This window comes from Hakea prostrata, chromosome 10, assembly GCF_041222555.1.
Source record: "Hakea prostrata isolate BN-2017 chromosome 10, UWA_Hpros_2, whole genome shotgun sequence".
In the NCBI taxonomy this organism is placed as follows: domain Eukaryota; kingdom Viridiplantae; phylum Streptophyta; class Magnoliopsida; order Proteales; family Proteaceae; genus Hakea; species Hakea prostrata.
In genome coordinates, this window is record NC_142609.1 from 49,624,653 (window position 1) to 49,690,698 (window position 66,046).

Below are 66,046 nucleotides of genomic sequence, written 5' to 3' on the forward strand. Positions count from 1 at the left end.
ATATAGAGACATGAAATACCAACAAATCCTCCGTGGTATTTACTAATGAAAAATACATCTCGGTTGGGTTTAGATGCTAGGTTGGTTTTGGGTTATAGTCAATTAGGTTTCTTTTATTGGGGTTAATTAATTGACTTATCGTCTTAATATTCTAAACTAAATCAAAATCAAATTGTATTATTTTTCAATCTGGTTCGTTCTGTCCTCTTTTTTAGTTTAGCGATTGGTATAAGTCAATTTCCTATCAAAGTTTGTTAGCGATAGTTTGGATTCAATATAGAATATGTAGAATTTGATTTTCATGTTTTTGGTATTTTGTTCCATAGCTTGGTTTGATATTATGATTTTTTGGTTTTGACGTCCATAATATTAGTTAATGAAACTAGCTAAAAAAAATTATGCTTAATAAATATGGGATAATTTATGCAATTAAGTACCAAGATTGACACCCTAAAATTTAAGTATTAAAGCAATATCAATGACTAGACATTGATATTTGACAAATCGTGTCAATAAAGTGGATGGTGACCTAATATAGGGGTTATAAACAAACACCGACCACGGATGGTACTAAAGTGGGTGATGACCTGATATAGAGATTATAAACAAGCACGGATGGTTAGTATATCAAAATCATACATCATTGCCATTTTTATATGATTATATAAGAAATATTTTAAACTTATAAACCTAAAAAAAAAACATACCCCAAAGCAAAGTCAATAATTTTATTGATAAAAGAATTTCATATAAGAATAGTTCTAGTCCAAAATGGTCATAGTCTTTATAGGCTGCCTTGTATAAAGTGTCAAATTTGATTTTGAATTGGATGCACCAATGAGCTTGTTCCACATGGTAAAGCATTTTTGTTAGAGAAAAATATATTATGCTGATATAGCATCAAAATCAAGTATCTTGGAATAAGGGTGTCAAGTTATTATGAAAATGGTATTTACAATGGTATCATATTTGAGGTTGGTATTTGTAATGGTATCATATTGACATCAAATAAATATACCTTATACTATTATCGAACAAACACCAATACCAAATAGTATAAGTATATTATTAATTAATATATTATATTTATTCCATACAAAAGAGTTTTTTTTATATTCAATAAATGTTGTATGGCTCATTTGCATTATTTTGTCCATATTATTTTCGTAACACTTATCAAATAAAAAAATTATGTCATAGTATAAAATTACTTGTGATAAATTATACATAAATATTTTACACTTACTTTATCTCTTGGGGTAGTCAGGAATTGATTTAGTTAAATGGGTTCACTACTTTTACCAAAAAAAAAAAGAAGGGTTCACTATGTGATAGGAATATGATGACATAAGTGAGCCATTTTCCGTAGCATGTGAACAGAACGAAGGGGTAAAACCGTAAAACAATATTAAATGTTGTTATTATGAATCACGGTGTGGACATTTTCCTAAAACGCTTGATCCTTATACCAGCGAATAATGGATTGACTAAAATATCCTCCCTAAAACCTGTATATAGCAAAACAAACCCCACTTAAACCAAACCAATTATTTGTTACTTAAGACGAGAAGGTATTTTTATGTAATTACCGTCTTGATCCAATTTTAAAAATCTATTCGAATTCAACTGAAGTTAAGGGTGTCAATTGCGTACCGAAACCGTTTAACCGTACTAAACTGTGTCTTCTAAAATCGCACTGTATCGCATCGTTCAAAATTCGATACGGTATGTACTGTACCGAAGCCGTACCAAATTAAGAGATACAAATGTAATTTTATAATTAAAACACTTTAGCTTTATCATATCCCAAATTGCCTATTTCAATTTTTTGTTTCGTCATTCATTCATCTTCTTAGGTTTACTTGCTTTGTCTATATTTATTAAATTTACTTGCTTTGTCTATATTTATTAAATTTACTTGCTTTGTCTTTGCTAGTATCTAATTATCGATTGTTTAATTTCATTAGGATCTTAATAAACTAATAACAAAAGTGGCATGTGTTTGTTTGTACTAAAATTGTACCACACTATATCTCGTGTTTAAACGGTTTTTTTACACTGATTTAATATCGAAATCGTACCGAACCGTTTTTGCAAATACCGAAACCGTACTATACTATGTAAATTTGATACGGTATGATTTTGGTTTTCGGTATTCAAAATTGATATCATACCAATTGACACCCTTAATTGGAGCATTTTGAACCCTTTAGGCCTAGAATCAAACAGACCAAAATACCACACAAACTTATTAACACGTGATAGAAGTGTTGATGAATTGGGTTAGATTAGGTCAAATTAAACTTAACCATATCCTAGAGACCAAAACCTTGCCGATTCTAATATGGAGTTAAGAACTCCATACCTAAATTCTACCTTACAGGCTCTTCTAAACCTGCTTTGTCTTATTTGCAAGGCTAGGTTATTCCTGATTTTAACCTATTGAAAACAAAACAAGCAGCATTAGTTAGTGGGCCAAGGGAAATTTGACTCTGGGCTATTTTATTATTATGAAGTGTTATTTTGGTCAATTAAGCTAATCATGTTATTAATTGGATATTTAGTTTAATTAAAAAAAGTTTTTAAACTCAATTTATATATAATTTTAATTTTATAAAGTCGGATCGGATAGGCTTGGGCTGGTTGGCGGAGGGTTAAAGTCGAGCCTTGCCCCAAACCGCTTTGGGCCCGCTCGGGCCAAACCCGTTAGATATGGGATGGGATGGGAAGAAAAGAAAGATTTTTACCGAAAAAACAAAAAAGAGAAAATGTCAAGTGTTTGTCGAAATTGCATTTACACCCATTTTCTCTGTCCTGCAGCCGCTACTCGCTATTGCTTTCCTTTCCTTTCCTTTCCGATTCATGCAAAAACCCTAGGGGAAGAAAAGCTTTGTTGTAGTCAAAGGCGGTGCTAATTATCTGCTAAAGTTCGATCGCCAAATTATTTTTGATTTTCCATATTTGGGTTTTTTTTCTTCTTCTTTTTCTTTCTTCTGTTAACAACTGGATTGATTTTTTGACGATGAGATTTCTAGGTTTTCGGGGAGAAACTATTCAGATAAAGTCTGGGAGCAGAAGATAATGTTCAGATTTGGAGAAGTAGGGTTTCTGGATTGTATGGGTGAAGAATGCCAGAGCTGCGTAGTGGAGTACGTCGTGCCCGTGCTCCGATCATAGATCAGGAGCGCAAGCCGAGAGGTCGAGTAGCTAAGATTGCCGAACCTGTGGCCGATAATTGTGTAAGAACTAGGGCAGCTGCGGCTAAGGAGGCTGCAAAAGGTAAAGCTGTTCGAATTGGGGTCAAGACTCGGGCTGGGAAGCCCAGAACGAGGTTGACCGCAAAAAATCAAGGCAAAGCTGCGCTGATTGAGATTTCGGAGGAGAAAAGTGATTCTGGTGGCGATCGTGATAAGGGGCTTCGAGAAGAAGGAAAAGGGCGAGGGAAAGATCGAATTGGCAATCTAGGGAACGAAGTTAGGGCCGAGAATAGTAAGAAAAAAGCGATGGCAGATGATAGCGGTGGTTTGAGTGCCAACAAGATTGGTGGGCAGGAAGAAGAAGGGAGCACAACCCCTTTTCCTGAAAGGGTAAGCTGTAACCCTTTCTCTCTCTCTAAATAGAAGATTTGGAGCGTCTTTTTTCATTAAATTTTTTACTCTTCTCATTTTCGTGATTGTTATTTCTCTAGATTGTTAGTTCTAGTTTCCTTTTGGTATTAATAATTGCGTTTCTTTCTGTACAGATTTATTTTAACGTGGACCCGATTATCCTATTGTTAATGGATTTTCATTATTTCAACTTCATCTTGATATATTGTTTGAACTTCGTATACCTCAGGTTCAAGTAGGAGGCTCCCCAGTTTATAAGGTTGAGAGGAAGCTGGGCAAAGGGGGGTTTGGTCAGGTGTTTGTGGGTCGTCGTGTTATGGGAGGGAATGAGCGGTCTGCAGGCTCTGGGCCCATGGAGGTAAATTTAACCTTTGGGAGCTTGGCTGTGTTTTTCGTGGGTGGTTATGTTGCTTGCTTTTAATTTGCTTATTATGTTTCTAACAGGTGGCGCTTAAATTTGAACATAGAAGCAGCAAAGGTTGTAACTATGGACCTCCATATGAGTGGCAAGTTTACAGGTCTGTTATGTTATAATAATTTTTGAGTTGTAATTTCTATTGTAGTCATCAGAATTAGTGTTGTTGATGATGATCTCAGTTTTCTTAGAAATTAGCATGTTCTTTTTGAAATTTGAACAGCTATATTGGCGGTTCTCACGGAGTGCCAAAGGTACACTTCAAAGGGAGGCAAGGGGATTATTATATAATGGTATGACTGATCTTCTCTGTAGAACTTTTGGTTGTTTAGCCAATCTTGTCACTCCCCCAATGACAAATTATTTTCATTTCTTTCTGTCTAATTTGATTATGAATCTTTGTCCTTCATGCTACTAAGGGGTTTGTTTTCTAGTTGTGAAGAAGACTTAATGAGTGGGTGCATTGTGTTATCTGCAGGTCATGGACATGTTAGGGCCAAGCTTATGGGATACATGGAATTCTTCAGGGCAGTCGTGAGTATTCTCCATAATATGATATTCTTCTCATAGCACTGTTGATTGAGTTGTAAAGTGTTCATCTGCGAGTTATCGTTTCCCGGAGCACATGTGTTAACCTAATGTCTGATTTTGCTTTGGTTAATTAATCTAGAAGAAACTTAGAATGGTAATGCAGAATTGATCTCAAGCCAACGAAACTAGCAAGAGGATCATTTGCAGTAAGATCACATGTATGGATGGATTAATATTAAGAACAGATTTCTTTAACACATTCTTTGAGCGCATACAAGAAGAAAAGATGGATATGAATTGGCATTTCACCTAGATTTCGACCAATATCTCACTATCTAAGATAATAATATCCCCTAGCAATGAAGCATCTCATTATGGTCAATTACATCTTGAAGTATTGGCATAAAATCAAAAGCTTCATTCAAATTTTGTTAGGTTTCTTTTAAGTGCTTATAGACAGCTCCTTCTGTAGAGAGGTTGTGCACATTCTGGGCTCCCAGTGGGACTTAGTGCCTTGTACATTTCCAACAGACATTGGGACTCTATTCAAGACAATAATGAATAGTTAAAGGTCTTTCCCAACTAAGTGTGAAACTAATCTATTGGTTGCATATCAGTAGATAATACAAAGGATGGTATTTGATTGCATATCAACTGATAATAAAATGACAGTATTTCTTTATTAGATCATCATGCATAAAACATAATTCCAATCTTGATTCTCCTTGAGGTTGCTTCATCCTGAAAATCTTGATGTTCATAATGTGTATGTTAATGACTACAGGCATGAGAATTTTCAAACATGATTCATGCTATTTTGGTTATTATGCTCCTTATAGATTTATATATATGTGGAGTCGCTGAAGATTTGGTGCATTGTTCTTCTATAGTCCATATTCTCTGTGATATGTTAGGAAATATATATTAATGTACCTGAAATTTGTTCTCTACTTTGCACTGGTCTTTTGACATCCGATACCCGCTATTTGGAAAAAAAATGTGCAGGATGTCATCTGAAATGGTAGCTTGTATTGCAGTTGAGTCTATATCGATCCTAGAAAACATGCATGGGAAGGGGTAAGTATTATTTTTTTTTATTGTTTCATTCATGGTCTTTTCTTAATCCTAGAAAGATGCATGTGAAATCAATATGGATTTTCTGACCAGTGAGCTAAATCCCAATATTGCTGCTGAGTGGTCAGTTCCTCTAGATATGATAGATCAGATTGGTCTTCTCTTTAACAGCATGGATTGGATGATCTGGAGAATTTGATGCCTATCTGCCCTATCTTTCACTTTCTATTGGCAGGACTGTTTATATGGCTTTGCAGAATGTGTTTGACTCTTTCTTTTTGATGTCTTATTTTTCACACGGTTCCTCTGTCTGACATTAGTTATGTCCATGGAGATGTAAAGCCAGAGAACTTTCTACTCGGTCAACCAGCTACTTCACAGGAAAAGAAGTTGTTTCTTGTGGATCTTGGATTAGGTGGGGAAGTTCACTGTTCACAAGCTCACTCACCCAGAATGACATAATGTCTTGTCAATTTTTGTCATTATTACTTTCTCTGTAACACTCGCTTTAATTTATTTTTGTTTAACTTACAGCAACAAGATGGAGAGATAGCACTAGTGGTCAGCATGTAGATTATGATCAACGGCCTGATGTGTTTAGGTTAAGTGTTTATTTTGTTACATCATGAGTTGTTATTATTATTATTGTTGTTGTTGTTGTTGTTGTTGTTCATTGTTATTGTTCATTGTTAATGTGAAGGGGGTTCAGCTTCTAACCCTTATTGTGTTTCCCCATTTAATTGCCACAGAGGAACTGTTCGTTATGCTAGTGCTCATGCCCATCTAGGAAGGACTGCGAGTAGAAGGGATGATCTAGAATCTCTTGCATATACACTGCTCTTTCTTCACCGAGGGAGGTTGCCATGGCAAGGTTATCAGGTACTGTGTCTAGTTCTACTTTGCCTACTATAGACAATTTTGTTTATGAGTTTAGTGTTTGATGTATGGCTGTTATTTTTTCAGGGCGATAATAAATCATTCCTTGTTTGCAAGAAAAAGATGGCCACATCACCTGAAATGTTGTGTTGTTTCTGCCCTCCGCCTTTTAGGCAATTTCTTGAGGTTGTGGTGAACATGAAATTTGATGAAGAGCCAGAGTATTCCAAGTTAATTTCTTTATTTGATGGGTTGATTGGGCCAAATCCTGCAATAAGGCCAATTAATACTGATGGTGCTCAGAAGGTAATAGATGGATGCATCTGAAAATGTCTAAATTTTGGATTAACATTTTTTTTAATCAATATTTTATTTATTTAATACTTGCAAGATTATCTATCAGGTAGGTCTGAAATGGGGTAGGCTAAATAGATGGATGCATCTGAAAATGTCTAAATTGTGGATTAACATTTTTTATCGATATTTTATTTATTTAATACTTGCTAGATTATTTATCAGGTAGGTCAGAAAAGGGGTAGGTTAACCTTCGATGAAGACGATGATGCACTACCAAAGAAAAAGGTCCGTATAGGAGTTCCTGCCACTCAATGGATTTCAGTCTACAATGCCAGGCTGCCAATGAAACAGAGGTATGCTTAATTTGTGTAATTTTCAGGGATGTATTGTGTTGTATTTTTTTTGGGGTAATTTTTGTTGTTATTATTTTAGTGTATTGTATATATGTTTTTTTGAGACGTCAGTGGATGGTAGGCTTCAGTTGAATGAAATTGGAGAAAACTACCAATGGGGAGATTTTAAATTGTGGCAGGTTTAAGAGCTCGCCAATTTCTGTTAGTTGTCATGATATTGGAAAAACCAGGGATGGAAGTGGAAACTAGTTTCATGTATTAGTATGTTACAGGGGCTGATCTTCTTCTGTGTGTCTACCTGGATATGCTTGTTTGTTTTTATGTTAAATGGTAATTAGTTAAGTATCAAGTGTCGACAACACCTTAGTCCTTTATGATATTATGGTGAGTGACCTCACTATTGTGATTACATTTTAATTGAGTTTTGCTTGTTGACATGATGCTTTATTTATTTAGATACCACTATAATGTGGCCGATGCACGACTGACACAACATGTAGAAAAAGGAAATGAAGATGGTTTGCTTATAAGTTGTGTGGCTTCTTCTTCCAATCTCTGGGCACTCGTCATGGATGCTGGAACTGGTTTCTCATCCCAAGTTTATGAAATGTCGCCATCCTTCTTACACAAGGTATGAATTGTTTTTATGGAAGAGTATATATATCCTTTTTGATGAACTGAAATAATTTTGAAGAGTTGAGTGCTCAACTGTTTATCCCAATATTTCTGAATCAATCACAGGAATGGATTATGGAGCAGTGGGAGAAGAATTACTACATCAGTTCAATTGCTGGTGCCAATAATGGAAGTTCTCTGGTCGTCATGTCCAAAGGTGCCTCCACATTTAGCTTCTTATTTTTCTTTCGCTCCTTAAAAACAAAAAACATAAGTGAAATTTTACTCATGGTTATGTTGATCACCAAAGATACTTTATATTTTTCCTGTCATTACTAAACACGGTCTGGGTGGATTCTATTTGCATGTTCACTGCTAATGTTAGTAGATATGATACTAGGTTAACCAATGATTGCAAGTTGGTTGCTATTCTTTATATGCGGATCCATATAGAAATAAAAAAGCATCAAGTGGCAGTTGTAACTCTTCAAAAATAAGAAGATTCATGACACATGTTATCCTCTTCCAATTCTCAGTAAAGGAGTGAAATGTGCATATTTTTTCAGCTTTCTCCCGTCTCTATTGCTCATCAAAATAAAATCATCAGTAGGATTAATTTGCTCCTGTTCATTTGATGGGATTTGCCTTCATTGGCTGTTACAGTTAGTTGGTCCTTGTGTTTGGCTTCTCTTAAGCTGACTAAACATCAATAGAATTGCTCAAAGTATCATAAGCCTTTTCTGATTATATGATTTTCTCCATTCACCCTCTTTCCCCACTTTTCAGTTGTCCATTTAACGTGCAGCTGTCTCTGGGTACAGGCACGTATCTGTTGTGTGATGGTCCTTTTTCCTAAATTTAATTGTCTTTGGTTTACACATCTTTGGTTTACATACTGCAAGACAATAGACCATGTGCACAAGATATTTCTTTCTATAAAAAAAGGCTACCTTCAGAGCTGCAAGCGGTATACCTGGATTAGCGTGGTTATTTATGCGATCGCTCTGTGCAAAAAAAGGGTGAATGGTCTGCTATTTTTGAACAAGCAAAACCTGAATCTCCACTTCCAGTAATAAAACTGTCAACATTCTGTTCTCCATTCTTATAATAGCAAAAGGCTTTCTTGTGCAAATTGGTTAGAACTGGTGAAAGCCAATCTTCTTGCCTCAAGACATTTGGAAGGTATAAGCAGTGCCACTTACTAGGAACTTAGGGATGAGAAAGAGGGTGACCTTCGCTTTTACTTGCATGAATATCCTGTTGTGTACTTCAATATTTCATTGTCCATCTTCAGTAACAGGTGCCAAAATTTTTGGGATTCAATTTCTGTAGGGACCCAGTACAGTCAGCAGTCCTACAAAGTCAGTGATTCTTTCCCATTCAAATGGATAAACAAGAAGTGGAGAGAAGGGTTCCATGTGACCTCAATGGCAACAGCGGGATGCCGATGGGGTGTTGTTATGTCTCGAAATGCTGGCTTCATTGATCAGGTTGAGTTCAGCTTTTATATGATTGTTGTTGCTCTGTTATATACCTCCCATCCCCTCTTTATCATTTTTTGAGAATAATGTTCTTTGAGTGTCTTGATGGAAATCTCCATTAAATGCCTTCAACTGTTTCTGACATTCTTTCAGTCTATAAATTCTGTAAGTATTTGGAATTATAACTTTTTGTAGCATATAATCTGTCAATATATAGTGCGTATAGAAGTTTTCTGCACAGGCTCAAGACCTTTTTTCCCCAATAGTTGGCATGTTATTGTCAAGATGTCTGACATCAGGTTTTTGTAGGTTGTTGAGCTTGACTTTCTCTACCCAAGTGAAGGTATTCACAGACGTTGGGATGGTGGTTATCGAATAACAGCTACAGCTGCTACTTGGGATCAAGCTGCCCTTATCTTAAGTGTGCCAAAGCGCAAACCTAAACCTGGTGATGAAACTCAGGAGACTTTGCGAACATCTCAGTTTCCAAGTACTCATGTTAAGGTGATGACCTTATTTTATGGTTTAAAAAGTATATAATGAAAACTATCTATTACTCATGAAATTCAATTGTGAACAAAGAAACCAAAAAGAAGAAGGATAAAGCTGGAATTCCCAAATTGAAACAGTATTATAACTACACAATTGCATTATGAACCCTGAAAGACGATGTTCCTTGTTTGTGGAGAAATGTACCCCCGTTCAGCCATGCAGCTTGGCAGGCCTTTGATGGATCATAAACCAGGTTCAGTAAAAGAGGAGGAACTTTGGAGGTTGCCATACACGGGCACACATGCACACACACAAAATATATATGCATATAGGAAGCTGTTACAAAGTAGTGAGCTTATGGTATCTTTAGGTTACATCTCAAATTTGACCTTTGCTTAGTTGGGACGACTTGTATATCTCTTTATGGATATTGCTGTTGGATACTTATATTGTAATATTTTACTGACCTTAAGATTGTTTGGCTATATGTATACAGGACAAATGGGCAAAGAATCTCTATCTGGCTTCTATTTGCTATGGTCGCACGGTATCTTGATTATACGAACTTTTAACAGATTTGGCTATCAATGTTCATCGAGCGTTTGTTGTCATGAAGATTGATAAAATGACAGGGACGTACTTCACACAAGAATGGGTTGTTACAAAGTCACAAGGACCCCAAAATTTGGCTCTCGCTACCAATACTGAATTGTACAGCCGTTGGTTTAAGCTGAAAGTAGTTCCAGGAGTCTTTTTCTGTCGCTCCTCAGTCGACTATGCTCTCCTATATATGGTAATTTTTATGACATCAAATATTTAAATTCTGTTAATAGGACCCAGGAATTTGTAACCAAGAAATCTTGTAAATTTAAGTTTTGAGTTTCCTTCCCCGTAAAGCAAGTAAACGTGGAGATTAACATTCTTTATGATTGCTAGAGTTTTTTTTCGCAGTTTTATCACTGAACATAACAAAGTGGTTCTCTCTTGGACTCTAGGGTTTGTAATTTGCTGCGGGTCAAAAGATATTGTTGGCTTTGATTGTTGGGTTCTGGCTGCCAATGTTGATGTTTCCTACACAATTTTGCTGTACTTGAGCCACAGCTTAGTGGCATAGGAACTAAACTTACTTTTTATAGAGTTTTTCTCGCCCCCACAAATAGATGCCATTCAGAATGTTAGTGGGCTTATATATGCCTTGAGTCACCCTTGAGAGTTCCATAAAAAATGTACTTTTAACCTGGTCACAAGGAGTTATCAGAGTTAGGAAGTAACCTTTACTTTACTTCATTGCAACTAAGTACCAATTCTGATGTGCTATCGAAAGTTACTTCCGTTTTAAGGATTACTGCAAAATTTCATCATATTTAAAATTTAAATGCAAATTAAGGGTATGATAATAAATACATATTATTTTTATGAAAATTTTATTGTTTCTCCTCCTTTTTTCTCACCCCAAAACTAATCATGCGTTTACCAAAAAACAACTAACCATATGTTATCATTTTTTATTTTGATTGATATACTAAACTTATTTTTTACTTTATAATTTATTTGAAAAAAAAAGTTCCCGAACCATTTATTATTTTTTTAAGCAAGAATCTTGTATTCATTTCTTATAAAATAAGGCAAAAGAAAAATGATATGGACGCCAAAAAGGCCCTAAAAAGGACTTGAAATTTATTTATCGACATTATTATACTAACGTTATTAGTTTGCAAATTCAATATACGAGGATTAAAGTTTTCCTAGAGTTTTTCTGCTTGCATATGGTAAACTGGAAATTATTAACTGAAAAATAATTCTCTTTCTAAGTATGTTCTTTCACTATTGGTATGCTAACTATAGTTTAGTTCCTGTTTTAATAAATAGAAACTAATAAGCATATATTTAAAACAAGGTGGCCATGAGAGATAGTAAACTAAGCACAAAGTTGGCTTAACTTAGTTAACTTCATATGTCACACATTGAGGGAATAGTGTCATTTTGTAGAGACATACGAAGGGGCATACATCGGCAACCAAGTGCGTTCCTCCAATATTCCGTCACTGCTTTCTTTTATTCAATTAATCTTGTTCAGGTTTTACAAAAAAATTTATCTTGTTTAGGTACATGTGGTATAGAATCACACCTCCACATAGCAATATATTTTTCAAAGCTAGCTAGAGTGACATGCATAATTTACACTTTTTAAGTATAAAGAGAGAGAAAAAAAACTTACTTGTAAGGATTGAAGACACAAATATGAAAATTATCTAGTTTAATCAAAAGTGTCCATTGACATAAAGCCTACATATGTCATTGTGCATGTCGATAGTATTAACTAAGCACTACTACTACACTCAAATATTCTTAATTTTTCTTAAAAAATATCTTAATTTTCAAAACTGCATCTTGTGCCTTGCTGTGTAAATTTGTGTTTGTATTGACATCCACATACATAATTATGTTTGATTAATTTCATTTAGCTTGTGATCACTTAATTCATCTTTTAATATTTCAGATATTTCTTTTGAGTTACAATGTTTCTTGTTCATTAATTCTCTTTCTAAGTTGTGTAAAGCTGTATGCCATCTATAGCTTATGTGTAATTTACTTTGACCTTAAAAAGGAAGGGACCTTATGTTATCAAAATGGAATTGGAATCGTTGAAAAAATTTGTAAAATAAAATTTCTATAGATATTATCTTTAAAAATGAATTAATTATTTATATTTTATATAAATTTAAAATAAAATAAAATAAAATAAAATAATATAAAATAACGTATGTGGTTCAAAAATAAAATGGGAAAATACATATACGAGAGAAATTGAGAGAAATATCATGGCATACTGCCCTGGTGAGAAATAGATCCGTTGGTGAGAAGTAGCTCTAGTATATGGTTTCTTAATTGGGCATCATTTATATCACATGGAGATAATTAGATCGATTTCTTCGCATTCATTGCTTCTTTGCTGGATTATATATTGGTTTGCACATGATCTGTAGATCGATTTTGAATTTTAAAATAATCGACCGTTGGATTGAATTTATGGACATGTAAGACCATTTGAGTATAAGGAACAGACTACACACAGACCATTTGAATATTTGAGTATGAGGAAAATTGTGAGAGGGCATGTATATATTTGGAAAAGAAGCATCCATATCACACCTTAAATTCAGATATTAAAATATTCTTACCTAGTAAAGCTTTAGGTTCGTAAAATCCACTTATTTTTTTGGTTAAATTTTTTTTTCATGCTATAAAAAGCACTCATTGGTAGTGAAAGTCACCAAACTCCTTGTTCTCTTTCAGCCTTTGATCAGGTTCTGTTGAGTTCTCTCTTCTCAAACTCTTCCGATTTCTTTCATTGATTTTCGTATTTGACCACCATAATGTCTGATCCAATGGCTCCATCAACCAGCAACGAAGCTCAATGTACTGGAAATGTAGAACCATTTCAGACCCGATCAGAAAATTTCATGCAGGAATGTGATGAATTTATAGCTGAAGGTTGCAGTGATTTCGAACGTTATTCTCTGCATTCGTCGGAGGACGAAGCGGATATGGTTCAGATCAGCCCACCAATCCTTTCTCTTGAGGAAAGGAAGGCTTTAGCTCTAGCTACACCTCCAAACTTGGAGGCTTTACGTGTTTATGCAAATGGAAAAGAAGAAGACAACCCAAATGGCTTAGACTTGACTCTGAGGGATTGGGGTTTTACGTGGTGAAGAACATGGAATTGAAGAACATAAACCAGACGGCAAAGACTTTGATCTAATGGTGGAGCCAAACTTGGGAGTTTCCAAGAATGAAGAATATGACAATGAAGATATTCCGGAGGGTATAGACTTGACACTCAAGCTCTAGCAACTTAGGAAAGACTTTCAACTTGATCTATCTTCCTTTCTTTCTCCAACTTGATCTTTCTAGCTTCCTTTCTTTCTCCAAGTTCAATAATTGTACGTGGGTTCATATGTGCTTTCCTGTGATTTCTCATGCAGAATAAAGATTGGCAAGGGAATTCTGTGTTAAGTTTCATATTGATATTTTCTGTAAAGTAGATATAAACCCTTAGGGTTTATAAACTATGATATTTACAATCCCTGCAAATTTTTTCTAGTACAAGCATCTTCCTAAGTATATTTTTAAATCTTTTTATAAGTTAAAAAAAAGTTTGATTTTATTTTTTGTTTTGTTTTGTGAATTTGAGGTTCATTTGGGCAGCTTATAGATGGGATTTTGCCCTTAGTCTCCAGGGGATTCAAAAAATTTTGAAAAATTATCTGAAAAATCAGACATTGTAACCCAATGGAGGACAAAACGGTTTTTCTCTCTTCCATTTTTTTTAAATTAAATTGAAATGGGTTTGAGGTTAAAGGAGGGCATTAATGATATTTAGAAAATATAATAAATGCTGAGTTACCATTTCCCCTCAATAAGGGTAGACTGATATATGATTTGCAATATAAAGGATGTAAATGTTATTGAAAAGTTTTTAGATGCTACCCAAAAATAAAAAGATTTTTTTTAGAGAATAGTCTTTGTGCGTTGAAATTTTATTTATATGTTTTTACCCCTAAACTCCTTGGCAAGATTAGTATTAGTACGTTTGTGTCAAGAGGTAGACACAACTTTCTAATATTTTTTTTTTAAATGATAAATAAAATTTTATTTTTTGCACATATACTTATAGCATTTGGATAATATTATTACACAGTCAATCAATTATAATCAACACTTCATATTGGTATCGTCCATGTCTGCAAGTTAAAACTATAATATTAATTTATAAAACGTTTCTTATTAAGTTGAAAAATATAGGTCAATGCACTAAACTCAACCTCTTATGCGATAAACGCGGTTGTAGATGTTCTTGCAAGGAGGGCCCTGTCGATCCTGTGTACGACGGGTTTGGCCTATTTCCATTCTTTGGCTTCAGGAGTTATATGCTCTCTAGCTGCCTGCCTGCCTAGGCTGGTTCGCGGGTTGTTCTTTCTTTCTTTCATTTAATGAAAATTTCTTATCAAAAAATAAAAAAAAACTCAACCTCTTATCTCTGGGGTAAAGGTTTTTTTTTTTGTTTTTTAAGATAAAGTGGTATAGAAAAGCACACCAATAACGTGTTATTGAATGATTGATAAACACAAGAGAACAACAAAGTTATTTTAAGTACAGATGTGACCTTTACCCCAAAAAAAAAAGAAGTAAGAGGTGACCGATAGAAAGGGATAGCAATATTATTCTTCCTTGGAAACAACTTCGACAACATTTTTGTTATATTATTTTGAGTAACGAAAGTGGTGAAATGAGGAGTGTACAGTGACCAGAGGCAACTTTGAATGATAAATCTCTCTGAAGCTTCATTTGATTTTAAAGTTTGCATGAGCAACTTGAATCATATGGGACATACGACGATATATTTTTCATATATTATCTTTAAATTGATCTTTTGTTACAGTGAATTAATTTTCCAATAGATAATTTTCTGTTGCAAAATCCTTATCTTTTCAACAGTAAATTCAAGAAGTAGAGTTCGACAAGTTGTGTGCAGCAGTGGAGAGAAACGATTCCTAGTACTCAAGATGGCTGTCATGTTCCAAATGAACCAAAGGTTTTTAATATTATATGGGTCATAGCAGAAGGTTTAAGTCTTCATATTTTTCAATAGAAAAAGAAAAACAACACAAAGGTTACTCTGTGTATATGAATCTAGGTGGAGAGACAAACATGGCAAGTGTACTGCTTCTGTAGAAGTTTGGTGCCATGGAACGAAGTTTCTTGTGAAACAGTTATCTGATAAACCAAGCTGCTGCCACGGGCTTCTCCAGAAAAAAGAACAGAAACCAAATCTTGGCATGTTTTGTAAAACCACAAGGTCTAAAATCTTTAGTGCACTGTAGTCAATATATTGCGCGAATTCATCTTAAAATGTTAGGTTGCTGTGAGAAAATTGGAGAGGAAGTGAACAAAGCTTCATTTTGTTTTCTCCTGGTGGCCATCTACTGATGTCATTGATCATTCACTAGATGGTGAACACTGGTTGATCAGATTGCTGCCACTGGGATCAAAGAAGCTGCTAACGGCTGGCCTCATTTCCCTCCTCCCGTTGAGAAAGGGGCGGGGGTATGGTACTACCTGTTCTTTGGATTGATATTTTGCATTCCATCTGCTAGTAGTTATATAGATGCCCTTAAGCAGCAACAGATGAGCTCATCTCACTCAGAATGCGGTAATATGTATTGTAATCAGATGTATTTCTGAAGCCCGGAATGAAATCTGTGAAGAACCTCAAGACTGCTGCTAGATGTTGCAAGTCATTGGAAGCAAATGCTGCTTCGAGAAATAATGAAGGCTGGATTGTGTTCACCTGTAAATTCATGAATGATAAGATGATCTAATAGCTCAAATGAATTTTATAGTAAGAATTACCTGGTTTTTTCGTGCATAACGTAGGGCTTCCAGATAATACCCATCTTGCAATAGATGCAACACATAATCATGATGCAATGATAGCTGTCTCAGCATATCCATACCGAACTTCTTTGTCTGGATATTATGGTGACCTGACTCTAATAGTTGCAATGCAACTTCTTTTGAGGGCTCAAGGATCTGCATGAATTAAAAGTAAAATACAGTTCCTTCACCACATGATAGAAAGTAACTCTTTCCTCTACAAGGACTCAATACAAGTCAAAATTCAAAGAACAACAATTAGTAGCCAGAAGCAATATCGTAGGACTAATAAAGGCAACTAATAATGTTAATACTACTAAAAGAGGGTGAGCCCAGTATCAGAGGCTTCCAAACAAGCAGAGTCGGAAGGGGGAGGGGGATTCCCTCTGAATGATGTTCATACTACTATTGTGACTAAATACCAACAACAATAAGAAACAGTAATACTAACAACAAAGATGAAAGAGAGTGAAAACAGTTACAGCTATAAACTGAACGGCCACACATGATATACATGTAAATGATTTCAAATTACACATTTTCCTCATGGAAGTACCAATTACAAGTTGAAACTGAAATAGCACCATGCATATGAATAATGAATGTGTAATAAATGAACTATGACAACAAGCAAGATTGTAGTAGCTAAGTAAAAAAGTGGACCTTGTTCATGATGAACACCCCAAGTTCCACATAGTGTTCACTGCGGACCAGCAACTGTATGGTCAAGATGTTCAGATTTGGATGAACTTTGATTTTTTCCAAAGCAGCACTGCAAATAGGGAAAAAGATTAAGATTTCATGGGATGAAAGAAAATATGGGTCCATGCAACCTCAAAACAAACTTCTACCATTAGAATCGGTCATTGTAAGGGGACAGGCTGGCAGTACAGTAAAGTTTAGTCCATCTTGATGATTCTAGTTCTACCATACAATTGGGGGGGGGGGTATCCCACCTTGTCAGCTTTTAGAGGTGGGGATCCCACCTGATTATGTGGTGAAGAGGGTGGGTCTGGTGTTATATACTACCCTCAAGGGGAAGTGATCCTAACTCTATCTTGACCAAATCGTCATGTGTTCAAGCCTGAAGCAGCTGTTTGCGAAAGCAGGGGTTAAGGCTGGCTACATTATTATCTTCCCTAGATGCCCACAGTTGTGGGAGTCCTGTACACCATGCATTCCCCTTTAGGACTGATCACTGTAGCATTCAAATTTAAGCACCATGTACCGTAATTGTTTCTGTAGCATTCATTCTAAATTGGATTAGATAAAAGCAAGCATCAGTCCAGGAATACTAGATAGCATACCTGCGGAAGTACTCAACAATAATAGCAACCAAATAACAAGGATCTCCTGCTATTTCTTCCTCTACAGGGGAAAAGACAAAACTGTACATCTCATCAGGTGATATTGTTGGAGAAGCAAGTTGAGATTCCTGCTGCCCAGAAACATCAGAGTTCAATGGGTTGCCTCTGGGACCAAGCACCCGTGGTTGTAAAGTTGACTGCTTAGCCTCCACAACAGAAGAAGTTTCAGACCCCATACCTACTTTAGTTTCTAGGCAATGAAAATTGTTGGATTGGGTTTTTTCAAAAGGCAGTCCTGAACAGTTTTCCGTTGATTCTGAACCAACACTCTCCTCTGAGTTTGAAAACAAAGAGGTTCTATTTAAGGTCAAACCTGTGGAAAGATCCAGAGATGCATTTTCCACATCTCCAATCCTAGATTGTTGAGTCACCCTGTCCACTCTACTTGCATTTGCAGATTCATGCATGGATGTTCCATTTCTTGCAATTTTGGTTACAGAGCCTTCTCCAGTTCTGGAGTTATATACATGTTGTATTCCAGAAGTAGAAGTCATCTCACCAACTGTGTTTCCAACGAGCGAACTTCCAGTTTTAAGTGAGTGAGAGTAATAAGTGACTAGCACATCAATCGCTCTAGAAACCAAGGGTATAGGTCTCCGTTCTAGAATTATTGTGCAAGTAATCGCCAAGGATAATTGCTTAGCCTGCAATGTAAATCAAATGGTTTATAGCATCAATAGGTGCTATAACTAACGTTTTATGCACCAGATAGAGTAGGTTCGGGAAGCAGTGCTAAATGACTTCATAATCATAAGTTCATAACATAAGAATATCACCTTACTTGCTTCCAGTCGACGACGTTGCAAGAATTCTAGAACAGAGGGCACTTCTGAGTTACTGGCAGCAATGGCCTACAAGGAAGAAAATTATATGATGCTACTTCATAAATTCATGAGGTAAATCTTAGTAACTAACAAAAACAACTAAGTGGAAACACTGGTTACCTCTAAGTCCAGATGGATCCTCCACAAAGTACCATGAGCAGCATCACATATAAGGTCGGGAATGAGAAAAGTCCACCCATCCCCATAGATGATTCTTTCATGATCGCTTGTTTGACTTACCTCTATATGGACTATATCCCTACCAGTTGATTGAGAAGATGAGGCATTAGCCCTTGGTCCCCTCAGTAGGAGTGGAAGTGGAGCAGATATTGGTGCCCAGGAATCCGCAAATATGTCATATAAAATAACAACTTTGGAATCAACTTGATGGACAAGTAGCACATTGTCAACAACGCTTACTGCAATCTTGCTTGAATAAATTGGCAAAGAACCCTGGGATGTGGATAGAAATGTTCTCAAATGAAGAAAAATACATCCTGGCAGAAGATAATGAGAAAGGAAGTTTTTTCTGAGGAGTTAATGAAATAACAAATTGGCTTCTCCAGAAATACATGCAGAGATTAATTTCTACTACTTATATTTGACTCTTCATATAGCCAAGCAGTAAGCAACAGATATTACTTGAATTTCCAGAATCAGAACACTGATTCCATTTGAATGTCTTGTACAGGACCCTACAACATAGTTTCTGAGTGATGCACCAAAGAATGTCCAAAAGGGTCAATTGGGCTTTGAATACTTAATTTTGGTCCTTGCATGGGTTCTATATACATTAAGCCACCTTTTTTTGCGGCTCATTTATGGGCAATGCCACTACATGGAATTAGTAGTTAATATCAGTATTTGAGTTAGATTAGGACACTTAATAACTAGATAGAATTCTGTTTTGAGTTTATTTATTTTATTGAGTTTTTAGAGTGATTAGCAATCTTTTTATACATGCAAGTTTGGACTATTTTCCTGTTCACGTTAACAGTAAAAGCTGCATTACTGTTCACGTGAACAATAAAAGCTACGTACTATTCACATGAACAGTCAAAACTGCGTTACTGTTCACGTGAACAGTATTATGCTAGTGATGCTACTTGACTTTCTATTTCTAATGTAGGAGTATTGCTACATAAGTTTTGGCAGTTTTTACTGTTCACGCGAACAGTACATAGATTTTATTGTTCACGTGAACACTAATGCAGCTTTTATTGTTAACGTGAACAGTAAAATAGTCCAAATTTGCATATACTTCAACATATATATATATATATATATATATATATATATATATATATATATATATATATATATATTCCTCCATCAATTACATAATGTATTGATGGATTGAGTTTTGACTTTTGGCTATTGCTGCTGGTGAGGTACAATGACATAGCATCCCCCCCCTCACTCTTATGTAATTTTTTATCTTCTCTTTTTCTCGTCTTCTCCTAAAAATATGTTTCCTCATTCAACCAGATGTCCTTTTTCTTCTCCCAAAATTATATTTTCTCATTATACCTGATGCTCAAGAATATCTCCAACAAAAGCAAGTTAATTCATCCCCAACCCCAATTCTCCTTTTTCTAACTTCTAACCTTCTAAATTCCCCAATCCTAATTTTTTTTTTCCTTTCTATTTTCCTACTCCTTAGGAAACCCAAATTTCAAACTGAGAGCTATACCAATCTAACCCTTAGAACTTTCCAACCAGGGACCATCCTCATATATCATCACCTAAGTTCTGTACAAGTTTTATCCTTGTCCAACCAATATAACTTACATTCTTCTTACCCCAATCAACTACCCAAAACCCTTAAACCCTAAAATCCTAACTTTTGTATGAAGATCTAGAAAGACTAGCCCCTAAGTGATCCCTACTCAATCTAGGGATGCATCACTGAGACTGCCTTTTTTGTGGTGACCAAGGATACTGGCACCAAGGGGGACAAGAAGTAAAAATGAGACTCATCTAGTAGTCCCTAATATGTCATAGTAAGAGCCAGCTGAATTTCATCAATTTCTAGGACAGTACACAATACGTCGGTGGCTATCCAGCATCAGGCAGACCAAGCCGGACATGTGGGCAACACTGGTGCTTGCCAGGCTGGGGTTGAAGTGATGAAGGTAATGAGGAATTCAAGAAGATGCATCCCATCTCTTTTACGAAAACAACTATATAAAGAGCTCTGTGCGTGAACCTTCATATGCGGGGCTTCTAAAGTCCTATCTGGATTACGGAACTTCCAATAGTCACTCATCCGTCAACATCCTCAAGGGAAGAAGGTTAATGCTACTCAATTGACCATGGGAAGTTGTGTGCGTGCGTGTGTATTTTACCTTTTAATTCTTTCAAAGGTTGATTTTCATACGACCTTAGCATCTTTACATGAAAACTAAATTCCACTGATGTAAATTATAAGAGAAATGGGAAATTTAGAAGAGAGCCGGCAAGACAGGAGCACCACAAATTACTTACCTGTTGTACAATGGCATCCTGGTAAAACCTATACGAATGCAGTAGCATTGCAATCCTATCAACTTGCAAACAGTATATCCTACCATACCTGCGAAAAACAATAAATATTTAGAATCTGGTAAATATTAATTTTCTTAGCACAAAGAAAGCAACAGAGAAAACTAACATTGTAACAATATGAACATCTTCTGCAACAAGGACAGGTCTCTCGTTTGCCCCCCTTTTGCCATAGCCATCTCAAACCTTGGCAAGCGAATGATTCCTCCAGATGAAAACTGAAACAAAGAGAGATAAGATGATTAATCAGAGGACTATTGTACAATCTAAGAACATCAGTGTGATTCATTGTCGATATCAGGGTAAGATAAGAAGAAATGCAGCAGAACTTTGATTTGTTAGTCTACCAAGACTGTTAGCAAAGTATTGTAATAGTGATAACCGGCGATTTTTACACTGTTTGCAGGAAAAAAGAGATCATTACTAAATTAAAGGTGGAAGTGGTCCAGTCCAAGAACAGTATCAGAGACTGGGATGGTGCCTTCAGTCCCAATATCCATCAGACTACAAGCCTATATCATTCACCGTTTGAGGAAGACTGCCTAGATTGGTGACCTCCCAATCCACTGGGCATAGACCGATCTGATTCTGATTTTGAAACCTTGGGTTTCTGAGATTTTTGGTGCTATGAAATCACAAGTTAAAAGCCAACCAGGGCCCGAAAATAGAGCAGTATATTAGCATCTCGACCAATATTTTAGGAGGTAGATGACATGAAATCAACCACCATGTGTTGCATTAACTGTTATAAATTAATGCACTTACCCTTAAGTATTAAGAAACATCAAATGATACAAAACAAAACCAACAGCAATCCCCAACTTTTAAGCCCTTATTGTAATCAACATTGGTGGATCTACCTGATATCCGGTGAAAGACTTGCACTGCATTCCAGAGGCAAGAAGAACCGTCCGAGTTTCATGTGTGTAAATATACCAGCTCACAGTTAATCTTTTTTTCTCAACCAAGCAGAGTGCCTTCAGCTTAGGTTTATATATGAACAGATCCAAGCCACTGTAATGAAATGAAAATTTTAGAACAAGGTATATGAATAACTGGAAGGTCAAGAGATCTAAAAGTCTTGCATGAACTGAGACATGCAATGAAGGAGAAAAGTATATTCAAGATGCTGTAGCTCATATTTGAAGAAAAAGTGGAACATCTAGGTCTAGTTAACCTTAAACAGTACCCTCCTTACAGAAACCATATCGTGTCTCTCATCTTCTTACAATGAACGTTCAAGGTTCTTTTAACTGTTTTACAATGAAAAATATATCTGGTAAAGCATCCTATTCATACATAAAAAATATGGAAGAGAGTTCTCCAACAGAGCAGCATAGCAAAGCTCACTGAAGGGCATTGTTTCAGGTTCAATCTCTATCTCTTCTTCTGCTTTGTCTGCCTGCTGGTCTGCCACCCCTCCCCCCAAATAAAAATGTATAGCTAAAGTTAGGGCTAATTTAGCTCCAAAGAGTACCAACCAAATAAATTAGAAACAAGAGACAAATCAGAAAATTAGGTTTCCTAGCCAACCCAGACACTAAAAAATAATCAAACTTGAGTGAGGCTTGTGCAAACATGAAACTCCACTGCAAGTTTCCCTTGATTCTGATGGTTGTTAGATAAACACCAAAATAGAAACTTATGTCATTATCAGCCAACAGTTTGGCTTCGGACAGAGATCAAATGGAGGCCTGATGGAAGTGAGCCTATGCTGCACATTTGGTAAGATGTGGCTGGACAGAGATGAAGTAATGGCAGGGGAACGAAATAGAATGTTTATATGGATGTTGGTGAAGCAACAAATAAACAGGTCAATGGATGGATGGAATGAAGGGGGAGGAAGGTGTAATGAAGTGATTCAAACACAGCAGGGTTTGGTGATGGGGTTGGAGTGAAGCTATCCTAATTGCAGCAATCAGAAGTCAGACAGACAATGACAGCCTACTCGAATGGGAAATATAGCAGCAGCAACTCTAGAAGTAACTTGAGTTGATCCCTGGTCCTTTGACAGATGCAGCAACAGAAAAATATTGTTGAAACAATGTAGCAGCAATACAATTGAAGTGACACAAAAGCAGTTACAAGAGAGCTTGAGTAAGAAGAAGATAAGAGAAAGAAGGATAAAACAAGAAAAGAGGGGTAAAGATAAGAGAGAATAAGGATAAATATACTTCATCCCTCACATCCAGGTTTCTCAATCCATGCAAGGACAAGAAAAGATGGGTAAAGATAAGAGAGAATAAGGATAAATATTCTTATTTTTATCATTGTTCTTTGCCATATCTCTCTGGATAAAGGGGGAGGGGTCTGAGATGCAGAGGATGGGGTGAGGAAGTGGGAACGGGTGGCTACATGGAGAAAGCAGAGGAAGAGAGAGGGGGAACTGTTGAATTCTCCCAACAAGTTCTTGTAGGGGTTAATTTACAAATTCTAAACTTTCATCTCCACTAATTAAAAAAATTCAAAAGGGTAAACAAAAAAATAATGATGTGATGTACTTCACTCTTCAGAGTGACATGTAGAAGGATGGACACAACCTGCTCCCCCTCACGCTGCCTTTTAAGTGGGTTTAAGGGCTGAAGGTGAGTTGAACTCATGATCCCTTAGTTGTAACCAGTTGACATTTATTTAACATGTAGCCATATGACCAGGTCTTTGCAATATATGCAAGGTTGTGTTAACCACATATACAGGGGTGGACCAGTGGTTGTTGGTTTGAGTTCAGAAACAGCCTCTCCACAAACTGGGGGTAAGGCTGCATATATACTGACCTTCCCAGAACCTACACCGGCAGGAGCATGTGCATTTGGTAACCTGTTTATTTATGTTACCACACATACACAAGCAAAAGAGACTGGAGCATTACAGTCCTTGACTCCAGAATCCAGATATCACTGTGGCCTCCCATATAAGTTTAAAGAGAACTCATTATTTAGCAGAGAATTAAATAAGTCAAAACAGAAAGAAACAAAATCAAGATGCAGTGTAGGAGAGAGGCATCAACACCAAATAACACCTCCATCTTCCAACAGATCAGATTGCAAATGAAGAGCAAAAATCACCATCACATAATGTTGGACCTAACAGCTTGCACTGAATTCCACTTGTGCTTTTCTATTTGATAATTAAAAGTTGCATTTACTGCATATAAAATAGCACCTTAATTGGTGGATTTTGTAGCATGTACCTTGTCTTCACGCATATAACATTACAGGATGGGCAATCTGTCCAGAAGAATCCCAGAATGCTCTCAGATTCTGATTTACACTTATGGATAAAAAACTCCCCAGTATCTCTTTCCCTGAACTCAATCTCAAGATTGGATCGTTGAATTCCAATAACCTTTGCATCTAGTGAATATCGAATAGAAATTACTTCCCCTTCACCTATTGAATCAGATGTAGGAGAATCAAACAGAGCAAGTGGAACAGTTTTCCATGCAAAAACCTGAAAGACAAGAAGAACAAAAAAAATGGATTTCATGAGAGAGAGAGAGAGTTCAAGAACCAAAAATAGGCTAAAAATACCATCACTTTATATTCATCCCTCATTTATTGCTTGCATTAGTTCCCAAGGTCAATATTTTTTTGGAGGCACTATTCATACATTGGCATGTACTGAGCTGATGCTTGAGCTTGCTGACCCTACAAAATCAGTGGAATCATACCAAGTCCATCATACCATCACCAGCTTATCTATGTTTGGTAGTGATCCATGTCCAAATATGAGGTACTCACCATAAGGATTTTCTTCATCATTTTTCCGTCCAGCTATGAACTACAAGACATCTTCCTTTTTGACTCATGTCCTCTTATGCATAAATTATGCCCCATAATAGTGGGAAATTCATGCACAGGGTTCACCCTTATTAGATAGTCAAATATTTGCTAATTTAAAATGACCAGATTTTATCTAGATCTACACAATGTAAGACAACACACATCCAAACAAATGACAGAGTCTGCCATATTACAAGCTAGTGTATGTGGTTGGTGAAAAGATAAGGTTAGAGTTTTGTAGGATAAAGTTGAGGGATTCAAATTGGGAATTAGAGATTAATGAAACCCTCTGAAAAGGACAGAGTCACATTTACCATGGGTTGGACTGGGGGAAAGGGAGTAGGGTTCAGGGTTATGACTTCCAGGAAGTTACAGAATAGGATAAATACTAAGGTAACAATGCAAAGTCAAGTCTATATTTCTTATCCATCTATTATACTTCTCATCCAAAATGTAGACCAATACCTGATCAGATGTGACAGAGAGTAGAAACTTATTCCCATCATCATAGAATAGACCTCTAGATCCAGGAATGCTACATCTTTGAGGTGGATGGTTAATGTAAACATGTGAAAGAGCACCAGATCTACTTAACCCGACACTCATTTGAGCACTTGATGCCTTTCTGGACATGGCAGAACTTGGCAATAAACACTATGTTATTGTATCTCAGCCTTCACATTAGAATTTGGCAGAGTCTCGTAAATACTATTGTAGTTGGCCTTTGAATGCTGGCTGTGAGCTTTAAGGGAAGAACATAAATGTGAAGAAAGAAGAAAGAAGTCTCATTCATCAAATTTTGAAGTCAACAAAGACTACATAGATTGAGAAGGCAGCACTGTTCTCCTCATTCTTCTGATTTTCTTCCCTCCTGGCTTTACAAATAGAGGCAGTGGAGATATATGGCTGCTTCCACAGGCCGTCCAAAGAGGAATTCAGCTGGTTCAACCTTAAAATTTTCCTTTCACCTGTTATGCAACAGAATATATTAATATCAAGGCAACTATAGATGACTTAACTTACAAATTTTCTCTTACAGGGACAGAACAATATGTTCTACATCAATAAGGAAGCAGTACCGTATTTTGCATGCATGTTTTTAGGGAAAGAAATTCCTTCATACACATATCACGTTCAACCTGTGGAACTTTTCCAGCAACACAACTTCCATATTCTTGTGCCTACAGAGTTGGTAATGGTATCAAAATTGAAGTGATCAAGCAGAACATATTCACTTTGCAGGAGAGTTACAATGCAAATGAGAACTATATATCCAAAGAAAAATGCCTATCTTTTTCTGGATGTTTGTTATTATCTTTGCCAATTAATTTGCTCGATCAGCATTCAAAAGCATGATGCTTTAAGGAAAAATTCTCCCAACAGTTTAAGGTTCCCTTTGAGAAACTCACTCACTCCAACAACAGTGAAAGCATTTATAACATTTTCATTTAAAAAGAATCACCCAGATAAAGGTAAAGCATTTATAAGATTTTCACAGAAAAGCCAACATTATGAGCTAACCATTATTTCTCTTTCATTTGGACGATGTGCCCAGCCAATCCATTTGCAGAGGATTTAAGTAAGTACTACAGACTTTGACTTTGTACTTTTCATATTCTATAATTCCTTGTTGAGGATATTTAAAAGGTGTCAGTTGGTGTTCGTTGTTGTTGAGGATCTCTAACTGGTGTCAGTTGATTCCTACACCGATGCAGATCAGCCAATCTGGTACAGACAACCAACCAAAAATGGCCTTTGGTCGTGTTTTGGCTCGACACAGTTGATATGTATTGGTATCCATATTGTGATAATCTACCTGTACTCTTTCCCATTAGGTTGTTCTCTTTGAGGATTCCCCACTTCCTGGATCTGGTAAAGTTGTTGCATACTAGTAGTATCTATATTTCCCATTTATATTTTTAGCAATTAATTTTACTTATTTCTCCACAGAGCATTTCTAATATATTTAACGTAATGGAACATTAGAATATGGAAGATTAGCCCGAGTGAAATATTACCTGAGACGCACAGTTGACCAAAATACGCTTGAGTGCAGTAGTGTGTATACTAGTGCTTCTCTCTTTCATTTCCACTTCCACAGAAATATAATTGCCAATCGCTTGAATATGATGTTACCAAAATCTTAGTTGTGACACTGCATATGTGAAAGCGAAGTGAGCAGGAGGAAAAATAAGAAGGAAACAAAGAACTCATTAAGGCATCGAATTTGAAATCAAAGCACCAGATAGGATAATAAAATCTAACTGCAATTTATAAGACATCAAGAAGCCCTTCCCTAATGACTCTTCTTTCTTTATTAAAATGCATCATTTTCTTTACTCGGGTCACAGCTCACAACATTTAAGTTACAGAAACCATAGAAATTAACATGAATCTGCCGTGGGAACTCGATACTAAGCTTAGTCCTATAACGATCCAAAGCATCAGATATGCCGACAAATATCCCAACCAGGATTTTCATAATCTAATCCAACTAATTGTTAGGGTTTTTTTTTCCCCTTGGGAATTTACAGATAAATTAGCTTCACAGAATCTTACATGATGCATTGATCAATAGAACGGATCACGAAACATATTATCCAAGTCTATATCATCTTTGTAATCCAACAATCTGGTCATTCTGTCACCAGTGATGGAATTCATATTAAAACAGATAAATGGATCCACTTTGTGACTTCCTATAATAATTCGAATTAAAAGAAAAGGATCATTTAAGCAATGAGATCTGTAAAGATAGATAAAGTTAGGGGAAGAAGTACCTCAGAAATGAATCATTCGTCGATTGTACGAGGTTATGAACGAAGAAGAAATAAGAACTGAAGAAGATGTCCCAGTAGTCACTACTGGTTTCAAAACAAATTACCTAACGGTCAAAACCAACTTCGTGGTTCTGACGAACGGTGCAATTCCCGGGATTAATGTATTAGTATTAAAGTCAATGGAGTTTTAATTGATTACCCAAAAAAAAAGAAAAAAGTGTTTTAATCAGAAAACGTGTCACGAGCATTTTCATACTATTTATCTTGGGTCATGCGACCGTTAAGTCGAGATTTCAGACGGTCGGATCTAAAATTTCGGTTAAAATTGAATCTCAACTGTTGAGTTACAATGGTCAACATCAAAATTTCTACTGAAATTTTGATCCGACAGGTGACTTGACTATAATGCACATGACCCAAACAAACTCTATTTCTTACATAGAGTTGAGAAATAGTTAACCGTCCCTACCCGGTCTAGTCGGTTCAACTGGATAAGCCTTTTTCAGGTAGAAATCAACTAAAAAGGTTTTTTTTTTTTTTGGGTAAACATGTGAGAATAGGGTTAAGGGTGACGATTTGGTAAGGAATCGGTATTTAGTATAGTATTGACAAGGTGTCAAATAAATTTATCTTACAGCATTTAGCACCTGTATCAGACGATATAAGTATGTCATATCATTATGGTATCATATTTCTTTGATACAAAATAGTTTTGAAATTCAATATGGTATCGATGTGATATCATTTTATTCATATCAGTATTGTACCTTTATTAAACAATACAACTTTCTCAATCGATATTGACATATTGTATCATATTTTATTCCATAGAATATGATACAGTATGTGGGACAATTTCGATTTTAGTTAAAAACACACCATATGAATTGAAACCTTTGTCCTTAACAAGTTTTAGGTATAGGTGTCTTTTCTCTAGGGTGTCAAAGGGCTGGGTTGGGCCGGCCTAGCCTTGAACCCCAATGCTACCTTAGAGACTGAAATTGAAATTCAAGACCAACTAACCCTAACCCAACCATAATAGGGCCCGACACAACCCAGCCCACTTTGAATACAGATGTCTCTTATCCTTACATTAGTGTACTGCTAAACGCTACATTGGTGTACAATTTTGGAATTAAACAACTCTTAAGTATTATTTTAGTTGAATTAAACCACCATAGGGTTGAGTTGGGTTGTGCCAAGTTGGCCCAAGGGCTAAAGCCGAACCCGACTGACTCTGTCAGGGCTTATTATTTTGTAACTCAAGCCCTTCGAATTGAAGAAAAGGGGTTGGGATAAGGCTGGGTTCAGAGTAGGTTTGGGCCCAACTAGGTCAATAGGATTTTATTGGCATCTTACTTTTCTCACCACATAAAATAAATAAAAATATTGGTCTATATTTTCTTTTGGACAAAGTTAATGGTCCATATTAATCATACTATGAACAGTTATAAAAAGGTTAAATTGGCTAATCGGCTATAGATGCAAGCTCGTCCTAGTAAGAGTTCATACTAGATTCGAATTCATTTTAGGCTTGGGAACAAGGTTAATTAAGCGAGTTCGGATCACCTCTCCGTCATGGGAGAGGTATGTACTCAATGATAAACCTCATCTCTATTATATGGTTGAAAAATATCAGAGAAGCACATACCTTTACATTGATGAGAAAATGATCCGAACTCTAATTAAGCATGAGCTAATTCCATGTCAAGACCAAGTCAGTCACACATTTAGAATCTTCCTCCATGGGCCATGCCCAATTGAGTTGAAAAAAAGTCCATATCTCAACTTGGGTTCCTTCCTTCCAGAGACTACAATTGAAGATGACACATCATTTGCTAAGGTTAGTTTTCAAGCCCTTCATTGGTGTAGTGAAAGATGTGTTTGGATAAGAGACAGAGAAGTGACCTTTGAAAGCCCTTCACAGGCTCATGAGTTAACGAAAGCACCAGAATTCTCCCACCGATCGATCGATCGATCGATCGAGTCCATCACTTGTTAACTTTGGGGCCACGTGAATTTCATTCAGCTCAATCAGTTTGTCAACTAGATTACAAATCATAAGTCAAGTTGCGTGAGCCGTGCGCTAATGCAGGATTAGAGACAGTTCGCCAGAGGTGAAAATTTTCATCATTTTTCATTCTAACAGACTGGATGAACCTATTATTTTATCTTGGGATAATTATTATTCTACTTTGATTTATTACTAATAAAACCCGCCAAAAGCCCCCTCCAAACGGGTAAGAGCCGTAAGTTTGAATATGTAATGTCCACTTGTCCTTCATTAAAATTAAGAAACGAAAACGATACACCCCATTTATAAAACCAGATTAAATGTCAATTTACCCTAACCAAACACCTCCCCATGGGAGTTTAGAAACCGCTACAACCCACCAGCGAAACCACAAAATCTTGCCAAAGAAGGAATAACGAAGAGTTGATATCGTCCAAATTGAGTTGAATTCATCTTCCCTCCTCTGGTTTCTATTTTAATTTTATTCAATTATTATTTCTTTATTTTGGTGATTTTTTTTTAGAGTAAAACAGATTATGATTATTTTTTTTCTCTACAATTAATTAAAGGGTATTACTGTAACTTGACAAAAGGGTAAATAAGTAAAGAGATAAGTAAAAGGGTATTTTGGGATTTTTAAAAAATATAGAGATGCCACATCATCAGTAAACTAACGGAACTTAACAGTAGGGGGGCATTAGTAATTATAGACAAAGTTAAAGGTTGGATTAGTAATTTTGCAAAATACAGGGGATACATTAGTAATAAAATCAAAGTACAGGGGGACAATAGTAATTATCCCTTTTATCTTTTATTTGTTTATATGTATTTTTTTTTTTTTGAGAAAGGTAACTTCATTGATTTAGAAGAAACTCACAAAGTAGTTTACACATAAGAGAATAAAAAAGCAGTATCTAGGATAAGAAGGGGGTGGGGAGTGATAATACACAAATCAATCTTGAGATAATGTTGTTGATTTGGCGAGTTCATCTCCTGCGAAGTTCGCTTCTCTAAGCACAAGAGAAAATGAACATTTAGAGAAAGAGGCAATCAACTTGAGGATATCATGAACTAAGTGGGAGATTTTCTAACTTTGGCAAAATGATGGATTGGTGATAGAAAGCACTAGTGATTAATTGGTGAAATAAAGTCATTAGGTAAAAAGAGAATTTTGACATCTCGTTCCTTGTCCAAAGGCAAAATCACCTGATGATTATGGTCTCTTGCTGAATCGACCACCAATACCTGAGAGGATTGGAGTGGATTAAGAGGAGCCATCCACATTAAATTTGATCTTGTCGTTCAAAGGGGGTTACCACCTTATAAGAGTTGGTCGCCCATGTGGGGGGTTTATTTTGGATTGGAGGTGGGAATTCGAGAATGGCTTTGTGTAAGCTATGATGGGCGTCCTTTTATTTGTATTTGTATTATACATATAACATTCTTCCCTCATGACCTATATCCTCACTAGAGAGCATTCAAAATATAGGGGATTTCTTTCAATGACCTAGGTTCATCAAATTAGAGAGACGAATAGAGGTGTTGACTTCTTGGCAAGTCTGATGAATGATAATAAGGAGCTGATTTTTGATCCGGGAGGGTTCCTTGAACGCTTCAAAGCCATTGTGGCTAAGGAGACTGGTGGGCGAGTTTTTATTAGACTATAATTTGCTCTATAATACCATTGTATTATTCCTCTTATATATATTTATATATTCTCTTTGGCTTTAAAAAACAAGGACTCACAGATAGTATATGTGGTGATTCTAATTTAAGGATAACCAATGGTGTGGCATGTATATTTCTTTGATGGTAGTGTTGAAAAAACCCATTGCAAAAAATATTAAGAAAATTAGAAAAAAATAAACTTGCAACCAAAAAAAATTGCCTTTGTTTGTATAAAAAAACACTACACTTCTACATTTTTGCTTCTTTTTTCTTATATTTTATTTTTTATATATTTGGTTTTGCAGTTGAAATTTTACTTCATTTGAAATTTCAAAAGCCCCATCTAAAATGAAGAAAAAAAAGAAAAGAAAAACACACAAGACAATACCACTCAGTTGCTCAAGTTGCTCAAGTTGTCTGAAGGAAGCCTGTATATCCAGTGACAGGGAAAATATCAGATTATCAATGTGTCAAGCTATGGTAACAATAACTGTCCTGAAAAATATCAGTTTCTTTCTGCATTTCCTGAGAACATGAAAACACTCCAGACTTTTATTAGTAACAGATGTATACTACCGTACCCATCATCTCAACTTTCTCCTTTTCTGTTTCAATTAATCAATCCCACCCTCCCCCATCATCCCATTTCAGACTCCCGAACTCATTAATTCCAGAACATGTATACTTCTGATTTATATATTTACTCGCAATTATACTTTTACAGCAAGTTGAGAAATAGCCAGTACCACCCTCATGTAGGAGAATAGTCTTTCATTTGCTGGAGAGATTGCTCTTTCTTATCTGAGATCATATTTTACACTTACTCTTCATTGAACTTGCCATTCTCAAGAAGAATGCACATTAAGGAAATTTTATCAAGAAGTCCTCTTTTCAGAGACACAGAGAGAGAGAGAGGGAGAGGGAGAGGGAGAGGGGGGGGGGGGGGGGAGAGAGGAGCTGCAGAGTTGCACCTGCAGATTTGGGTTTCTGCTCATATACAATTATCGTCATTTCTCTTGACTAATTTACATGGAACTTAGAGAGCTTGCATTGCAAATGCAGATTCCAATAATTAATATCAAAATCATCATAGTAAAGTACCTTTGCAAGAGGGTACTCTGATTAACATCAAATAATGGGAATGGTGCAAAACGTGCTAGGTGATGAGTGATATATTTCCATCTTCTTCTGATGAACATAAAAAGAAAAAAGGAATTACAGGTGCAGATCCAAACTCACATGGTCATGTACGTTTGGTTTCCTGTTCTCAAAGACGTGTAGGTTGTGTGAACTAGGCCCTCCCATGTTGGCTGTCCTTGAGTCTTCATCTCCGGCGAACAACGGCAACAAAAGCCGGTCTCTCTCACAAGTGGGTGAACTTTGAACGGCTGGGATTCTCCACATGGCTAAAGGATTACCGTTAATCGGTGGTGGCGGTGGTGGTGGATGTTGAAATCCGGCGTGGCTTCTGTAAAACCTAGTAGCAGCAGCAGCAGCAGAAGCATGAGTACCACTAGTAGCCATCATGTGTGAAGTGTTGTTCCAAGAAGGGTAAGCAGCAGCCAGTGTCGGCGGTGAACGGTAATTGACAAGGCCATACATGTGGCCTTCGGTGTAGGAATTGAGTGCCATGGTTGAGTGGAGATGAGCACGCTTGGCGTGTTGTCGTTCACGCTTATGTGCGTTTTGATGACCACCAAGAGCTTGTGATGTGGGGAAGTTACGACAGCAGTAATGGCACTCAAATTTACGACCTGTGTCGCTGGTGGTGATGGTGTTGTTGCTGTTGTTGTCGTTGTCTTTACTGGGTTCTTCGGTGGTTGTGTTTGTTTCTACAGACTCAGACTCGTCGGTGATGGTTACGTCGCCACCGAATTCGATGCCGAAGAGCCGAATGCCCTTTTCTTTAGCTGGAGCAGGTCTTATGAAGGGAAGCTGAGAGAAGGAGTCCACGTTCATGAAATCGTGAGTTTCTCTTTCTCCTTTCTCCATTGGAGAGAGAGAGAGAGAGAGAGAGTGGTTGTGGTTGTAGTTGTTGTAGGCTATCTGTGTAACTGTGTTTCAGTTTAGTCAGCTTTTGTGAAGTGTGTTATGAAGGATCAGAAGGAGAGAAAGGAGGAGGAGGAAGAGGAGGAAGAGGTTAGGGAAATTAAGCACAAGTGAGAATTGAAGCACAAAGAAGAAGGGGCCGGAGAAGGTTTTCTTTCTTTTAGGTGATGGAAAGGTGAGGTGGGGGACCTACAAAAGGGGTGTGGCATGGACAAATTGGCTCAGGTCCATGGATCTGAATTCTGGGAGTAAGGTCTGACACAAGGCAAGGAAAACAATGCTGGTAAGATCTGGTGATAAGAGGCTTTGAGCTTGTCAAGGTTCCACCATACTCATTTCTCTCACCCCCTTATTAAAACCCAGCTCTATTAATCCAATAGGTTTTTCTTTCAAAATCTCCCTGCCCTGCCCTTCTCTACTTTTTCTTTTTCTTCTGTTATTGTAGTAAGCAATTTCAATGCATCACTAAAGGCTCTGAATAAGAACTGTACAATAGGAGATACAATATACATAATTGCATCAGGTGTCATTAGGATCGCATACACAAAAAAAAGGGTAAGCATTTCACACAACATCCTTTTTTGTTTATGAAATATATCAATCGGTTACTTTGATTGTAAATAATAACTAAACTAATTGGTTTACAATCTAAAGTTAGAAATTAACAATAAATATTGTTTATGCTTGTGGAAGTGCCTCATACTTGAAATGAAAACCACACTAAAGTGGTTTTGAATTGACCTATTTGTAAATTGTCAATGGTTACTTGGGATTGGATTTGATTTCATTATGATGGTGCGTAGGATAAGGAAGATTGAAGCAACTGATCATCAGCCAGAGAGACCCACTCTTTTCTCTGTCTCTTCTCACTCACTCACACACACACTCTCTCTCTCTCTCTCTCTCTCTCTCTGTCTATCTCTGCATGTACGTGTATCCATCAGTCAAACACCAAAGGTTGTAACTTGTAAGTTGTAAAAGTGAGAAAGAAAGAAATGACGAACTTTGTTGTTTCTCTCTCTATCTCTCATCAGGTACTAGTAGAGTAGTTGGTGCTGGTTCTTTATAGCTGTTGGCTGTTTACATCTGTTGCAGGGATTCTGCAAAGTGGTCCTGAAGACCTTAACCAGAAAGAATACAGGAATGGAGGAGAGAGAAAGATATATAATCATCTCAACTCCCTCTGGGGGTAACAAAGTACATATGCCATTTCTTCTTTTTTATCTTCTACCTTTTGTTTGTTTTACCATAATGACGTAAAAGTCCCTCTTCCTCCACCTCCTTATATGAGTATATCTTCTTTGTTAACCTATCTGTTACCACCTTCCTATATTTGCAATTATTTTATACTTCAGTAGATGTAGAATTCATGAAATGATGGCAATCCACTACTAATGGTGGTGACATTATCTTATGCATATGTAACTTATTATGATCTTAAATGTTTCTAATCAATACAGATATATCAAGAGATATGAATTGGCCATGTCTACTGTATGATAAGATCAAATTAATGATGAGGTCTTTCATTGATTAACCCATTATATACGATCTCAGGGACAATTACACAAGAACCATTTATTGATTCTTATGTATGTCTGTGTACTTCAATTTACAAATAAACTCAAGTGACAATTATTGGTGTGCAAAGCAGCTGCTTCTCACGAATCTCACCTGTGAATTGAAAGGAAGAACCAGGAAGTGGGCCTATGACAAAAAAAATTAAAACAATGTCGTTACTAGCTACTCAGATAATGTACAATGGTTGAGAGGGGCTCACATATGTCCATTAATCCAAAAGATAGGACACATTCGTCATATAAAGAAATGAAGAATGCGTACTTGTCAAAGAAAAAAGTTCTCTCCTTTCACTCTCTTCCAAGGACTTGCCTATAGTTCTCTCCCTCATTTTTCATTTTTACAGCTCTTTGGGCTCAAACTTGTCATTTCTTTCCATTTAAAGCAGAGAGAGATGCCTTCTCTCCCATGTCTTTTTAGTATTTGATGTTGAGGTTTCTGTTACTTCTCTCATTTCTTTCCATTTGAAGCAGGCACAGAGAGAGAGAGAGAGAGAGAGAGAGAGAGAGAGAGAGAGAGAGATGCCTTCTCTTCCATGTCTTTTTAGTATTTCATGATGAGGCTTCTGTTACTTTTAATGGGGGGTTTTTCAGCATATGAGCAGATAGGCATGGGTTTAAGCTGAAATAGAAATTTAATGATATATGGGAGAATGCCTGCAACACAGAATACTTTATTTGTCCATGCTTGACCCGTTTTGCAATTATTCCTGGCCTTAACTGAACACAACCTCATAATACTACCTTTCTTTGCCATTGCAAGACAAGTCGCCATCATCGGTGTCCCCTCCTATCTAACACCCTTAACAGTTATATGCTCCTTGCATTGGTATTAGGGTTTGATAATGATCTCTCTTGGGTTCATCAGCTCTTTTGCCCAGTTCTTGGGGTTGGTTTTTTTTCTCTTGAATTTCATTTCTTTGGTGTTAATTAATTAAATATAATGGAAGTACCTAATGGGGTTATACCTAAATGGCCCCACACAACATGCCTTAACACCTATACGATGACATCTTCCAAACCCTAACACCAACAGCAACAACACCACCAACAACAACCACCCCTTATTCATGCAAACACTCTTTACCATTAAAGTCAAATAAGGTTAGAGAGACAGAGAGAAAGAGAGAAATCAGAGAGGGGACCATATGTGAGATATCACAGTGTCACATTGAATTCAATTGAACTGAACCACTTTGGGATGCTACTCCCTCGAATGTCTTGTTCTCAACCACTAATAAAGGTCACCATCTTTAGAAACCCTAGTTATCTAGTATGGGTGTTTGGCCTGGCTTGGCTCGGCATGGCATCATTCACTCTCCAGATGCCGCGTTGTTGGCCGGACCCTTCCACCGGTTGAAGGGAAGGGAAGAGTCATTGTCTCATCCTTTTCCCGGCCCATCTCTCTTTCCCATTAGGTGGCTTGAATGTGACGTTGCCTCTTGAACTCCTGTCGTGGGGCTAAGTCCTTGTTCCTCCAGTGCCCTTTCGCTGTGCTGAAACATGAACTTCCCATGAGTGGATGACATGAGTTGATGCAGATGCTCAAGATAAAGCTTGGGTCTTGCCATTCATCCTCTCATTTCCCTTTTCACATGTTTTGTTCCTGTTGGGCTTGTATTCTTCGTGGTTGTGCATTCATTTCAGTCCAAACCAAACTGGTTGAGTGAACCGAACCCTGAACCCTGAACCCTGATACCACAGGCAGAGCATCCAGCGGCTGGAGGCATGGCATCTGGAGTCCACAAGTTCCCCAATAGGACAGATAAAACTTATCATCTACAATGGATGTGTCATCTAAAATAGATGGAAACATGAAGCCAGCAACATGTCATACAAGTCATACGAGTCATGAACACGACCAAGACCCAACACATATTGACATAAAGGGAGGTCCAATGAAAGATTTTCCACAGCTAGACTTCAATGTCAGACTGCCAATAAGAACAGATAGATGAAGTCTTAGAGATAGCTCTTTAAACTCATAAAGACGTCAGGATGGTCTCTTGTTTGATGGTGTTCTTTGTCTAAACTCTTTAAACTCAGAGCACGAGAGAAGATCACAATAAATTTGATTTAATTGCTGCCCTTTTCAGATGTTGTTGGACCATCAATGAAAGAGGCATCTTTTGGAGCATGTAATATCCTTGGACCCCCCTTTTATGTTAGGTTCTGTGATGGATATGAACTGACATTATCAATTGTTATCATGGACGATTGTCTCTTTTATCAAAATTTTGGCCTCATCTCCATGTGAAAAGAATCACATTATTCTTCTATGAGCAACCTCTATGTATCTTGATTAACATATAAGACAAGAATTACATCTTTAGTTTTTCTATTTCTGCAAGTCACCTCCTGCCCAATGTGGAACTCATGAGTACTATAAGACTCTTGAGTTCCTAAGTGGAAGAAAACGCAAACCGGATATCATATTTATCCTTTACATTCATTTGAGGTTTTGAGTGGTTGAGAATCAAATTGCAATGGCTACCACATAAAAGGTCTGATTTTTCTTCCCATGAAAACATGTAGATTTCCGTACCCAACAAAAGAAAAAGTGTAAAGTTTCGTTTTAGTTACTTTTACATGCATTGCATCATTTTGTTTGAGCAGTTTCTACTGCAGCAAAATGAGGAGTCTGTACGACTAATTTCGAGCTGTAAAATGGTCCCCAATTCATGCACCGTATTTGCTCGAGAGTTTGACTTAAAGAAAAATAGAAAAAGGTAAGAGTTTAGTTTCTTGATTAAGCAAGCTAGATTGGGAGACTTTGGGACAGAAGTGACATGTCCAGTTGAGATGGAGGAAGAGTTGGAAAGGGAAAAATCACAGGTTGGGCACTGAACCATGTTGAATGTAATCTTACAGCAGTGATGGTAAGAGGGACTGGAAGACTTTGGGACAGAAGTGACATGTCCAGTTGAGATGGAGGAAGAGTTGGAAAGGGAAAAATCACAGGTTGGGCACTGAACCATGTTGAATGTAATCTTACAGCAGTGATGGTAAGAGGGACTGGAAGGGCATATCTAGTGCACAAGGCTTCAGAGTATGAAAAGAATCGTGATGTGCGTAGTGTTACCGGCGCACGCTTTCAGCAACATCTTTGTAAACAATAGGTATTCTAAAATAATAACAAAAAAAGAAGAAAAAAAAAAGAAAGAAAAAAAAAAAAAAGGCATTCCTGACTCAAAAATACTGTTTTGGATGTATCTTTCTGTAGCATTGGATTATTCTTTGGACTATTCCACTTTAATTAACAGTTTAAACACTGCAGACACGGATGGTGAATATGATAATGACAACTTCACAAAGAGGCCGGTTTTCTCTGTACAACAATTAAAATCAGGGACAAAGCTCAGGAACCTCATGTGGTACCATTTGGCCGATGCTGCAACTTGGATGAGTACTGATCTGTTGCCACTTCAAACAATGCAAGGTTGAAGTAAGGTACAACACTTTAACACAGTTGATATTATTTCAGTGTTGGTAAAAGGTGGGACAACACATTTGTGCCGAAATTGCACCTCAGGTAGTGCCTCGGCATTGCTCAAAATAAAAACCTGGTACCATGTGAAGTTGCACTGGCTGCCAATCATACCATAGTTGATATAGTCCCAAGAGAGTTACTGATAGAAGGATAAGTTCCCAGAACCATAAATAGAAGTGATCAACAGTAGAGGTAAGTGTTCTTTATCAAGTTAAGAATCCCATAATAAAAGGTTTAGAACTGTAGAAGGGGGACTTTATGGTGAGAAGTAATTATCAGTCCTTTTCACCAAATGGGTGCAAAGGTTCTATAAACTTAAAAAGAAACCTCCTAAACTTTCATTTTAACAGACGCATTAGTAGTTTTTAAGAGCTACATCAGTATGTTTTCTAATCATCCTTAGAAGCAGCAAGGCGCGGGAAGAAGGTAAACTGACAAGTTCATGAAGGTCCTAAATTGTTGAAAAGGATCTAACTTCATGTCCTTCATTCTCATGAGGAGAAGAAAACTATAAATAGCATTATCTTCTACCTCTCCATTACAGCAAGATCCTTTTTCAATTTATCCATTTGAAGAAAAAGTGGAAGGGAGAAGAAACAAGATTATTCGCAAAATGAGTTAAAAGGAGAATACAGTGGGAACGAAGATAACTTAGTCTAGCATAATAATATATGGTCCATATCCAAGAAGTTTATTGATAACTTAGCAATGAATCTGATCCATATAAAAAACTTTTAAGAGAAGTTAGTCGCTTATTTGAGCAGCTTGCATTCACATCTGCAATTAATCTTTTTCTGGTGAGAGACATCAACAAATGATGGTAGGTAGATTTCACCCCTTGTGACTCCATAGCTTCATTCCTCGTCTTCTCTTTTCTTTTTTCTTTTTACTTTTTTGGGGTGGGGTGGGTGTTGAGTTTCAAATGAGTTTTGGTTTTTGGGCATTTAGCAGATGTAAGTTTCATGGGTTTTCTTCTAAACATAGGAACACACTAAACATGTACTAATCAGATAGGAGTAAGGTTGTCAAAATTTTGGCAGAGAGCTTAAAGTAGAAGGCATATCTAAACTAAATACACTTCTGCACGCTTGAATATAACATGTTAGGTATTAATGTTTGTTAAAGAAAAAGGTCATTATACCTTGCTTCTGAATACTTGTTATAATTGAGTAACTAGCAGAATGTATACCTCATTACATGGACATAAAGATGCAAAGAAATTGGAGGCTTTTGATGGGTCACTTTCTCTCATTCAAGCAAGCAAGCTTTTTGGTTAATGTGTTTGATCATTGAAAAGAGAAGCTTTTTTAGTGCTGCTTGTATGAATCAAAACTCACACTCATCTTCCCAGGTTTCCAAGTGTTTGACATTGATGAGATACCTTTAGAATAGTATCTGAAAGTTAGGTGTGGGTTAGCGACCTTCACATGAATGTTGTGTTCCCTCAATTACTTCAATCACTGCCAAATGGTCCACATTTTTAACTAAGGATGTGGACATCTGACTCCTTAAAGGTTATTCAATGAAGATATTATGTAAATAACCTTGTAGAGTAACTAGAACCATTCAGTCCCCTTCCCTTTTCTACCAAAAAAGAAAAAGATGAGATTCCAACCCATACATCACCCTTATAAGGACAGCAGTTGATTTGGTTCATTCACAAATTTTACCTTGGTAAGAACTTGAGAAGTCAGTCCCCCCCCCCCCCCTCCCCAACAAAAGAAACCATGGAAAATAGCTTTCTTTTCTTAGAATGCTACATGATCAGTGAAGTGACCTGACACCTCTTTAATGCTGTAGTCGTTGCTCATTGGTACTTGATACAGTAGCCCCCACAGGCCCACATATGGGAAGAGTCGAGAAACTTGTCCATGTATACTACTATGGTCCATACACTTCCTAACAAAAGCTCAGCTCTGAGGTCTTTGTTATAACTGGGTGGTCCAAAACAAGTACTCTGTTATCTCATGTATAGTGTTTATTGTCTTCTATTAGCTCGACTGCAATCTCTCCACTTATACAACCATTCCTGCCTGGACTGTTTTTTGCTTTATATAGTGAACTTATTACACCCTTGATGGGCACTACTGGCCAGTAAGTAATTGATGATGGAAACTGTGATTTGAAGCATCCAAAAGCTAGAGATGCCAAGTTACCAAATGTGTGAATCCAGATTTTAGAGTACAAGCTTAAACTAGAAAAAGAAATCTTACCATATATACAGAATTCTATGTTTAACAACACTATATGTCCCACACTTGTTATTTCTCTTTTCAAGTGGGCAATAATAGATTAGGGAGAGACCCAAGTGTCATGTTGTAGATCTCCCCAGCTGAACCATCCGAGCCAGGTGTCAAGCTGTAGATCAATCTCTCAGTTGAACCTTATTTGATAAGATTATGTTCCATTTACTCTTTTCTTTTTCTTTTTTAAAAACAAATTGAAGCATCATTAGACCTATGGGGTATTTCAGTTTGAACCGTACGCAGCCATGAATATGAAATGGAATTGAGAAACTATTCCAGATCTTTTTGGATCCATTTCTGTTCAAAACAGAAACAACTCGATACATGAATATATTGTCTGTGTCAACTGTCAACTGCAGCAACAGATACGGTTCCACTTACAAGTTACAACAGTATTATTGATGATATTACGACCCTCAGGTACAAGCCATAAACAGTGGAGACACAGCACTTCTGAACCCCATTGAGTAGTTGGCAGCCAGCACTGGAAATTAGAAAATGAATGACATGCAAGTTGCAAGGCTTAAAAAAAGGGCTAGGTCAACCCGAGACATGTACTTCAATCAAAACCAAGACTAATAGACATTTTTCCAGTTGTTTTGAAGAGGGGAGAGAGACGCCAGAAAATGCTCGCAATTACTACATTTTTTTCTTCCCAGTTTTTGTTTTTTCTCTTCAGCTAATCAAGGCTTTGAGATTCATCAATCAATCAATCATAGGGTTTCTTTCAACAAGACATGTCTTCAAATTCCTGGAAAATATAGATTAATTGACACACAACAACCTCCTCTTCTCCTGGGACCCCTTGTTCTTTCGGTCAAAATGTATAATACAACACAAAGCAAGCTTCTGAGAAGTGTTTCTGAAATATATATGTGTAACATGAAGCCACCAACATCACCCATCATAAACAATGAAAATCATGTTAAGGGGGTCAACCCCACATGGTTCACTGCTACATTAATACCAACAGTTCCACTGTTCCAACCAAAACAAGAATAAAAAAAATAAAAAAAAATGAAAGACAAAAGCGCATTCCATCTGTTGGCCTTCACATTACTGTTTGGTGGTGATATAATCACACAATGATCCTCAGATTTTAAGTACTCCCAGATTAACTTGTTGACTCTTCCTTCCATACTAGACATTTTCAAGCAAAGTAGGTTTCCAGACGAAAATTGCCAACAAAAATCTAAAGAAACATAGAAGCAGTAACTACTTTGAGGGGATAACAGAAACTCTTGAGTGTCTAAATAGCTTCAGATTAGAGTAAATAGAGCAGGGAAGAAGCTTCCCGTGACACCGTCCGAAGTCCGGGAAGGGGGGAAGTGAAGTTTTTCATGTAAGATTCCAGAGAGAAAATTATACAAATTCATGTGAAAGAGACAGTACAATAGCAATGTGGGGGAACTTTCCCCATAGAACAACTATAAAACTGATTTGTCCGTTTCACTGCAATTTCTAAGCCCCTAGAAGATTGATGCAAGGCCCTCTTCATACCAGGAGAAATAACCGAAAACCTACAATTCAATTTGTCATCTACTCTCTGAAGACAAAAGATTGATTTAAGTGAGAACTGACAAGTCACTTAGATATGGCTCAATAAACAATTGATGGTATTGCAGTGCCATGAAAATCCGAGTTCAGGAAAATCATACATCAATTACAAGCTACAACAGATTAGCATGTCCCCATTTATAGCAACCTTGGCAGTAGCAGGTTACTACAATTCAGAGGCTCAAACTAACATGCACAGACAAATCCTATAGCTCTTGATTTTGAAACTATATATATCCAGTAATGAACTATGATGGAGATGGCGTATACTGTTACGGTTGGGAAAAGAAAGGAAGAGACAAGAGGGTTTAAGAAAGCAATGCAGAAACAGAGGAGGCCAATTGAGATTTAATTTCATTCATAAGCCTTACACTGTTCATCTCTTTCTTTATATAGTGGGGCAGGACCCAAACATCAAAACCTAAAACAAAGTAACATGGAATATTCTATATAATCATTAGCCAATCATTGAAACGACTTCCCTCTTCTATTCAGCAATAGCGCAAGGAACCGGTCTGACCGGCGAGCGACCACGGTCTCACACCCGACAATCTGAATCGGCAGACCTCCTGCAGTCATTGAACATGGCATCCATCAAGAGAACCTTGTCCCAAGGTCAGCGGGAAGTCACGCGCGGGATGCTAGATCAACCCAAGTAGCGCCCGGGTGGTTTCCCGCCGAATAAGAACTTGAGGAATACGGGGCGCGACTAGTCGCCACGTTGTTGCAATACAGCCACTGGTTTAAACTGGAATGGGCTCTTCGGGAATGGCATTGCAGCATTGAGATCTCCAATACAAGGTTTGAGAAGGGAAACGTGGAAAACGGGGTGAATCTGTGATGATTCAGGAAGGTGTAATTCATATGCCACTTCCCCAACGCGAATTACTGAAAAGGGCCGAAATACCCGAGCCAATTAGGATGCCCTCGGATTGCTACGGACCGTTGTCGATACGGTTGTGGCGAACATAAACGCGATCTCCAACTGGTATGTCTTGTCCACCCTATGTTTATCGGCGGGTTCATCCGATCTTGAGCTTGGTGGAGATGACGCTGAGATGTGAAATGATGTCATCCCGACTCTTTAATTCTTGATCTACGCACAAGCGTTGTACGGAATGAACGAGCAAGAGGGGAGGGGACGCCATACAAGGCCCAAAGGGAGGATGCGATGGGAATGATATCTTGAGGTGCGAACTCAGCCAACACAAATATTTTTCCCACTTGAGGTTCATCCGGAGGCGAAGTACATTTCTAATCCCCTATTAGAACCGCGCACCGGGGGATACGACTCAGGCCAAGTTGGCGCAACAAAAAGATCTCTCCGAAATTGTGATGAATATAGGATCTCGATCACCACAATGGTCGGGAAGTCCGTGGAGGCGATGATTTCTTGAGTGAACAGAGAGCCACCTATAACTGGAATAGTGACTAGGAAGTGCACAAAATGGGCGACGCTCAACGGTCGACGACCACCATGCAGGAGTGGCATTGAAAGGGAACCGACGATAAAACATGGATATATCTTCCACACACGAGGCAGGATGGGTGAAGATCCGGGAGAAGTGTGAAGGATTTCACTCCTGGCAAGTGGGGCATCTTGCCACATAAGCTAACATCGGAGCATATTTTCCAATAAGCGGGCGCAAGCGCTGAAGTCTATAATATCAGAGGCCTCCAGAGAGTTGGAAATCTGAACAATGTTGTTGTAAGGGAGATTCAGCGGGAATAACAATTTTCCACAAAGAAGGACACCGATGCAAGGATAGCGGCGGGGGGGGGCGAATGACATATTGATTGCAATTCTTCCGAAGGGGCGAGTTCATCCAATAGAGTGGGAAAGACTGCGGCGAGGGAGAGAGAGAGACGGGAGTTCCTTGAGAGTGCACGAGCGATGACGGTTTGTAAACAATTTCAAAATCATAACCAAGAAGCTTACCCAACCATCTTGGTGGCGGAATGACTGGGGGGAGTTGGGAGGGCGGGATCCGTCAAAATCGAAACGAGATCCCAACAAATATGCCTCCACGCGCTCGGCTGTGGATAGCGAACACGGGGAGACGGGCGGCGCATTCTTGGCGATAATTCTCCGTAATAGGCGATCGGATGGCCGGGAGAGAACGCGATGCGACAGACGATCGCTCCTGGAAGGGAGCGGAAATCGGGAGGGCGAGGCGCAACTTCTTGAAGACAAGGTGGCATCCTCCGTCCAAGAGAAACTCCCCTTTTAGTAGATCCGTTAAAGGAGATGCAACCGGCTATATCCCTTAATGAATCTGCGATAGTATCTGTGATACCTAAGAAGCCACGCACCTCTCTTGTTGACCGTGGAATGGGCCAAGTGAGGATAGAGTTGATCTTCTCGGGATCCACCTCCAAGCCTTGGGCTGTTATAACATGGCCCAAGTAGGCCACCTTCGGCTTCCAAAAGTACATTTGCTGTGCTTCACAAATAGTCCATGGGCCTTCAACGTGGTAAGAGCTGCCTCTAGATGTGTTAAGTGGGCTGCATGTTTGCTGTAAATTAACACATCATCAAAAAACCAAAATGAATTGCCGCAAATAGGGTTTAAAGACTGAATTCATGAGGGCTTGGAAGGTTGAAGGGGCATTAGTTAGGCCGAAGGCATAACTAAGAACTCATAATGGCCTTCGTGAGTTCTAAAGGCTGTTGGCGATGTCTCTTTCTTGACCCGGATTTGATGGTACCCTTGCAAATCCAGCTTGGTGAAGTAATGGGCCCCGTGTAATTCATCAAATAATTCTTCAATAGTTGGAATGGGAAAACGATCACGAATGGTGATAGCATTTAGGGCCCGATAATCGCGCAAAAGCCAAGTTCCGTCCTTTTCTTGACTAACAACACGGGAGAAGAAAAAGGGGGGCATGCGTATGGTGCCACTGCAACATCTCACTCACTTGCCGTTCAATCTCGTCCTTCTGAAAATAGGGGTAGCGATACGGTCGCACATTAACCGGTTGGGAACCCGTTTGAAGGTGGATTTCATGATCATGGGCTCGGTTTGGAGGCAGCCCACGGGCTCGTTGAATACCTCTTCATATTGCTCCAACAGGAGCTTAAGTTCTGGTTATCACTTGCTGCTTGGGCCCGGGTCGTTTGCTCCATAGATAGCATGTAAAAGCCCACGAAATCATGAGTTCCCAAGAGATGCCTCATCCCTTGATATTGAAGCTGATCGGGTGGTCGTGGTTTGTCTCCCTTTATAGAAATCAATTGACCTTGATCATAGAATTCCAAACTAAGGTGTCGTAATTAAACATCACGTTCCGAAGCGGGCCAGCCATTGCGCCCCTAGGACCCAGTCCGCACCAAACAGAGGCAAAATTAGGGCGTCCATGCTAAGTTGATGCCCTTGGATATTCAGAGGCGCGTACCAATCCTCACACCAGGCGACCCGTACCCACTCCACAGGGAATCCTAATCGAGTGCCGTTCGACTCGCAAGAAACTATGTGTACTACCCCCATCGATCAAGACTTGAATTGCTGACCCTGAAAACGAATCGTGGGGGTAAGCGGCCGGTCATCGAGTGCGGGAAATTCGGCAAGTTCGCAGCCGAAGTGGTGCGCTCGGGATTACGGAGATGGTCTCGAGGTGCCGGTGTGGTCCCGGATCATCATATTCTAACAACAGCAATTGTTTGATTACATCGATGACCCGGAATGAATCGCTCTCACGGTGAAACAGAGCCCCTCTCTCCTCACTTGCATCTCGGCGCGTCAATCTCAACGGCGGTGATCGATGAGGGGCTGGTTTTGATTCCACAGAGGACGATGGTGTGGGTAGCAGGGGTGGTGGATATGGGAATGATGCGCAAGGCGGACCTCGAGTTTCGTAGTTTGGATTCTTGCAAACGAGCTAATCCGTGGTAGTCATGCGGTAGGTCGGAGTGCTCGAACTTCATGTTGTATTTCGAATCAGGCACGATATAAAGCAACTCATAAGAAAGGATTGGGGCAAATCAAAAATCGGTTAGCCAAATTTTCAAACCGTGTTGGTACTGCAACCGAGGAAGTTGTGTTAACGGCGAGAGCAGCTCTAGGATCATCGAACTCGGATGGCCCAAAACGAAACTCCAAAGCTCGGGTGAAGGCGGTCCAAGTGGTGAACGATGCACCATGGACCAACGAGGCGGCGCCTCCAGTGAAATGAGGCTACGGAAGCGAGTTTGAAGTGGCATGGTATTGAAAAATCGTCGGCCCGGAATATCCATCCCGGGCACGGAAAGTCGAGCGCAACACGAGTGTATGGCTCCGGGGGGGGAAGGGGACCCGGGACAAGGTAGGAATGGAAGCAGGGGTTAAGGGAACGATCGGGAATATGGTGGTGGAGCGGGGGACAGGCTGGGGTAGGGTGGACGAGGTGGTGCAACTGGGGCATCTCTATCCGACCATCCAGGGGATCCGAACGACCAGCCGAGTGTACGATGGTCTCAAGTGTGGCGCCGAAGCCGCTACCGAGTGAGTTAAAGTTGCTCCGAGCTGCAGAATCGCGCTCAACTTTGATGGTTCATCTATCTCAGAGCGAGTTCCTCCGCCAATCCGGCAGGTCGGACCAAATGTTACGGTTGGGAAAAGAAAGGAAGAGACAAGAGGGTTAAGAAAGCAAGCAGAAACAGAGGAGGCCAATGAGATTAATTTCATTCATAAGCCTACACGTTCATCTCTTCTATATAGGGGGCAGACCCAAACATCAAAACCTAAAACAAAGTATCATGGAATATTCTATATAATCATTAGCCAATCATTGAAACGACTTTCCTCTTCTATTCAGCAATAGTCAGCAAGGTAACTCGGTTTCTTGACCCGGCGAGCTGACCTACGGTTCTCACTACCCTGATCAATTCTTGAATCGGCTAGACTCTCCTTCGCAGTTTCATTTGTAACATATACAGGGCGTTATTGAATAATTTTTCTTTTCCTCTTTTCTTTGATGGACAATCAAAGAACGACCGACTCATTCCCAACATTGGATTCCAATTTCCAGTGTACAGCACCGTTACCTACTCCTTTTTAAAACTGGACCGGTAGCATTATGTACATGCGTTTCATCAACCAACTTTTATTGATGTCTCCTTCAATATTTCAACTTTACAATCAACCTGTCGGCTCTACAACTTGCATTGGTGGCACCATTGAACTGGAACTTCTACGTCACTTGCTCTGCTACCTATAATAACTTTCATGGTCCATCAACTTTGCAATAAAGATACTGATCAGTGAATGTACGTTGTCTTTCAATTATATCCTCTCAGAAAGGAAAATCTATGGGCATTTTAGTGTCTCATTGAGATAATACTGTTTGGCCGTGCATGATTTAAGGAAATATTAAAACTTGGAGACATGACAAGAGAAGAGATTGAGATTTCATACAGTAGCCAAATAGAACCAATGGTTTATTCCTCGTATAATAGACCAAGTCACAAAATACAAAAGACCAAATTTTTCCATTGGTCTGTGTCATAACAGCTCAAGGTGTAATTATAATATATTCAAAGGGAACCTTATAGAGAATTTGCAAAACACTAAGATATTGCAACAAAGAACCTGATCAAGAAGATGCAAGTTTACTTTACAGTGATTCACAGCTTCAACATTTAACTTCATTTTTCGACATCCTGAACTCAAATCAGAATTATGAGATTGTTCACAAACTGAAAGCTATAGGCTGATTGGACTTGAGTGAACCTACAATGAATCACCTTGACCTATGATTTGGATTGCAAGCAATGTGTGTCTCTTCAATATACCTGGTAAGGTGAGATATAGCATAATGTGAGGCACTTGAGGATGCATAATAAGATGTCACCGAGAGCTGCGCAAATTTCGGAACTGCATAGCCTGTAACAAATACCAAAATTTTCCTCATTTCAATTAAATCCGCTCAGAAATGGAGTTTCTCATAAAAGTGATCCAGATATGTACCATTCAACTCATATAATTGTCAAACAAACCATAAACCACACTTCATCAAGAATAAATTTGCCAACATTTCCTTTTCTTGGGTCTTTGACTCCGTGCTTGTACCCAAAAAAAGGGGCTCCCCCAACAGGATCAATATACTTTTGTAGCATAATCCTCAACAGTCAACGCCCAGGGATGTGAGGAAAAGTAAAGGATGACTTTACTGAACAATAAACAAAATCTAATATAGAGTTGATTCGCAATGGGGATTAAAGTAGTTGTCCTTTTAGTTTGGATAACAAAGTTCAGCCAAGTAGGTGGTTAACAGTGGTACAGTACAAGAACTTGGGTCTAGAAAAGGAACCAAATTAGAAGGGCAGCATGGAGATAAACTTTTTTCCAATCAGATGAAGGGAAAGCAAAATCATGTTCAATAACAGTACAAGACAAAGGATCAGCATAGTTACAGTTAAGAACAGGGAATTTCAAGGTGTGGCTCACAACATATTGGCGAATGGCAAAACCGACAGAGATCTAGTTCCAGGATTTGTTACAGGAATGTCCAAAATCCAATAATACCTGTCCCATACTCTTCCCTCCATTCTAATTAAGGTAACTACCAGAGCTAGAGGGCCTAAAATGACCATAGGTGAAGTTGTGAGGAAAGACATGCATAGTCTAATTCTTGCACCAAATACAACCTCCAATAGAACCTACTGGAGGGTAAGAATCCATGTAGCAGACACCATTTACCTGAGACTCTACTGACATGATGGGCTGTGCTTCTTTCCCCTTACTTTCATTTTTATGTTATTCTTCATTTCTCATTTGTAATTTTCCATTTTTCCATTTCCTTTCCTCTTCTTCTCCTCCTTCATAGCACAACTTATTGAAGTAACATCATATGTAAAAGAAACGTAGGTTGCACACAAAAAATGAAACAATCAATACAGGACTTCCTCTAATAGAAGCGTAAATAAGCTAAGCATGTGCAGCATTGTGATCAAGCAGCTCACAGAATTACAAGAAATATTATAAGAAGGGACTATTGTAGAATAAGCTAAATTAGCTGTGAAACTCCATAAAGACTTCATGTACCTACTACATAGTTATTAATTCAAACGACACTAAAGAGGTTAATACCCCAGGATAAAATTTTAGAAGGAAAGAATCTGGACAATCCTATAGTTGAAAAATGACATACCTCCAAATGCAGCACTAGCACCTGAAAACAATATCAGTGGAGGAAGCTGTTGACAAAGAAGACAATATTAGTCCAACAGTAAAGAAAAAAAAAGTATATACGGAAAGACAATAAAAAAGACTGAAAACGCTTGCAGAAGCATATACATGGAATGTCACACAAAGAAATCATAAGGCTGCATTTATTATATTTTCAAAAGGAATATAAAGATGCTGGGAGATGTTAGGAATTCAAGAGACTGATACCCCAATAAGAAAAGGAAGCCACTTAGGCCCCTTCACATGTTTCTGGACAAATGGAATTCCTGCAAAGAACAAGTTCCATGAGAATAGACATTTGCAGAAAAGAGTTGTCAAAAGCCATTAATTATACCTGTATTGAAACCATGGACTGCACTAAGCATTGCCCCAGCACCTGTGCCAGCCTATTCAGTGGATAGTTCAAATAGTCAATAACACGATAGCAGCAATCCACTCAGAAGCAATAACTCTTTAAGAATGTTTAAGTGACATACTGTTAGAAAGATTGCTAGCAGCAATTCCAGTGGGTACATGCATGACACTGAAATGCCCAAAGTATAGGCCCCATGTACAAAATTATACTGACCCAACGATACCAAAAGCCCATGATTTCGAAAGGACTGTAACACCTACTCAATTATTGAGCAAAATCTACAAAAGTTCAGTAACACAGGGAGAAAGATTTTCACACTTAATCCAAATTATGGGTATTAAACTGTAAATCATGAGTAGTCTAGAGTCTACTCTGTAATTTAGTAGGTGTTACATTTACATCAATTAAATGTTACCGTTCCCAAGGAATTTGAATTTCTTCATCCTATACTATAGTTGGTTGTTAATGGATACTGTTTCAAGTTATAGTGTCCAGAAGAGCATGTGATACAGTTGTAGACATGTAGAAAATATTATCATGTCTAAAGTAATAGAAGCTAGGCAAAGACCTATGCCAAGATGACGTCCCAAGATCAGTATGGAACTGCTTAGTTATCTGTGGTTTATCATATCAGATGAATGAACGAGAAGTACTATGGTTCCAGTTTACAAAAATAACAATGACTATCAAAGCAGCAGTAACAACAGAGGACACAAACTAATGAGTCAAAAGATAAAACTTTGGGAGAAAGTTAATGATGCAGTGCACCACTTAAGATGAAGTTCCAAGATGGTTAAGTTTTAATTCACATTCCGGATTTAATTAAACCCATCAAGCCAACCAATCGTGGTTCAACCTCCAGCCCAGTTGATCAAACCTAGTTGGGAGAATTACCAACTATTGGGCAGCTGCCAATCTGAAGATCATCTGCAGAACATTTTTCAGAATAGGCGAACATCGAATAGCTGTATTTTGATCCATAATCCAGCACATTTTAGGAAGTATTTATGTCTTGCATGGGTTTTTTTCTTCTAGACTAGCAAAGTTATGTGATAGGTAGTTTATATTTTTGAGATTCCTTTTTTTTTTTTTTTTTTTTAGATTGCTAGTAGAATTATATTTTATATCTAGAAGTCTTGTCTTAGGTCTACTATAAATACGATTATGTGGCTGAGCAGAGAAGTGGGTGAGAATGAATAAAAGAATAGTGGTTGAAGCTGTGAGAGGGAGTGTTGGAAAGCCTACTAGAAGAAGAGAGCAGCTGGGCAGGAACCGCATTATAGGGGAGGGGGTGAAAGATGGTCATATGAACATTCAATGCCATTGTACCTCAGCGGTAGTTATAAAAAAAACTCTAATTCTGTCACCGAGAATGCTCAACAAATTTGGCACATATAAAAAACAAATTAAGTATCCTATTGAAATCTAAAGAAAAAATGTCATTAAAACCTACTTCCTAAATACTTCCTATAATGTGGACTAGTGAAAGTATAAACAAGATAAAATCTCCCATTGACTTTTCGTTGGTTCAAGGTTGAGTTCGCACTAGCTGCTGTTACCCAGCTAAGACAAGAAAATATTATTACACATTATTACAAAGAAAAAATCTGGTTTTATACCAGGAATATTCACAAAAAAAGCTATTAGTTAACTTAGGGGACTCAAAGAAATGATTAGAGATTGCAAGGACTTTCATTTCTTTATTGACCTAAAGAAAGCTTAAGATAGAACCTCTACAGAGTTAATTTGTCAACTGCTACAGAAGAGAAGTGTTTCAAGTAAATGCACACACATACATACACACGCTAGCTTTCTTCAATATGCTAGGGACCAAGTGCTTGCCCTCTCTTATTTGAGTGGGGGGCATTAGCACACGCAGTAGTTTGATTGCTGTTGATCATAGACCACCCAACAAAGGTTTAAAGTTGGGGCTTTCTTCGTGCTGCCTTGAATCTGTTAGGGACCACCCTGTTGTTTTCTCACATATAAATATAGGTTTGATCAAAATCAATGCCGATGGCACTTGCATCACAATGGCTAATGGGGATTGCAAGGCAGGGTTCAGAGGTGTGGGCAAAGATAATCAAGGGAGAATGGTGTCTTGTTTTGGTGAAGATTGTGGCAATCGACCAGTCTTATGTGCAGAAGCTCTTGCAATTAGAAGAGCAATGATCTGGGCAATGGACTTACACCTGAATAAAATCACTATCAGAAGTGAAATGCAGCAGTAATTCATCTACTCCAAACATCGCAGAAGAAAAGATTCCATTGGAAGATTAGACATATATTACAAGACATAAAGCTTATGGCTGCTGCCTTTGAAGATCTTACCTTTCAACATGTTCTCAGAGAGGCCAATGATGTAGCTGATCATTTAGCCTCTTTTGCAGCTATTCAGCAACAATCACTGTACTCATAATCTCCCCCCCTTTTTTTTGTGTTGGCCTCTTTTAATACATAATTTAGGTTGTACAAGAGAATTCAAGTTAAATGAATCTCCTTCCACAACCTCCCCCCCCCCCCTCTTAAATAAAAAAATAAAAAATAAAAAAAACAGAGACAGTGTCTACCACACCTTGGTTATGTTAATTGCTGATGACACTGTTTTTGTGGACACTTCCATCATGACCCTCAGTCCCCACAATGGTGGGAGCCTCGTGCAATAGGTAAGCCCTTTTTATACTGTTTTGGCAAATAAAACAAAAGCCAAGATCAATGTCCAGTTGGAGTTATAGAGATAACTTTGGGACCAAATCAAGATAAATAGAACTAAGAGAAAGTATCTGGTATGTTTTGTTCATACAGCACGTTAAATAATGAGGTGGTAAAGACTGAAGAGATAGATTCCAAAAAAGAAAGATCATTTTAGGTATTTGGGCCCAATCATTAATAAAGAAGGTGATATAGGGGTTAAATTTCACTGAAATATAAATAGAGTGACGCAGTGGATAGATGCGGTTGGAGTGTTGTGTGATCAACATATTCCATTAAAATTAAAACAAAAAATTTATAGGATAAGGGAAGTGATGTAAGATAGATTGAAGGAATTAGAAAAGCAAGAGGCAAACCTAAGATAATCTTAAGAGAAGTGGTGAGAAAAGATATGCATAACTTAGGCCTTGGATCTAGCATCGCATCAAATAGAGCTGATTGGAGATCCCATTTAGTCGGGACAAGGCTTGTTCTTCCTCTTTTGTAGTCATACGATCGGGATAATTTATGTGTGGAATGTAGGGTAGTTAAGAAGCATTATGTAGAATAATATACCAAAGACAAGATGTTGAGATGCAGAAGAGGTAAAACTAGGAAGGATAAAGTAAGTTACAATCATGCTAGAGCTGCTTTGGGGTACCTCCAGTACATGAGAAGCTATCAAAAACCAGATGAGTGGAATAGTCAAATTCAACAAAGGTCTTTGGATGTTCTAGTACCGGAAAGTGTTTTTGATTTGGAATGAAGGACCTAAAAGAGCCAGGGTGCAGAATCATAGGGGAAATGGAAAGGAAACATATGCAAAGATTTAGCATTGCATCAAGTATGACCTAAAGTAGAGCTAGTTGGAGCTTGGAGGGCAAGGATCCATGTAGCCCAATCCATTGTGTTGGGAACACACTGATCTGTAACTGAAAATAGTCGAGTTTTGGGTTGATCCTGAGCGCTAGTTCCGTTAACTTGTGATCTTAATTGTCTATCCCTTCTTGACTCCATTACATGGAAGGCTGAGTTATTAATGTAGTGTAGCTTTAACATAAAACCAGCAAATCAGTTTCCCACATTTATTTTTCCTGTACTCAGCGCAAAAAGAACATCAGAAAATTTCTTTTCCTTGATCAGTATCGCAGGATTACTGTCCAATGGTTTAAAAATCGTAGCTGCCTATTGTAGTTGTAAGGCCAAGTTAACAGCACACTTAAGTTTGGGAAATGGACACAAGTTGGTTTGTATTGTGCCGCAGCACAAAGAGGCTCTATCTATCCTCGAAGTAAGGCACACATAATTCTATAGCGGTGTTTAATAATTAACTAAAACGAAAATATCAATAAACATAACGTTCAGCAACGCAAACTGAGAATCGAGAACATACCACAGCAGTCGCATCGTGTAAAACCGAAGTGATACTCCACTCTCCTTTTTCCTGCCTCAACGCGAATTAAGATTCAGAACAAGTGCTCTAAGAAGAATTTCATCGGACAATTAGGATGCAGGTGGTTCAATAATGAGATCAAAGATTACCAGTTCAGGACTCAAGAGGGAAAGACAACGAGGGCAGCGAGCGGATCCGAGGCCAGGGTTTATGGTGGGATCATGGTATAGATTACCAGACCTGAGCTTCTGCTCGTATACCTCTCTTGTCCCCATCGCACAAATTTTCTCTGGTACGACGCGCTTGGATCAAGTAACGAGCGTCCTCACACGACAACCAAAACTTACAGTACGTTACCGTCCGTTCACCGTAGACATTAGAGACTCTCTTTTGAAGGGGAACCGACGAGCAAATTCGGTTCTTTCTGGTAATGTGCAGTGTGAAATTTTACTTGATTGATCCGATTAGGTTTCGAATTAAAAAAGCAATCTGTTTACTTATTTTTTTTTCAGGAAAAAAAAAAAAAAAATAGTAAAGCGGTTAAACGTCCAGAGTCTCCCACGGAGGTCCTACACATTTTTTTTCTTTTTCTCTTCCGAATAACATTTCTTCAAATATAATAGAAAGTTTCTGTATAAAATAAATAAAGTACTTTTTTTTTTTTTTTTTAAGGGGAATAGGAAAAGCAAATTGTTTTACCATAAGGCCTTGTAAATCAATTTTAGGTCACTAGGTAATTTTTATTTGAATATCTAATGTAAATTATTTTTAATTTAAAATATAATGATATTTTTTTTGGTTGAAAAATAAAATGACATTTTACATTTACCTCTCCTTCTCTTTGATAGTAAAAAAAATTAATTAAAGATTGACTTTTTTTGTCCAAAATATATTTTTAATCACTGCCTTAATTGACAACTCCATTCTGTATGCTATTCTTTAATATGTTGCAAGTGGGATATGGATAAATTTGGGCTCCAATTCGTTTAAGATACTTTTGACATTAGCCCTAGCATGTTCAAGGCAGAGCCACCCCCAAGGGCTTAGAGAGCATTGGCCCCTTTTTTTTTTTTTAATTTATTCTCACATTCCTAATTCTTTGGATAATTTTCCTTTATTCTTTTTCTCGCGTAAAAATATCAATACTTGACCCTTCTAATTTTTTGAAATTTTCTCCTTTTCCCCTTCTTCATTTTAAAATTTTTTCTTTAACCTTCTTTTTACCATGTATGAAATATCAGTAATTGACATCCTTAAAATATCAGTAATTGACATTCTTAATGCTAAATCATGGTTCTGCCCAAGGTTTAAAGTATTGGTATCGAGTATCGTATCGGTAAGCTGAATTTAAGAGACGTATCGTCCTGTATCGAGTATTGTATCGCTCAGACTAATGTATTTTAGTGTAATTCAATAGAGAGACGTATCGAGATGTATCGTATCGGTTTGGTCAAATATGGATACGTATCGGCTAGTATCGTATGGTATCGTGGGATACTTTAAACCTTGGTTCTGCCCTTGAACATGTTATATTAGAGATGAACCGAGTGATAATACAAGAAGATTTCAGTTTAAAATTTTTGACATGTCTTAATGTTACATAGTGTTGTTTTCTTTTTAAGGAAAAAAATCTAAAAAGATTCACTCAATAAAAGTTTTTAAAAATTTTCTTACTCAAAATAGATTATATTTTTGAAAATAATTACCCAATCCCAAATTTTTGTGAGAATTTTTTTAACAAAATAGATTATATTTTTTAAACTAATTACCCAATCCCAAATTTTGTGAGAATTTTTTAAAAAAATTTCTTATTCAAAATAAATTATATTTTTGAAAATAATTACCAATTTTCAAATTTTTGTGAGAATTTTCTCCACCTAACTAATATTCTACCATAAACTATCCAAATTATCCTCAAGTTTTTTATATAAGAACTTGAAAGAAGCTCTTAAGACTTGAAAGTAATTTAGATAGATCATGCTATAACATTAGTTGGATTGGAAAATTTTAACACAAAATTTAAAATTTGATAATTATTTTCAAAAATAATATTTATTTATGTAAATATTTTAAAATAATATCTTATTAAATAAATTTTGAAAAAATTACATGATTTACCATTATTAGGTTTAAGCTTACAAAACTAACCATTCATTGTCAAAGATCGCTTGCAACTCAAGCCAGAAATTACCACTAGAAGTGCACACAACCCTTTTCAGAAGTCACAGCCTTCCATCGTTTATCCTCCATCCTCCCCCAAGTTTCATCTTTCTTTTACCTACTTCTATGATCTATCTCTTGCAGCTTGGATTAAGGAAAAAGGGTACAAACCATTGATTCAATCATCAAATGGTTTATCAAAAAAAAAAAAAAAAAAAAAAAATCAACTGGGAATATCAGTCTATGGCTCCTACTGAGGGGTTTTTTTTTTTTAAATTTTTTATTTAATATTTTATGTGCTATTTTGTGTGTATGTGTGTGCAGGGAAACGCTGAAATCCATTTGATAATTTGTTTCTTCAATGAAAAATAGAAACAATACAACTATACAAGCTCGGGTTCATTTGATAATCTGTTAATCTTTGATTCCGTTTCATTTGATAATTGATGCGGTTCCTATTTTCTTTTGTAGCAAAACCCACTTATGTTTCATCTTGATCAAGATCTCAACATTTATGGCCAAACCATCGCACAAGAAAGCGACCCTTTCTTGTAAAAATATCCGCAACTGCGTTTATTCTTCTTGAAACATAACTAAAAGAACAAGAACAATACTACACATTCATTTATGGAAGATCTGGAAAGCCCAGAATGATAGAGCTTTTAATAGAAGGTCGTGGAACCCATATGAAGTGGGTCAAGAGGCATGGAAGTTGGCGCAAGAGTATGTTCAAGCATGACTGGGCCCTCCCCAAACTATCAAAATGGATAGTAGACTCACAGGTTTGGATAAATGGAAACCCCCTCCGAATAGAGCATACAAGATCAACACTGATGCAACTTTCAACAAAGAAGTAGGCACTGCAAGTTTGGGATGCATAATCAGGAACCATCAAGGAAGGCCAATTGTAGTAGTTTCTGAGCCCAACTCAGCTACATCTGCACTTATGGCAGAAGCAAAGGCGCTCAGGATGACTGTTCTTTACACTCTTGGGCTGCGTTTGTTTGCTGGAATAAAGGTGGGGTGGGAAAAAAGGGGTGGGAAAATTCTTGAAAAATGTGTAAATTTCTTACTTTTCCTTTAAATCCTAAAATGGTAGAGTGTTTGGTTGCTTGGGGTGGGAAAGTGGGAAACAAGGTTCCTTGAATCAAGGAACCTTGTCTGCTGATGTGGCAGTTCAACTTTCCCACCCCATGCTATTTTAAAACCCCACATATTTGGTGGGATTTTGTGGGAAAGTTGGGAAAAGTAAAAAAGTGGGACCCACCTGATCACTTTTCCACAAAACCCTTTCCTTTCCTTTTCTTCTCCCTCACCCCACTACATGTGGGACCCACATGTTTTTTTTTCCCACCCCTTTTTTCCCACCCCACCTTTGCAAACAAAGGCAGCCTTGGGGAAGGAATTGACATTGGTTACTTTGAATCTGATTGTAAAGAGCTCATTAGTTTAGTGAATGGCTCTGCTCCCCCTCCTCTTGATGTTGCCCCCATCATCCAGGATATCTTAGATGTGGGACATAGGCTTGAAAAGTGTTTTTTTAAACATATTTCTAGACGGATCAATGAGACCGCTGATCTCCTAGCTTGGAGGGCTAAGTCGGTGACTGTCCCGACTCTTTGGCCCATTTCCTCTCCTTGGGTGCAGTCTCTTTGTAGCTCTGTTTCCTTGACTTTGCCGTCTCAATAAATTTACTTTCTACCAAAAAAAAAAACTAAAAGAACAAGAACAAGATAGGAATATTAAGCCGATGTCTATAATATCCTCCACTAAATAAGCATGCATTCTATTCATATAATCATATAACATCCCTGCATATGGATAATAGTTTTCATGCATGGTCCACATTAAAAAGTAGGTTCCATATCTGGTGACCAAATATTTTGCCAAAAAATAAAATAAAATCTATATATATATATATATATAATTACTAAATATTAGACCAGACCTGGATCCCAAATGAGCCAAGCGACCACAGACCGGCCATCGGACAGCAGAGGGCATCCAAATGCTGCCGCCCGGCTGTATAGGAATCCACACCATCAATAATGCAACACATAGACGTTGTATTCAACAGTTGCAGAGGACAAGTTGAGACTATGAGTTTTGAGCTTAGCGTATCCCCTAGCAAACCGGAGAATCCCACTTCCTCCGATCACCGGCATCTCCCTTGCCGGCGACGAAACCAAATTCCTCCCCAGTATAGTTATGGTGCTGCCGTTGTACTTCCCTTCCACGAAAGCAAAATTCATGGCCATCAGTAACCCAGTTTCTTCCTGGGAAGCAAATGCGTATAATCCTTGAGCCCTCCCAACAAGCTTCGAACTCATCTCTGGTCCTTCAGTCAATGGATCGTCGATCATGTTTATGAGACCAAAACCCGTGGACGACGACGAGTTCGTCGTTGGTCCGGCGACTCTGGCGACAGTAGCATTGGAACCACTGATGATGTCGTGCCAGTAGAAGCGGAAGTGGCTAAGTTTCTCAGTCTTCAGCCCCAGTGATCTTTGACTCGTGGTTTTGGCGAAACTGCCAGCTACTGGGATGGTTTGGAAGAGGAGAATGGTGATGGAAATGGAGACAAGGATGAAGGAATGAGGTAATTTGGTAAACGATGATCCTTCCATTGGAGCCCCCAATTAAACAGAAAGTAATTGAAGTTTGTCTGGGTTCGGATCTGTGATGCCTATCAGCTGTTTGTGAATTTGAATGGTGATCAAAGGGGATGTTTGTAATGATTCAACATGTTGATCCTTTAAGTGGAGTCCCAAGCAGAAAGTAATTGGACCTACAACACATTTTAGACGGACGTTTTTAAGACGTGCTGAAGTATTAAATGCGCAAAACTAAAGCTAGGTCTAAAGTAATTGAAGTTTGTCTGGATTAGACCAATAATGCCTATCAGCCGTTTGTGAATTTGTGTGGTGTTCACGGGATTTTTTTCTTCTCGAGTGTGGCTTTTTTTAGTTCCACCTTCCATGGGAGAAAACCATCATTGCTTTTTTAATTTCCAGCTTGGAATTGATTTGATCGATCGGCTTTACTCTTACTTTCCCAGACAGATCATTGAGGTGGGAAGAAAAGTTTCAACACCGACAAACGTGAGGGATTGGACCACTCACCAACTCCGTCCGTCCCAACGCGGAAAGTGACGTAGATTGAAAGAATACGGGAAGGTAGATAAAAGGGATCCATGAGAATGCGAAGAGTCACCTTCTATGTCTAATCCATTTCATTCGAGTTCATTGAGGTATGTGATTTTGAACCCATCTTTATATAAATTCCTTAACAATTTCAATGCAAAAGAATAAATTATTTTGTTACATTACACTATTGGTATAATCAACTGTAGCAGCAGCTAGTTCCTCCTCTATAAAAGCTAAGATAGGGAGAGCAATTCGTACATATAAAATGAATCAATAATGGAAAACATAGATATTATACAGAACGGTAGCATCTCCTGTTGCAATGTCAAATTTATGAGTGCTAACCTTTGCATATCCCCGAGCAAATCGGAAAATCCCAGTCCCTCCGATCACTGGCATCTCCCTCTCCTTGGAGAACACAGTGTTTCTTCCCAATATTGTTACTGTGCTCCCATTATACTTCCCATCCATGAAGGCAAAGTTCATGGCCATTAACAAGCCTACTTCACTTTGAGAAGCTGATGAGTAGAAACCTTGTGCTTTTCCAACTAGCTTAGAACTCATCTCTGGTCCTTCTGTCAATGGATCATCGATCATCACCATGGCACCAAAAGCTGTTGGCGATGTGTTCGTCTGAGGTGCAGCAGCAACTCGGATAGCTGATGGGCTTTTCCCACTAACAATATCATGCCAGTAAACCTGAAGCTGAGTTAACTTCTCTTCCTTAAGCCCCATCGATGCTGGACTTAAGATTCTAGAGAATTTATGAGGTTTTCCATGGACAGTGACCTTCAAGAAGAAGATCAGGAAGAAGAAGAAGATGGCTATCTTCATTTGCTTCTTGGTGAACAAAGCTTGATTCAATTCTCAGCTTTTGCTGAACTTGGTTGTTCTAATACAGTTCTAGTCTTCTACCCAATTTCTTAAATAGATAGTAGGGTAGCTGAAGGTTGGTGGGAGGGGGTCTTTTTCCTTTTTCTATTCCTTATTTGCGGAACTTAAAATACTATACTTGGTAGACTCTGAATGGCTTCATTTCTTGGGTTAGTAATTGCTTTAGGCTGTAAAATATATCTAAAATGTTAAAAAAAAGCTCCAGTCATGGGTCAAGAGGTGGCAAAAGCTTGGCAGCAAGGACAGATCGAGAAACACTATTGCTTCATCTAGGAGCAATGCGACAAGTAATTAAAGTTACAATCAAGTAGGGATAGAGTGGTAGACAATGATGTATAATGATGGAATATTTTTATTCATAACACTACAACATAATTGATTGATAAAATGGGATCAAAAGTAAAGCAAAAACTAACCCACTATAGAATATTAAAGACTGAGTGCTACGGGGTTAGGTTTATCAACAAAGGCAACATCCACCAAGTAACACCTAAACAATTATATACATAGACGAACAAGAGAGACACTCCCATCTCTTCCTTCTTCTTAGTCGTAATCTTTCTTTTGTTGGAGAACAGATAATTTATTGACAGAAAGAAAAAAAAATTACATTCTATAGTAATTCATCCCTCTTGCATCTTTCATAATAATTACAGTCATAAATGTAGGAAGAAAAGAAGGAAGATAATTGAATTCCTGCATAGCCAAATTTATTATGCTTCCCACTAGGCAAAAATTTAGCTTTATTAAATAGTGGGTTTTCCTTGTCTCAGTGGAAGTTCCTGGAAAGTGGAAACATCATTCATAATGCCGACAATAGAGTAATGATTCGAGGTCAAACCTAACAATCCCATTAACACTTTTTGAATTCCCTTTGCCCAAAAAATATTGAACACAAATCCAACCACCCATTGAAACTAAATGTTCCAAAATTTGAGTTAAGACTTTATGTATGTGGTCATGTTTGTTGAGCTAAGTATTATACATGATGAAGCATGCACACAAAGGCAGATAAAAGAAACTGATCTTTCAATGGGATGGGGTGGTTGCAGTCATATATTATTGGCTGATCTTCTATGTTCACCTACAATTGATGTTAATTTGGACCTGAAAAGGGCTTCCCATTTTGTTGATCATTACATATAAGCACTATCATTCATGGATGGAGGGTTTTTTAAGCTGCCCAATGAAAGTTCAATTGAAAGGAGCAATCTGAAGTTAAAGACTACACAACTTGCATTTTGGTAGTTCATACCACATTCATACTAAACAGGTTCCTCGATCAAAAATACACACACACAAGATGTCTATTGTTCCAGTTAATAATATAGCTAGTTATACCCACCATTACCTACTGTGATAGCCATGTAGATCTTAAAGTTAAAGGTTGACCTAGGCGAAACTTATCAGAATGGTAAGTTCTTTTTTCTTGTTTTTGGTAAACGAATGGTAAGTTCTCGAATCGTGTGGTTCCTGAATGTTGTGCTTAATGCAAGAGTCTCTCAGCCTCTTATAAGTTAAACTTAGATTTTTCCAATATTAATGATGCTGGTAAACATTTTCTCTTCTTTCATGCATCTAACATAGGTGATAGGTTCTTACCAAAAAAAAAAAACATAGGTGATAGGTTCTCTCTTATTGATCGCCATCCAAGAATTCTTGTTTAGGCACTTCATATGATCCATACGTGTATAGTATTTGACCTAAAATATGTAATAACCAAATGCTTCCATGGCTAACACCATTATAGCCACATATTCATACCCCTCGCAGTCGTTTGTCTTATTTTAGGTGTTACCCTCACAATGTTTTGTGATCATTGTGATCAGTATTTACCTTGGAGTACATTAGTGGATTTGATAATAGAGCTGAAAAGTGATTACCAAAAGAAAAGATAATAGAGCTGAAAAGTTAATTAAATCAACACTTTTGAAATGTTGGGCAACTTTTGTTTAACCCTAAAAGTAAGGGTGTCAATTGCGTACCGAAATCATTTAACTGTACCGAACTACAACGTCTAAAACCGTGTACCGAATCGTTCAAAATTCAGTGCGGTACATTCTGAAATCGAATTCCTTCAATACGGTTTTGGTTTCAGGTACTTATACCGTCGGTATGTACTAAAATCGTACTAAATTAAATGATATAAATATAATTTTATAATTAAAATACTTTACCTTTATCCCATCTCTAATTCCCTGTTTCAGTTTTTTCATTTTGTCCTTCACTCCTCTTCTTAGATTTACTTTCTATGTCTCTATTAATTATATTTCCTTGTTTTGTTTATGTTAATATCAGATACTATCGATTGCTTGATCGCAATTTCATTAGGATCTAATGAATTAATAACAAAAGTGGCATTGGTTTGTTCGGACAAAAATTGTATTGCACTAGATACCGTATTTAAATCGTCTTCCCACACTGATTTAATATAGAAATTGTACCGAACCGTTTTTGCAAATATCGAAACCGTACCATACCATGTAAATTTGGTACGGTACGGTTTTGGTTTTCGGTATTCACAGTTGGTACTGTACTGAAATCGTGCCGATTGACACCCTTACCTAAAAGATGTTTACAAAGAATATAAATCCTAATTTGGTAGTACACATAATAATAGATTAAGGACCTCAAATGTCTGAAAAGAAAATTGAAATAATCTAAGGGGTGCCTATTTATCCATCTCTTCGTAGTGTATTTTCCCTCTTGGTAAGTTCCATCCCAGCTGAAACTTGGACATGAAAAGGAGATATAGGATATACATATAGAATATGCATATCTAATGCATAAGTTCCCCATGGCAATGAGGTCTCCTCCCCTCTTTAGGTTAAAAGAAGAAAACAGTCACTTGGGATTTGGGAGGGATTGCCGCTCGAGTTAATTAAAGACTCTTCTTAATGCTTGTCACAAAACTCGGACTTGGAATTTACTTGGAATCGCACACCTCAACTATATCCTAAGGGGTTAGATTTTTCATTTGTCTTATAGCAAAAGAGAATAAAAGGCATCACTTTGGATTTCCCATCTAAATACATAGATCAAGAGCCCACATATAAAGCCAGCGAATGGTATTGAAATTCAGTTGGCCCAGGTTCATCAGACCGGCCTCGTAATGAGTCTAATGACCCAAATGCCAATTGCTTGATCGGACTGGCCTAATAAAATACTTTCAGATTGTCTCCCCCAACTGTTGTTGATCATGAATTAGAAGGGGACCCACAAGATTAGGGTGATCTTTTTTTTTTTTTTTTTTCCAATTTGTGGACCCCACATAATTTGTGGTTGTAATGGTGTCGGGGGAGATGATCCACGAATTTGGATTGTCTCCCCCGAGAAGACTGTTGGCCACAAATTACCGGAGGGCCTACAAGATTAGGGTGATGGGGTTATTTTTTTTCCTAATAATTTAGTATTTTTTTTGTTTACTCGTGGGCCCCACATAATTTGTGGTTGTAAGACCGTCAGTCCGTCGGTTTGGATCATCTCCTTGAGAAGCCTGTAGACCACAGGATTAGGGTGATGCTTTGTTTTTAGTAATGTTTTATTATTTTCACTGGGCCCCACATAATTTGTGGTTGTAAGCGGGTTTGAGAGCTCTCCATGATCCACACTCTAAAATACCGGCAAATGTTATTGGCCACTTCAATAAATTAACAACCAACGACACTCCGGCACTTAAAACACAACAGGAGCTCCTGCAAATATACAGAATGTAGTAGTAGAGATACTTTAGCTAAACTCTGTGATTGGAAGTTGAATGAAAATGAGCTTTAATCGACTAGCTGAAAGGAAGAACCGGGAGAGAAATCCCTTCAACACCACCCAAACCACCACCGTACACAGAAATATATCAGTAATGGATGACATGGACATTGTACTCAACCACTGCAACAGTGGTGGTTAACGAGTGAGCATAGCCCCGAGCAAACCGGAAAAGCCCACTTCCTCCTACCACTGGCATAGTGGCATCTCTCTCACATCAGAGAACAGAGAGTTTCTTCCCAATATGCTGAGTGTGCTCCCATTGTACTTCCCATCCGTGAATACAAAATTAAGGGTCATTAATAGAGCAAACTCATTCTGTGACGCAAAAACATAGATCCCCTGAGCTCTACCTACCTGCTTCGATGTAGCTTCTGGCCTTTCTGTTAAGGGGTCATCCATCACTACCACTGCACCGAAATCTGTTGCTGATGTTTTTGTTGATGCTGCTTCAGCAACCCTAATGGCAGTTTGGTTACGACCAGCAATTATGTCATGGAAGAAGAAGTGAAGGTGGCTCATCTTCTCCCGGTTAAGCCTCTTGAACCCTAGAAGTAGTGATGGAGCTTTAGAGAAGCCATGAGACTCTGATTCGCCTTGAATAATGTACAAGGTAAAGGTGGTTAAGAGAAGGATGAGCTTGAGGTGAGTTCTGCCCATTAGAGATGAGTGGGAAGCTAAAGGATTAAGAACTGCTCTGCTCTGCAGTCTTCCCAGTGATCCAAGTAATCAAATTGTGGTGGTGGCCGGTGGTGATGTTATCAGTTACTTTTATGTGCCTTTATAGTATGGATCAGAATGGGTTTGTAAATTTTATATTCATCAATGACAATTCACTCACAACTCATAAGTTTCCCCTATAAAAATGACAACCTCACAAAAGGAAAAGACAATCTTTCTTTGGCCTTTGTGAACGACTTTCTATAAGCAGGAAGAATTTCCAAATTAACTACTGTTTATGGCAAACTTGATTCTTTAAAGACGATTGTTAATATATCTAACCAATGGATATTCAAGCAATACAATATTAATATGCATAAAATCTTATCCCTCATTATCTACTCGTTTATGAGCATTCAAGCAATAATTTATAGTTAGCCTATGTGTTTTATGACATTAATAGGTATTCGATTGACTCTCCTCAAAACTGACAAAATGCTAACGTGCCCACACGTACAAACATGGTGATTTATATATCATCTAATCCAAAGATAATGAAGATAAATTAAGTAATTCTTACATTTACAAACTAGAAGTTTTATCTAAGGAGAAAATATTTCCTCAATAAAAAGGCACGATTGCAATAAGCTAGCATATTTCTTATACAAGTTGCACAATTTTAGTATCTCAACAAATTGTGTGTCAATACTTATTTCCCCATGAAGTGCGTCAATACTTCTTTTTTTGGAATTAGTCAGACTTATGTTAATAAAAATAAATAGAGTACATAAAATAATACATGATTAATTCTAAAGCACTTGCAATCCTGCTGCTCTTTTACAGCATATTGCGAAAGCTGAGCAGGCAAAGAGAGAGGATCCAACAAAATTTCTTGGTTTGCCGTTGCCAATCCGGCTAAATAATCCTCGCATCTATTAGTCTCTCTAACTCTATGTACCAAAATACAGATTCACATCCTCTGTAATTCCTTTCCCTACAATTCCATACAATTCCCTCCTACGATTGTGCCATGTGGCATTAAGTAATCCAACGGTTAGCCAATTCATACTAAATTTGGATTTATTTAAACCCACCTATAAATTTGAATTTTATTTAAACTCTAGTTTGAATTGGGTGGCCGTTGGATTACTTAATGCTACATGGCACAATCCTATGAGGGAATTATAGGGAACTGTAGGGAAAGGAATTACACTCTTGAAAGAAAGATTTCAAATAAAGAATATCATCAACAATGTGTAATATCCCCTAATGTGGGTGGTAAGTACCCAGTAGGGTCCTAATTGCCACTTGAGAGCCCAACTGCACCAAAACCTTATTACAACGGTATTGTCTAGCAAACTATAAACCACACCGAAGTGCAAGCTTCTCAGCATGAAAAACACCCACATTAGCACAACCACTAGCACAAGCAAAAATAACATCACCTTTGCAATTCTGAGCCATAACGCAATATCCTCTAATATGCCCCCGGAGAGAACCATCATAGTTGATCAGGATCCAACCCCATGGCGATGGTAGCCAATAATGAATAGATCTCTTGACCTAGGCAAAAGAAATCGATATACCCCAACTGGAGAAGAAATGCCTCTGTCTCGAGCAATCCTCCACCACTAGCTTTGAGAACTGAAACCGTAATTGGGTCATGTTAGACACTAAGCAAAAGAAATCGAGTTCACTCCAAGAACCCTGCTTAAAGGTACGATTATTCATTTCTTGCCAC

General features: G+C 37.8%; 5 protein-coding genes and 2 pseudogenes across 5 annotated transcripts; 1 reads left to right on the forward strand and 6 right to left on the reverse strand.

Annotated features, from left to right (window-relative positions):
• Nucleotides 1–2,744: 2,744 nt before the first annotated feature.
• Nucleotides 2,745–11,389, forward strand: LOC149003745 (casein kinase 1-like protein HD16). The gene is made up of 16 exons (XM_089136635.1): nt 2,745–3,587; nt 3,838–3,966; nt 4,053–4,126; nt 4,247–4,316; nt 4,502–4,557; nt 5,560–5,631; nt 5,949–6,043; nt 6,163–6,229; nt 6,378–6,507; nt 6,592–6,810; nt 7,024–7,154; nt 7,611–7,785; nt 7,896–7,986; nt 9,102–9,259; nt 9,560–9,754; nt 10,239–11,389. The coding sequence occupies exons 1-16, from the start codon at nt 3,129–3,131 to the stop codon at nt 10,296–10,298; spliced, it is 2,181 nt and encodes a 726-aa protein (XP_088992761.1). The 5' UTR covers nt 2,745–3,128; the 3' UTR covers nt 10,299–11,389.
• Nucleotides 11,390–14,999: 3,610 nt separating this feature from the next.
• Nucleotides 15,000–27,449, reverse strand: LOC149003746 (uncharacterized). Its single transcript, XM_089136871.1, is given in 15 exon segments — nt 15,000–16,094; nt 16,157–16,336; nt 16,844–16,952; nt 17,488–18,191; nt 18,324–18,398; nt 18,492–18,824; nt 20,859–20,946; nt 21,025–21,076; nt 21,079–21,133; nt 21,776–21,929; nt 24,106–24,365; nt 25,163–25,665; nt 25,777–25,878; nt 26,716–26,852; nt 27,257–27,449. Coding segments are annotated over 12 exon segments (2,355 nt in total). The 5' UTR covers nt 25,331–25,665; nt 25,777–25,878; nt 26,716–26,852; nt 27,257–27,449; the 3' UTR covers nt 15,000–15,917.
• Nucleotides 27,450–32,110: 4,661 nt separating this feature from the next.
• LOC149003747 (zinc finger protein 8-like) lies at nt 32,111–33,318 on the reverse strand. The gene has a single exon (XM_089137853.1). The coding sequence runs from the start codon at nt 33,149–33,151 to the stop codon at nt 32,375–32,377; it is 777 nt and encodes a 258-aa protein (XP_088993979.1). The 5' UTR covers nt 33,152–33,318; the 3' UTR covers nt 32,111–32,374.
• A 13,773-nt stretch (nt 33,319–47,091) lies between these two features.
• Nucleotides 47,092–54,141, reverse strand: LOC149003748 (uncharacterized). Its single transcript, XM_089137803.1, has 6 exons — nt 53,833–54,141; nt 53,684–53,734; nt 49,579–49,630; nt 49,452–49,510; nt 49,207–49,252; nt 47,092–47,939 (listed from the first exon to the last, which is right to left on the reverse strand). The coding sequence occupies exons 1-6, from the start codon at nt 53,956–53,958 to the stop codon at nt 47,797–47,799; spliced, it is 477 nt and encodes a 158-aa protein (XP_088993929.1). The 5' UTR covers nt 53,959–54,141; the 3' UTR covers nt 47,092–47,796.
• A 3,430-nt stretch (nt 54,142–57,571) lies between these two features.
• On the reverse strand, nt 57,572–58,936 carry LOC149003749 (dirigent protein 19 pseudogene; annotated as a pseudogene).
• Nucleotides 58,937–59,040: 104 nt separating this feature from the next.
• LOC149003750 (dirigent protein 22-like) lies at nt 59,041–59,901 on the reverse strand. Its single transcript, XM_089137514.1, has one exon. It carries the CDS (start codon nt 59,821–59,823, stop codon nt 59,260–59,262), a length of 564 nt encoding a protein of 187 aa, XP_088993640.1. The 5' UTR covers nt 59,824–59,901; the 3' UTR covers nt 59,041–59,259.
• A 3,462-nt stretch (nt 59,902–63,363) lies between these two features.
• On the reverse strand, nt 63,364–64,379 carry LOC149003751 (dirigent protein 2 pseudogene; annotated as a pseudogene).
• Nucleotides 64,380–66,046: the final 1,667 nt, after the last annotated feature.

Bases quoted from the DNA above. Each gene is read 5' to 3' on its own strand.
- LOC149003745 (XM_089136635.1), top strand. From the start codon at position 3,129: ATGCCAGAGCTGCGTAGTGGAGTACGTCGTGCCCGTGCTCCGATCATA. The intron at 4,127-4,246 runs GTCTGTTATGTT...AAATTTGAACAG, and splicing joins TATGAGTGGCAAGTTTACAG to CTATATTGGCGGTTCTCACG. The intron at 6,044-6,162 runs GTGGGGAAGTTC...TTTAACTTACAG, and splicing joins TCTTGTGGATCTTGGATTAG to CAACAAGATGGAGAGATAGC.
- LOC149003748 (XM_089137803.1), bottom strand. From the start codon at position 53,958: ATGGGGACAAGAGAGGTATACGAGCAGAAGCTCAGGTCTGGTAATCTA. The intron at 53,735-53,832 runs GTAATCTTTGAT...GCGTTGAGGCAG, and splicing joins CCCTCTTGAGTCCTGAACTG to GAAAAAGGAGAGTGGAGTAT. The intron at 49,631-53,683 runs GTATGTTCTCGA...TCCACTGAATAG, and splicing joins TACACGATGCGACTGCTGTG to GCTGGCACAGGTGCTGGGGC.
- LOC149003747 (XM_089137853.1), bottom strand. From the start codon at position 33,151: ATGGAGAAAGGAGAAAGAGAAACTCACGATTTCATGAACGTGGACTCC.
- LOC149003750 (XM_089137514.1), bottom strand. From the start codon at position 59,823: ATGAAGATAGCCATCTTCTTCTTCTTCCTGATCTTCTTCTTGAAGGTC.